This window comes from Pseudorasbora parva, chromosome 11, assembly GCF_024679245.1.
Source record: "Pseudorasbora parva isolate DD20220531a chromosome 11, ASM2467924v1, whole genome shotgun sequence".
Lineage (NCBI taxonomy): Eukaryota > Metazoa > Chordata > Actinopteri > Cypriniformes > Gobionidae > Pseudorasbora > Pseudorasbora parva.
Window position 1 is genome coordinate 29,689,252 of NC_090182.1, and position 72,089 is coordinate 29,761,340.

The 72,089-nt window shown below is 36.5% G+C and overlaps 5 protein-coding genes across 7 annotated transcripts; 2 read left to right on the forward strand and 3 right to left on the reverse strand.

Annotated features, from left to right (window-relative positions):
* Positions 1–4,994: 4,994 nt before the first annotated feature.
* psmd10 (proteasome 26S subunit, non-ATPase 10) lies at positions 4,995–8,399 on the reverse strand. Its single transcript, XM_067456623.1, has 5 exons — positions 8,238–8,399; positions 8,014–8,112; positions 7,669–7,815; positions 6,261–6,427; positions 4,995–6,152 (listed from the first exon to the last, which is right to left on the reverse strand). Exons 1-5 carry the CDS (start codon positions 8,349–8,351, stop codon positions 5,999–6,001), a joined length of 681 nt encoding a protein of 226 aa, XP_067312724.1. The 5' UTR covers positions 8,352–8,399; the 3' UTR covers positions 4,995–5,998.
* A 246-nt stretch (positions 8,400–8,645) lies between these two features.
* On the forward strand, positions 8,646–9,799 carry nxt2 (nuclear transport factor 2-like export factor 2). Of its 2 annotated transcripts, XM_067457761.1 has the most exons (5): positions 8,646–8,786; positions 8,919–8,990; positions 9,072–9,158; positions 9,278–9,422; positions 9,505–9,799. In XM_067457761.1, the coding sequence occupies exons 2-5, from the start codon at positions 8,973–8,975 to the stop codon at positions 9,687–9,689; spliced, it is 435 nt and encodes a 144-aa protein (XP_067313862.1). In that variant the 5' UTR covers positions 8,646–8,786; positions 8,919–8,972; the 3' UTR covers positions 9,690–9,799. The 2 variants fall into 2 exon arrangements, with proteins under 2 accessions (XP_067313862.1, XP_067313863.1); XM_067457762.1 differs by having other exon boundaries at positions 8,666–8,990.
* Positions 9,800–9,814: 15 nt separating this feature from the next.
* acsl4a (acyl-CoA synthetase long chain family member 4a) lies at positions 9,815–25,631 on the reverse strand. 2 transcript variants are annotated; one of them, XM_067457759.1, is made up of 15 exons: positions 25,500–25,631; positions 20,212–20,704; positions 19,336–19,513; positions 19,055–19,164; positions 17,880–18,018; positions 17,541–17,691; positions 14,923–15,046; positions 14,768–14,839; positions 14,543–14,682; positions 14,276–14,445; positions 14,040–14,114; positions 12,803–12,994; positions 12,499–12,613; positions 12,223–12,380; positions 9,815–11,479 (listed from the first exon to the last, which is right to left on the reverse strand). In XM_067457759.1, exons 2-15 carry the CDS (start codon positions 20,548–20,550, stop codon positions 11,322–11,324), a joined length of 2,121 nt encoding a protein of 706 aa, XP_067313860.1. In that variant the 5' UTR covers positions 20,551–20,704; positions 25,500–25,631; the 3' UTR covers positions 9,815–11,321. The 2 variants fall into 2 exon arrangements, with proteins under 2 accessions (XP_067313860.1, XP_067313861.1); XM_067457760.1 differs by lacking the exon at positions 25,500–25,631 and adding an exon at positions 24,263–24,282.
* Positions 25,632–25,989: 358 nt separating this feature from the next.
* pin4 (protein (peptidylprolyl cis/trans isomerase) NIMA-interacting, 4 (parvulin)) lies at positions 25,990–35,054 on the reverse strand. Its single transcript, XM_067456624.1, has 4 exons — positions 34,807–35,054; positions 34,362–34,432; positions 28,837–28,956; positions 25,990–26,292 (listed from the first exon to the last, which is right to left on the reverse strand). Exons 1-4 carry the CDS (start codon positions 34,841–34,843, stop codon positions 26,134–26,136), a joined length of 387 nt encoding a protein of 128 aa, XP_067312725.1. The 5' UTR covers positions 34,844–35,054; the 3' UTR covers positions 25,990–26,133.
* A 19,079-nt stretch (positions 35,055–54,133) lies between these two features.
* nek12 (NIMA-related kinase 12) lies at positions 54,134–58,661 on the forward strand. The gene is made up of 3 exons (XM_067456625.1): positions 54,134–55,147; positions 56,083–56,283; positions 56,873–58,661. Exons 1-3 carry the CDS (start codon positions 54,277–54,279, stop codon positions 57,028–57,030), a joined length of 1,230 nt encoding a protein of 409 aa, XP_067312726.1. The 5' UTR covers positions 54,134–54,276; the 3' UTR covers positions 57,031–58,661.
* Positions 58,662–72,089: the final 13,428 nt, after the last annotated feature.

Genomic DNA, 72,089 nt, shown 5'->3' on the forward strand with positions numbered 1-72,089 from the left:
TAAATAGCTGGTGCCTGGGCTTAGGCTGCATGGGCACTCAGTGATCTATGCTAATGTCAGGTGTTACACCAGCCTTTTCTTAAATTTTCATTATATACATTGTGTATGATGATAAAAAAGTTTGACTCATTCAAAAAAACATGTTATAAGTATAAAAATATAATGTAAACTGTATTTGATAAAATTGAGTTTGACCAACTCAATTACATTTCATTGCATGAACTAGATTTTTATGATTTGGGGCTACACATTTATTGGATGGAAAACCTGCCCTCAATTAAATTGAGTTTGTCCAATTTTTTTTGAGTGTACCACTACCTGATTTACCCATTCAAGCTTTCGCTGACAAGCTGGTGGCAGGAACTATCACTAAATGACATGCATTCATAAAAATCCATGTGTGGTCAGTAGTTCCTTTTAGTAACCAATACTGTTTAACAGCAAGAGGAAGCCTTTCTGATCTGTTACACGGAGAGTTTTTTTCGAGTATAGGTCGGTTTGATGTTAATAGAGTGGAAGGTCCTTGTATGGGCCGTACGGGCTCTTCTCCCGGTAGGGTGCGCGCACGCGTGACTAGAGCGAGAGAGGAAATGCACGCCCATAAACACTCGCTCAGCTGCAGATACAGTCGTCCGTGAACACTTATGACGTGCTGCGCTCCCGCTCCACTTTATTCCTATGGGTGAGATCAAGCGACTTCAACGCTTCAGCACAGCATTCCCGGAAGGCAGCGCTGCATTTGAACCGATTTGAACGCAGAAATGACGGGAAGCTTCACAACATCGTGAATCTCCACGGTCACTGCTGTCACAGGACTTTACCAAATCATACCAAAGAATTGTGTTTTTGATGGAGCGGTCCCAGCGATAAAGGTTCGGTCCTGCTTTGGAAGCAGCCGGTGAGTAAAACTGCTTCAAATGTCTATGCTGTTGGCTCGTCGCGTGAGTAAACATCAGTAAACGACACGATTGCGTGCTTCGTCATTCAAATGCGCTAAAGGTTAACGTTACTCCATTGTTGTTCTATGTATAACGTTACACTAGTCTGACGTACAAAACCATTTGCTTGCTACTGCTAAGGTTTAGTCGCATACAATAGTCCATAAACCGAATCATGTCCTCATAAACTGCGAGTAAAGACACAAATGTTGACAGGCCACTAAATACAGTACATACCACAGAGACGGATGTCCTGCTGTTGCTGTTTCTCCTGTTCAATTTATTTCAGCCTGATTCTGGATCACGTATTAGTTGAATCTGATCGATAGCATACATGGGTCGATAGCATACATGGGTTTCTCCACGCTTGAGGACGTCAACGCTTTGGGTGTGCTCGTCATTCTTTAGCTCCGCCCACACGATACGCCTCCAGGCGCCCGTTTTTTTCCGGAAAGACTCGGTACAGCCCATATTTCTTTTATAAATATAATAAAACTAAAGACTTTTCAGAGATATGAAGGATGCAATACTACTCTATAGGTACTCAAGATTGACATGAGATTGACGGAAACTGAGTGTTTCACCCCCCCTTTAAATAAAACAAACTCAGGTAAATTAACATAAAACAGCACCGAAAGAGTGCACTAGGCACAAACATTACCAACACTGAAATTAATTAACTGAATGACTTTAATACACATGGTGAAGGAACTCAATGATAATCAGGTGACAACTAAATTTATCAATAATCATTGTAAAAAAAGAACAGGAAAAATGGAACAAAGGGAGCAGGTAACTAAAGAGAAACACATTAAAAGTCCATGAACTTTAAACTACACAAAAACAGAACATGACATTACCCCTCTCCTGGAGGGCACATCCATAAACTCCGACTGAGGAGTTCTGGAGGAGGACAAATGGCCGGCAAAGGAACAGAGTCCAGAGGCGATATTAGTAGGAGCCTGGTGGAGCTGAAGGAATGGACAGATTGATTGAGTGCAGCGGATGACTTGTAAGTCCATGGTGCAAGCAAGGTGATGTCTGACCAATGGCGAAGCTGGATGGACGAGGGAACCTGGTGAAGCCATGAGGACAATGGTATCTGGTAGAGAGCCAAAGGAGGGAGGAGCCATGGTGAAGCCAGTAGATCAACAGGCTCAGGTGGAGTAACTGGATCAGTGGATGGAGGTGGACCCAAGGGATCCACTTGCTTGGTCAAAGCTGGAGATCTGACGACCCGATTCTACACAGCACAGTCGAGAGGTGTTAACCCCGGTATACACTGCAAGATTTTAACAATCAAGATCATTACAAATCACAATGTGTGAAATGGATCTATTAAACTTGGCTATGACATGCATTGATGACATCTATTGACTCGTAGGCTACGATGCATGTTTCTATAGAAGAATAAGTGTGAAGCACTTTGGGTGTACAGGAGTTGGCCTACATATGAAAGTGCTATATAAATGCCTCATTAATTCATTCATTCAATAGAACATCATCACTATGAGCTAGTGGTGAACAAAAAGACCACAATGAATTCCACTTTGGCAATTATAGTTTTTATGTGTGCTGAAAAAAGAGGATATGTTCAAAAGAGGAAGAGGAAGGGAAAAAGAGCGAGAGGTAAGCAGGTTTAAGATTAACCGCCATGCTGAGCTGATTACGTCACATTTGCTGTTCAGTAGACGCAGACCATAGCACCAAACACACTGTGCAATCATCATGCTGAATTTCTGAAACTGTCTGAAAATGATCTTAAAGCTACTGTGTAACTTTTTTAGTTTATTCTTAAATAAAAACACTTAGTTCTTTCAAAAATATGTGTTCATTAATGTATATTTACTTCTTTCAAGTAATAAAGTATTCTCGTAAGTTTATAATATGCCATTGAAAATACATACGGTTGAGGGGTTTGAATGCCGGTCACCATGTTGCCCCTCCATCTTGAAAGTACATTAGCCAAAGAGGAACATACCCGTAAATTCAAGCTTCGCCTTTCGCGTTTTAACACTCGATGGCACCGTGTCGAATGTGAAGAGGGGAATTGCCATGTTAATCTTGGACTAAATAGGCCACCGTAGGAGTTAAAACAAAATCAGAATTGAGAGGAACAGAAACTATTATTCACTGGATGGTCATATACCTTTTCACCGCTAGATGGGCGAAAATATCACAGTGTAGCTTTAAGCTATCTTTGGTCTCAAGACTGTGACAACGGCCGTCTTTGAACCTCTCTCATTGTACGACATAGGACTAACGATTAGGAGCCACGATCACAGAAATCGTCACAATTGTTTAAAGATGGTAATCTTTCATCTGGGACAGCCGCAAATATGTCCCAGGCTTTAGAGGAGGAACCGAGGGACTGAAGTGAACCAGCGGAGGCAGGGCTGAGGAACTTGTTATTGGAAGAGGGGGCATTAGAGGGAATCTGGGTGGGAACTCTGGAGACATAGGACAATTTGAGCTGGGCGGGACCTAGTCTCAGCCGACAACACATCCACGGACCGTTGGCTGAATGTCTGATGCATATGGCACATTTATCTGGAAACACTTCTGGAGTTTCGAAGTCGTCATCTGATTGGTTGAATTCCACAGGATGGCCACAAGATATTCCTTTCTTTAACGGTCCACCTGGAAATAAATGCTGTGATGCCAAACTCCATCTGTGTATCAGGATCTGGCTTATTGTGGCAGTTTTGTCTATGGTGGGCTCTGGCTAGTTAGTTCACCCAAAAATGAAATTTGTCATGAATGACTCACCCTAATGTCATTCGACACCCTTAAGACCTCCGTTCATCTTCAGAACACAGTTTTAGATATTTTAAATTTAGTCCGAGAGATTCTGCCTCTCCATTGAAATTGGGAATAAAAACATCATCAAAGTACTCCATATGTGACATCAGTTAATTACAATCTCTTGAAGCATCGAATATACATTTATGTTCCAAAATAAATAAAACTACGACTTTATTCAGCATCGTCTTCTCTTCATGTTTGTTTTCAATCCTCAAATAAAGATTAGAACGGTCATGAATCAGCGTATTGATTCATGATTCGGATCGCCAATGTCACGTGATTTCAGCAGTCTGACACGCGATCTGCTGGTGGAATAACCTGTCAAACTCAACCCGAGCTGCTGCATCTTTAGCCGTTTTCAAGAAACCGCTGAAACATCTTTTTTTTTTATCAACAAGTGACTTGTTAATACTAACACTATTTTTTTATTACAAAAAAATGAACTTATGAGGCTGTTCACTTTAAGCAATTCATCTTGATTTAACACCATCAGGTTTCTGGTTCAAATGTAATTGATTCATGTTAAACTTACTTAAAACCATTACTCTGACATAACTTGATGTTTTTATTTTGAAATAACATGTTTCAATCAAGTAACCCAATCAAACAGGACTTTTACTTCCCATCATGCTTTGCAAATGGGCTGAATTTGGAGAGTAAATGTTTAAATAAAGTGCTATTTTATGCATTTCGAGACTTTTTAATGTTTAGTTATGTTGGTATTTAAAAGTTTGTGTTATGTTAGTGTTTTTGACGTTACCATTGTGGTGAAGTGTGGAGCATGTGGGGTAAGGATCTGCTAATAACAATTAAAGTTGTTTTAATAATTAAAAAAACAACTACTTTGGGCATGTCATGGATGTAACAAAACCATCTAGCCAATACAATCTTGTAATGTAAAAGGTTTTGTAAATGTTGTAAAAAATAGCATTTCACTAAATAAAAATAACCAATTAAACTACATATACACACACACACACATATATATATATACACACACACACATATACACACACACAAATTTCAGAGTAATTAAACTTAATAGTTTTGGACAAAATTAAGAACGTTAACCTGATTTGAACTGAACTAAATGGCATTGAATTAACTTTACATCAAAAAATAGCATTTACCGAAATAAACAATGTCAATTAAATTCAACATAACCCAATTACGTGGAACCTGTTGACATAATAAAAAAATTACGTAAATCCAATGTATAATTTTTATTGAGTGTAGAGCAACAGGAACTAGTCACACCCTATTGTTGATTTCATTGTTCTCATTTGTAAGTCGTTTTAGAAGCATCTGCTACGACAACATGTAAATGTTTGATAAACTTACATTTTGTCATCTTTCCATGAATTGTAGTTGGTAATCATTAAGAAATGAAATAAAATATTTATGTTTAGAGGGGGTGTACTCGTTTTGGAGAGTAGGTGGTAACATGAAACCACATTTTTTTGTCATGCCTGTAAAAGCTATTTGGTTTCAGTTACCCAATCGGAAATCTCAACGACCTGTACACTTCCATATTTAGTTAAGATTTTGAAATGTTTTTTTTTTTTTTAATTAGTCACTTATGCTTTACATGGCTGCATTTATTAGATCAAAAATACAGTAAAAATTGTCACATTGTGTTCATTTTCTATGAAATAAATATTTTGTTATAAATGTCCTTACTGTTTTTACTTGCCTGTGTCTTAACATTTGATTAATTGAATGCATCCTTGATGAATAAGTATTCTTTTCTTTTCTTTTTTTTTTTAAATTCTTCCTGACCAAGTCAAGATCAGATATGACTGCAACATTATCAACTTCAATTACAATTTATTTAACTTATAAAGTCAACATCAAGAGGGAAGAATACACTATGGTGTCGTGACCATAGCACAAGGATACATAACTAGTAATTACATTTTAAATGACTAACCGATGACAAAACTAGCTTTAGGTTTAACAGAAACAAAGCATTCATGGCTGAACTAGACAAATAATAATCAGAATGTTATGTGTAAACCTAAAACTCATGTACTCGATAAAAAGCATGAAAAATGACCAACTTATCAAGTCATGAGCTTTTTAACTGCCAAAAGAGAATGCTGACCACAACTTTGTTCTCTTTAGCAGACGTCTTTAAAAGCTCCCGCTAAAAAGCAGTTCCTCTATGGTGTTTCTTTTAAATCCCCTTGCAAACATTATACTTGAACAGCAGTTTAACTAAAAGCTGCACTGCTCTCTTTCCAGTCCGGGGTCCATCAACCCTCTACGACTCGTTTCAACATAGATCCCAAGCCACCTTTAGCCACTTGTAAAGGCGTCATCTGTTCCTTGTTCTCAATGTAGATGCTGGCACCATGTTCCACAAGGAGTTTTGCCGCCTCTGCTCGCTCCTCATCACATGCAAGATGACTGGCAAAACAATAAAAATAGTTCATGCAGGTCTGAGGTGGCATCTATACATATCCAAGAGCAATAAAGAAAAACAACACTACTACACAGTGGTTCTACACTACTTACAGGGCCGTGTTTCCTTCTGAGTCTTGAATGTTGGTAGAGGCACTCTCTTTCAAAAGAAGCTGAATGAGTCTGTAGTTTCCCTTGGCGGACGCTCTGTGCAGAGGTGTGGATTGCAGTTTATCTGTAGCATTAGGATCTGCACCATTTTCTAGCAGAATCTGGGCTATCTGTTAAAAAGTAAAAAGATATTATAAATAAAACCTTTCACAATTAAGTTTACAATAAAAAAAGAAAAATGTTATGTAATAATTTAATATAAATAATTTAAAAGAGAGAAAGTAGGAAATAAATTAATATTTTTTTAAAAAAGTTTCATCTTTTTTTATATAAAGATTAAGTAGTAATTTAGTATAACTTAAATAAAAAAGCACTGGCAATATATTCATATAAAAAATTATATAAGATAAAATAAGATAATATTATTATAAAAAAAGTTTCACAATTTCCAGAAAGATTTAATGTAATAATTGAATGTAACTTTGATTAAAAAAACTGGCAATGTATTAATAAAGAAAGAATATAAGATAATAATAATAATATAAAACATTTAACAATTTTCTGAAATTTTTAATAATTTAATATAACTGTAATAAAACAAGCTTAAAATATAACTTTTATTAAAATGTTGATTAAAAAAAGCTGACAATATATTAATAAATAAAGAATAAGATAATATTAATATAAAACATTTAACATTTTCATAAAATTTTATGGAATAATTGTATGTAATTGTATGTAAAAAAAAAAATATGTAATTTCCAGAAATATTTTATGTAATAATTTAATATAACTTTGATTAAAAAAACGGACAATATATTAATAAAGCAAGAATATGCGATAATATTAATATAAATATTTAAAATTTTCAGAAAAAGTGTATGCAACGTTTTAATAAAACTATTAAAAAGAGCTTGTAATATATTTATATAAAATTAATACAAGATAATATTAACATGAAAATTGTATACAATTTTCAAAAACATGTAATAATTGAATATAACTGGCAATATAAAGATACAATGAAAATAAAATAATATTAATATTTTTCACAATTATCAGAAAACATATGTAATAATAACGTATTATAACCGATTAAAAATGTGACCTGAGAATATATTAATATAAAACATGAATACAAGGCAAAATGAATATAAAAAGTTTTCCCAATTTTCAGGAAAAATAATAATTTAATATAACTTAAATTAATATAATGCATGTGGATGTCTCTATGCATATATGTATGATAAGTGTCAAAGACACATTTTCGCTCTGTGACAAATTAATGGACTATAAAGTTAAACTAAGCTAAAGTCTTTGATTAAAAAAAACTGGCAATATATTTCATAATAATTTTTTTTTTTTTTTAATCTAATCATTTAACGCTCTATGAGCTGACAGACAATTCTACCTCATATCGATCTTTAGATGCTGCATAGTGTAGTGCCGTACAACCATTCTGGTTCACAGAGTTCAATTGAGCTCCTTTGGATATCAAGGATCTGACAATTTCTTCTCTCCCAGCAGATGCTGCAATGTGAAGAGGAGTCCAACATGCCTGGAACGAAATAAAATGGTAAAGAACTCCACCAAGAGGACATGCAGTGAATGACAAAGTATCTCTCAAGTGGTGCCAGGCAATAACTGCATTTATAAGTGCATTGGAGAGCAGTAATAATAATCTTTTTAAAAGAAATAACATTCAGTGACGCTGTATAAATATTCTGGACTGTGCCATGAAACAATGCTGACTCACATCATCTTTGAGATTCACTTCAACTCCGAGATCCAACAGAAACTGCACAATATCCGCATGTCCAGCTGAACAAGCCCAGTGCAGAGCGGTCCTGCTGTCCTGTGTAAAGCAGGTGCATTCAGAACACTTTCAAACACGCGACAGCAATCTTTGACTCAATGGGAAAAAAACTTCAATATAGCATCATGCTAACAATAGTGGAGGTGTTTCTCACATAACGTTACCTGGTCTGTTTTCGACGCTAGTAAGCTGTCAGACAAGACGCACCTTTTAAGCTCTTCAAACTTTCCAGTGTAAGCTAAATTACAGATTTCTACATTTGATACACTTCCCTCCATCTCAAAAGTCTGGGAGAGCACACCAGTGTGACAATTCAACCTATTGGACCCGCCCAAAACATACAAACTGGAATGTCATTGGATAAAACAAATTTGTTTAGGTGCCGCAGAATGGTGCCTGATTAAATATCCAACAAAAGTACCTGTTTGTTTCTATATTTCTATAAGTAAAATCTATATTTTCTTTCTATATGTATTTTCATCCTTTATATAATAAATAAATAGTTTTACATTTTCGTCCTTTTGTCGTCGTCTTGTGGTCTTGTGTATTCTCCGCAACTGTGAAGGGAACTTAGAATGAATGTGTGGGTTTCCAGCGGAACAATTTCGTGAACACACATTTGAGCACATTTTTTTCTCGATGTTAGATTTGTTTTTCTTACAGAATAAGTTACGTAATTCTGATATTTTGCTCGAAAAATCACACCTTTCGAAGTGGGTATAAACTACAATTTAACCTTATATTCTTACTTACTGTAATTTTACTTTATGCAGCTTTGTTTTCACCTTGCTCTTATATCTAACGTTACATTTTAAATCGCATTAGTCATTTTATTTTATTATTAGTACGACTGAACATCGCGTCAGGAGATCGGTGAAGTGTCCGTGTAGTAACATACCATGGCTGCTGCAACGGTGGTAAGTCTGTTCATTGATATCAACATTCATCAGTTAATCTTATCAATACGTTTAATAACTTTATTAATCAATATTGATCAGGACTTCAGGGCTCAAGTTGACCAGTCATGCAGATATTCGGAGGAATTTGTCAATATCTATTATGACTGTATGGATAAGAAAAGAAGGGTATGCTCATCATCACACGGTTTGATGTTTAACTTCGCTTTTAATAGCATGTGTGCTGATACATTATATTAATTAGCTGTGTATTCAACGCCTTCATCATACTGAATGGTTGCTTTCAGACTCTGACGAGGTTGTATCTGGACAAAGCAACGCTCGTGTGGAATGGCAACGCTGTCACAGGTCAAGATGCCCTCGGAGAGTTCTTCGAGTCTCTTCCCTCCAGCGAGTTTCAGGTGCACACTCTCGACTGCCAGCCTGTGCATGGTATGGAAACCACGACTACATTCACAACGAATGCTTCCATTTAAATGTGTATAATTTAATCTACTACGTTTTCTTTAAACAGAACAAGCAACTCAGGGCCAAACCACCTTGTTGGTGGTTACAGCTGGCTCTGTGAAGTTTGAAGGAAACAAACAGAGATACTTCAACCAGAATTTCCTATTAACTGCCCAAGCTTCTCCTACCAGTGACCAGCCTGTATGGAAGATTGCAAGCGACTGTTTTCGCTTTCAAGACTGGGCAAACTGAATTACTTAATTTTTTGTATAGTCTCAATTTTCTTTTTTGTAAACTCCTTGCTTTTGAGCTATGTGCTGTAAATAATAATAAAATAAGTGACTGTTGAACTGTTTCTAAAACGGAATACCACAAAATTTGTGTAGAAAACGATTTTACTTGTCCTCAGTGTATATTACATACAGGAAATAACAGTACTCACAATAAAAATAATAAATAAGCATCATAGAACATTCTACAAGCAAATTCACAATTTCTCAATGCAAACACTTGAGTGATGTATAGTTTTGTTTATGTTGGTGATAGAAACCCTGAGGGCTTTGGGGGAAAAGATAATTCCAAAAGGGATGAAATAACTGCTGAACTTGTTGGATTAATGGCTCTTAATGTAACAATGGCTAAAAATCCCTGACAAAAAAAAAAAAAGTAGTGCAAATGAAAATGAATATAAACACTTCCTAGATTAAAACAAGCCAAGATGAGACAGATTACAATGCCTGTACAGATAACAATTTCTTAAAATAAATTAAAGGTACAAATGAAATGTATCGTTTTAACCAAATAAATTAATATACAGAATATAATATCAACGGCAAAATTCATATTCTGGGGCTTAATTTACAAACAGCTTTTTTTTTTTCCTTTTCAACTTTAGGCATTCAGTATTGAGAACTGGCATATTAATGACATATTACCAAATATATATTAAAAGCCAGCAGAAGTGGAATTTGAAAGAGACAAGATTTTGTGACAATCATAGTACACGCTAGTGGTTTTAAAAAAATATACAGATGTGATACAAACGTAACCGCTGTGGCATAAGAGGGGAATATTACTCCTAAAAAATGTTTCCCTTCATACAAGTTCAGTTTAACTGCACAAATAAGCAACAAACCACTTGCCGGTCATCTCAACCTGTCCTGAGTCATTCCATGAGCAAATATTTACTAGCAAATGTGTGCATCATAACAACAACAAAAAAAATCTCATTAGTAAATAACAAAGAACATGGTTCTTAATCATTATAAAGACACTAACACCTAATGCACTGCATGGATGAAGCACAAGGAATCTAAATCTAACGTTTAAAAGAGTGACCAATCAGAAGGCACAAAAACATCACTATATATTACTTGCCTCTAAAAGGAGGCAGAGTTCCGCAGTGCAATAACTTCACCTCAGCTAGCAGTGTTCAACCTTATCAAACCAAGCATATTAACATTTTTACAAGGAAAATAAAATTTTACACATGTTGAAAAAAAAGCACGAGGTGATGGCAGTATATCGCTGTTGTATGGTTGAAATCCTCTTTACAAGAGACTCCTTTTGTATACTTAAAGGAGAAATTAGTGGATACTTTATGCTGGATAAGATGAATATCGTCCCTTGTCCAACAGGGCTCAAGCTACAACTCTATTTGTAAACTATTTTACAGCAGAGAGACAAGAGCTTGGAACTAAAAGCCCACAAAGCTCAGGAATAAAAATACAACATTGTTCGTCTTCGAAAATTTGTGCACATCACTAAGCAATGGGCAGTGGTGAAATCTGTGGCAAAAAGTGATTTTTAACATTTATTGATATACAGCAAAGTTGCACGGCTAGGAACTGATGAAGGTGTCTCTCTTTGGCTGTGATAGAAGTCCTACTTGTGGCCATACATTCTTTCGATGTCAGTGAGATAGTGGTTCTTCAGTTCCTTCCTCTTTAATTTAAATGCGTCTGTCACCAGGCCTGTTTCAGGGGTCCATGGCTCTGGACTCAGATGGACCATGACTGGTATCTCAAAGCGCTGGAGTTTAACTAGAATTACAGAAAGATTTTTAGAAGACAATTTGAGACCAAAACCTTTCTTACAGTTCCATTTTATGTATATGACCATGCATAATTTTGGGGTCTGTAAGATTTGTTTTATATTTTTAACGTTTTTAAATGTATTTTATGTTCACCAAAGCAAAAGGCTTTAATATTATGAAATACAATTTAAAATAACTGTTTTTGAATTTAAATACATTTTAAAAGAAGTAATTAAAGAAATATGCCTGTGATGATAAAGATGATTTTTAGCATCATTACTCCAGTCTGTAGTGTCACAAATTATTCTAATATGCTGATTTGCTGCTCAAGAAACATTTATGATTATCAACGTTGAAAACAGTTGTGCTCAGTAATATTTGTTTGGAAACTTGATCAAAAAAGTTATTTGATGAACAGAAATAACTGCTTTTATTTGAAATAGAAATCTTTAGTAACATTGTCATAAATGTCTTTACTATTGATCAATTTAATGCGGCATTTCTGAATAAAAGTATTAATTTCTTTTACAAAATGTTACTGAACCAAAGGTTTTGCAAGCAACTGTATGGTACCAAAATGTATTTGCAACAAATGTAATGCTGAATTTGTGCACATGAATCTTGTGCTAAAAATTTAGACTTGGTATTCAGCATTTCAGTTGGCTTCAGTCAATGACTCGATACAGTGTTCAGATTTTGAACTTTTACATCATGTATAATGCTGCTACAAAACCTGGAAGTTACACTCACTTGAAGTTGCAACTTCTTTAATTTCCTTCAGAACTTCCCTCTCCATTAATGGGTGGTTGCAAATATCTTCCCATGTGCCTTCAATGCCTTTCTGATTGGCCAGAGCTGTCAGCTTCTTCTGATTAGGAACAATGAAGCTGATAACGTAGTTCTGGTCACTGGTGGGCAGAGAAAAAAAAGAGGTCTGTATACAGTAGGTCTGCTGTTCTAAAGAGAGGACCTTTTGTTAGGGTAAGTACCATCCCATATGCATCAGACAAAGCCGCGCGTACAAACCTGTTTGCGTAAGCGCAGATGTTGTCAATGAGAGAGCAGTTCTTCAGAGCTGACTCAACTTTGCCCAAAGACACATACTCCCCAGCTTGAAGTTTCACAAGGTCCTTCTTGCGATCTAGGCGTTACAAAATTCATGTGATAGATAAAATAAATGATTTTGACTCAATATGTGAATAATACAGATAGATAAAATAAATGTATGATTTTGACTCAATATGTGAATAATACAGATAGATAAAATAAATGTATGATTTTGACTCAAACAAGAAACAAGACTCCCTTATGATGCTGAATGAAGACATACCAACAATCTGAAGACAGCCGTCAGGGTGCATCTCCCCTACATCACCAGTGCAGAACCACCGCTGTCCGCTCTGATCCACATAGAAGTCGTCATTATTACAGCTCTCGCTCCTATAATAGCCCATGGTTACATTAGGACCTCCGATGAGGATCTCACCACGTGGATGAGGCTTGTCATACTTTGTATAACCACCTGAAAGAAATGATATGATGAGAATCACAACAGCTATAACAATAACTAAAAGATAAATGAAAGGTTTACCTGAAAATGACTATTACTATTCTTTTTTGTATTGTTTGCGCAGCTCATCACGCAACAACACTTTATAGAGAAATGGATTATAATTTAAGCCATTATACTGTTTTATTTTATATAAGGTGTAATTTGATTATTTGTTAACAATAACAGCACTGCTTAGCTGAAGGTCACGTGACACCAACAAAAATTGATGCCTTGCCAGTTATTTTTAATCTAGATTTTTAAAAATCAGATTATGTATTATTACATTTATGCATTAGGTAGATACTTTTATCCAAAGCAACTTTGCAATAGTGTGTAGTGTACATTTGATCAGTTAATACATTCCTAAGGAATTGAACCCACAACCTTGCCATTGTCATCTCCAGGCATGTTCTACTAGAAGTAAGCATTGGCACACAGCTAAGTTCAGTGAACATTGTGTTCCTCAAACAAAGCTATTGCATGACTTCAGAAAGCTTGGTATATAGTCCAAGTCTATAGTGTTTTGAGGCTTAATAGTCAATTTATACTTTGTTTTTAAGAGCTGAGTAACAATTTTTTAAAACTCTCATTTGTGTATAAAATACACATTAAAAAAAAAAAAGCATACAGGTTTGGAACATGTAGGTTTGAGTATATCATTTTTAGTGAACTATTTATTTGAGATATTAAAGGGATATTTCATACCAAAAATGAAAATTCTGTCATAATTTATTCACCCTTAAATTGTTCCAAACCTGTATGAGTTTCTTTGTTCTGCTGAATACAAAAGAAAATATTTTGAAGAATGTTTGTAACAGCAGATAGAGCAACCTACCATAGTAGGGACAAAATACTATGATAGTCAATAGTTACTCTATCTGCTTTGTTACAAACAAGATGTGTTCAGCAGATCAAAGAAACAACTTGAGGGTGAGTAAATATTGACAGAATTTTCATTTTGGGGTGAACTATGCCTTTAAGTAGTTTCTAAATGGAAAAGGGTACATTGACCCACCTTCAGCCCAGTCTTTGAGTTTAATCTCACAGCAGATCAAAGGAGCTCCTACTCTTCCTGTGCTATAATCTGCAACTGCACAACAAAGAAAACAGATGTCATCATTACTGCTGCATCACAGCTTGAAGTATTGGGACAAAGCTATGAAGGCATTTCAAAATATATGACTCTGCAAGTAATGATAAAATTAACAGGACAGGTTAGAAAAGATGTTCAGATGCATCAGGACTACTTACCTTCGGTTATAGTGCCCGCTCCACAGGTCTCAGTAAGACCGTATCCTTGACCAACAGGACAGCAGAAACAGATGTTCATGAAGCGCTGAGTGGCTGGAGAAAGAGGAGCGCCTCCGGACAGCATCATACGCACATTCCCACCCAGAAGAGATCTGACTTTCTTAAACAAACTGAACACACATAAAAGGAGCAAAGGCGATTAAAACTCCAGACTCATTAACAAGAGCAAATGTGATTAACTGATGGACTATTTTCATCTCATCTTACATATTGCACAGGGGTGCATCATAACCCTTCTTGATCTGCTGGAGCTTGTAGTCGTAAGCCAGTTTAAACAGGGTTCTCTGCACACAGCTCATCTCCTGCACCTTACTCATGACGTTCTTATTGATCCGGTCCATTATTTCCTGACGGAAGAAACAAAAGTGTGACATTTTAACATGACTGAAATGAACAAAGGAAGATGATAATGCTTAGAGGAGTCCGACTTACAGGTACGGCTGCCATTAGAGTAGGTTTCAGCACACTGCAGTCACCTTTACTTCCCTTCTTAATTTTGGTTGACTACAAAACAGAAACAAACCATTCAATAATCTGAGATTAACATTTCATTAGTACAATCGGTGTAAATGTGTGACTATATTTACCTGATCAGACAACGTTTGTGGCGTGGAATAGCCGATCCTGCAGCCGTACGTCACACACGAGATCTCAGCCGTCATTTCCAGGACATGGGCAAGAGGAAGATAGGCAATATATGTATCCTTTGGTCTGTGGAAGCATACAGGCATTTTAATGCAAAACTACCACTCCATTTCAGTCAGGCACTTTTGCATAGCAGTGTTGGGTTGCACTGCAACAGTTGGGTTTCAAAAAAAACAACAACAAATATACAAATTTATTTTCTCCATTGAGCTATCTATTTTTAACTATAAAGCGTTTAAGAGAGTCCTACTGTAAGCTATAAGGTTGTTAATCGATGCTTTTTTGAAGTCATCAGCCCGTATTATTTTTAACAATTTTTTACATAATCAAGTTTAACAGCAGAATTATTGTTTAAAAACTCAATTACCCACGAGTCTGCAAATAAATTTCCACCAGAAATCTGAAACTAGCCAATCAAGAAGATTTCAAAACATCCAACCACTACAATGAGGTACTGCGAATGAAGAGCCATTACGTACAAAGTATTGTACCTTTGGGCAAAATCGTACACCCGAGAAATGCAACGGCAGTGTTTTTCAGCCTGACAGGTATTTTTACATCCAGTGCCACATTGTTTAAATAGCAAATGCACTCACGCCCATCTGTTTGCCCATGGGTGTTCTGGTCTAAAAAAATTAGGTGTTCAGGCGCATTGTTGACATTTTGAGGAAACTGAAAACGACTACACCATTAACTAACAAATATCTGATCTAAATTCAATAGCGCAGTATTTTTTGTTATTTAAAGAGTGTGTTAATAATGTGTCTATAGGCAGTTGCACAACACATGTACACTCTGGTTATTACACACAGGGATGCGCAGCAGCACAAACAATTTTTGTAAATATTAGAGCCGGGACTTTAACGCGTTAATTAAGATTAATTAATTATGGGACTTTAGCGCGTTAATTAATGACGCAAAAAAATAAATAATTTTAACCACACTTATTTTTGCACCGCGGAACGTTTTTCAATGAATGAGTTTCGACGGACCGATTATACTGGAACACCAACTAGCGCTCACGTCAACAGTCACGAATACAAACCATAGTGAACATGAACAGAGAAGCTGATGAGACCGCTTTGCTTGGCCTCGTGGATGAAATTTTGTTTTAAAAAAACGAAACGATGGAAGCGTCGACAAGAGCATGGTTGTGTGCAAGCTATACAACAAGGAATTTGCATATCACCGCAGCACATCGAGCCTCAAATATCACAAATATGCTTTTGCTAAACTTAATGGTAAACATTGCACTGGTCTGCTGGACTGAAATAAATAAACAATATTTTTTTGATTAAGCTTATGTATTCAGTCATTATTCAATGGTATACTAAAAATCCATGTGAATAATTACTTCTCATTGTTCTCAGGTCAAATATTTATATGCAATTAAAATGCGATTAATTTTGATTAATTAATTACAAAGCCTCTAATTAATTAGATAAATTTTTTTAATCGAGTCCCAGCCCTAGTAAATATTAAAAATTAAAGGGTTCCTCTCTGTAGAAGCGTTACATTTTTACGCTCAAGTTAGGCCATGTAAATAGCGAATCCTCCCTGGTAAGCAAGCTTGCAAGTGCTACTGGCTTTTAAAGGGAATGGGAGATGAGACTAGCCTGACAAGCCAGACCCACATCAAGATGTTTGGTCTGAAAACTCACCATTGACAGGGCTCAATCCGAGGGGCGGGATAAACGGTTGTCTTTCAAACTCCCTCTGCACGTGATAGGATAGCGCTACACCAACCAGAGCAATGAAGGTGAAGCAGAGCTCCTTGATAGATTAAACATTCACCGTATCCGGTCGGCTAAACTCCGAACACATCTTGCCATTTTAAGAATGACTTCAGTGCCGTTCTTTGTTCTTTTCTCAGAGAAAAGCTTAACTCCAAGTCTTCCAGAGTCACGGTCAAAGCTGATTCGAAAGACCGCCGCCGTTCGCCAGTTTCTGTGTTTACTAGACAACAGAAGCACGCAAACACAACTCGGCCGTCGTCATTATGGCCCCGCCCGCCAACTCTATGCACGATATGATTGGCCTGTCCAGATTGTGAGGAATACAGCTCAGAAGGGTATTGAGAGTACCTAGACGACACTTGCGGGCAGATTAAATTTGCTCCCGCTAGGGTGGGTCTAGATTTCTAGGCTAAGATTAGACTGATTTTAGAGACTGTTTATTGCATTTTATGCCCAAAACACACCCATGACTCATTAAGAGATTAGGTATAACCCTTTTGGATTATTCTCCTGGCCCGCTGTCCATTTTTTTCCATCATTAAATTAGCAGAAATGGATTTGGGCACGCCCTAAGGGCATCTGCGGCAGACGCGCTTCAGACCATGTGCTCAGATCGTTGAAATAGGGCCCTTTGTCTTTTTGTATAATTGTCTAATATTTTTTTTCTTCAAATCAATTAAACTAATAGCTGGTTGATTTGGTTAACGGCTCTTTACTGAAGGCTTTTTTTCTTTTTAATCCCTATGGAGAAAAATACTTCCTGAATCAAGAGCACTGGAAAAAATGGACAGCCACTGTGGCACTTTATTTATCATTATACACACCCCAATCCAGGTATCCTCTCGCACTGGCCTGCCATTCCCCCAATCAGGTTACTGTGGATGATCATCACTCCTTTAGGTCTCCCGGTGGAGCCGCTGGTGTACATAATAACAGCGAGGTCTGACGGGACAGGCTTCACTATTGGTATGTTCACTGCAACACAAAAGCCCACATTATTTTCTTCACTGGTGATGGAGATCGCAAATCTCGATTCAGGTCGATATTGTGTGGGTGAACAGTGGGTAAACTCCAAGCAATCACTGAAAAGGTTAATTAGCATATAAATAAAATGTCAACAGTAAAGTCTGTGCTATTTTTAAGATATATCAAAGCGTGCTTACGGTTTTCTGGCTTGGCTCCCAGCTCTTGCACAGAGTCCATGCTGTGGATCTGGATGCCCTTTGGAAATCCTGCTGTGCTGACGCCCTTCTTGTCCACATAGATGATGTGCTTCAGTTTGGGGATTAGAGGAAGAACACCCTGTAAAAATATAAAGAGAACATATTGTTCATTAAATGTTCTGTTCCCATAATTGAAATATTTCAAGTGGCAAGGTAAGTACAGCCAGCTGGCACCGGATGTCAAGTCGTCGAATTCAAAGTTTTGGCAGACGAGGAATTACTACTACTTAAAATCAACAAAATGTCAAATGCAAGCTGTTGTCAGTGCAATGTCATATTGTCCTGACATTGAATTTTTGATCATCCAACATTACAACCTATATTTAACCAAATATCAATGTCTTATGATGTTTGGTGGCCTGCTGGGAAATTTCAAACTACAATGGGTGGGTCCTGATGGGTCATTACTGTTACACCCTGTGGTGTTCCTTACAGACGTTTTTATTGAGTCAAACGTGACTTGTGATTTAGTGAGTCAGATGTTAATTTGGTAACTGTTCTGTAAGATTAAGTGTTCATTTAGTGAAGAATTTATCAGTGATTCAAAAACTGACAACTCATGAGTACATTATTTTTGCAATAGTTTAAAAAGCAAAAGCTCACAAGAGTCATTTGTTTGAGTGGAGCTAGCAAAGACAATGCAATTGAAAGTGAGAAGCGACGACAATACTTTGAAACAAACCACAACCTATGTTTTTTGTGTCACTCTCCAATGCGACTGACGCAAGCACCTCAATGCATGCATGTTGTGCTCAGCCAATAGCGAGCCGGTGTTCTGCTGTAGACCCCAGAGGGCCTGCACTGTGTGAAAGCTGCTTTAAAACAATCGTCATTGTAAAAGCGCTATATAAATAAAGTTGATTTGACTTGACTTGAGTAACTTAATGTGAACAGTAAAAGAGTAAGGAGAAGAGATTGTAGAAATAAAGTTATTTTTGTTTTGTTTTGCGCACAGAAAGTATTCTCGTCGCTCCATAACATCAAGGTTGAACCACTGGAGTCAAATACAAGATTACAACTCAGCTAATAATTATTGTTTTGCCTTGGATCTGTAATGATAGTACGTACACTGGAATGTTAGCAACATGTTTTTGGCCTTTTAATAACAAGTTCACCTTCAGTTTGGTTTCCAGCAGTTCTACACTGGTGACCAGATGTGTAGCTCCACACTCATTCAATCCGAAAGCCACTGCCTCTTCTCCTAGAGTCGCATAAAAGGTGACCACTACAAAAACAACAAGAAAAGCAGAATTCACTCAATTCATCAAAAACATCTGAGTCATCAGAAATTATATAAATTTAACTAATTTATAAGGATAAAACCTATGACTCGTATAGATTATTTTTCTGTGGGGAAAAAAGAAAAAGTGAGAGTAAAAATAATCTATTTCCTTACATGGGAAGTTGCGTCTGAAGCAGGTCTGAGCTGTGATCATCCACTCTGCCCGCGTCTCACAGAAAATTGCGATGGTGCATTTTGGCTGTTGGCCAAGTGCTGTCAGTCCGCTCCCAAACTGACTGACCACAGTGTCCATCTCCTCATAGGACAGCCATTTATAATCACCCAGAATTAACTGCCAAAACAAAACCAAACACCTTCATATTAACAAATTATTCAACATGCAGTTTCTTATTCTCATTACAATTACATTGCAATAGAATATGGACCAAATTTGTTTTTTGTTTTTTTAGAACGACAGTGTGAACAGCAAAAAGTACACAGATTCTGAGATTTTATATTTATTTCTACACATCTAATTCACAATTTAGTTCCAATGTGAATTCACTGTAAAAATAAAAAATAAAAAGTAAAGTTGCACATTTCACTATTATCAGGTATTAAACAGCAATGTGGAATATTGTACAAAATATTTTACAATATCCTAAAATATTTTACAATATCCTAATTTCATATAACACTAAACATGATTTATAAATATTTATAAATTAACATTTATAAATGCATAGCCATACATATAATATTAATATTAGAAAGTTCATAATCAAAGGAATATATAAACTTTTAAAATTTAATTATTACAAAAAACATCTGAGAAAATAATTTGAACAGTAGTGTACATTTACAAATAAAATGTATTTATGATTTTATGTGAAACGTTATGTAACGGCTTGTTTAGACCAGCATCTGATCCGAGCCAAATAGGAAGGTCAGGTGAAAATTTAGGTCAGTAAATAATTAAAAATAGGCACTTGGGCTTGCAGTGTGAACATATAATATGCTTTTACATATTTTTTTTTTTTTTACCATTACCTTTTTGAAGACTTTCCCAGTCGGTTGAGGCTCATTTTCTTCACTCAGAACTTCTCGGGTTCCCAGGCAGTCCGCTTTACCGAAACGCTGAACCGCATAATCAAACAGCTTATCAAGAGTGTCTTTTCCAGGGAAGTCTACTGTGACCAGGGAGTCGAAGTGATCCAGTGACCGATATGGTCCATCCGTCTGACCGGTGGTCGACTTGGATTTGAGCCTCTTTGCCAGGGCTTTCTTTTCCTGGGCTCCAGTCAGAAAGTACCATGGCAGAAAGCTCAATATGGAGTAGAGCCACACTACTGCGTGTACTGGAAACAAGAGAACGGTACTCAGGTCCATGCTGAGAAGCTGAATGGGACTAAAAGATGATGGGATCAGGCCAAGCCTGAGGTAGAGTCAGTTTGCTGCTGAGTCCAACTGAGGATCGAAGGGTCGGGATCAAAGTTCAGAAAGATTACGGAAGTATCCAATATGTGGTTCCAAAATGTGCAACCTAATGAGAAAAACAGCCATGAATAAGAAATTTATTATATTCAAGTATACTTAACTTAAGTACATTACCTTACTTTCGCTTGCTTAGTTGAGGTTTAAAAAACAAATCAATATTCAGTAACACAAATCTATCAATTCACTGGACTAATACAATTGGATGTGAACAAAATATCGAAGTCTTGTTTCTGCTGTGGAAAAAATAAAATAAAAGTTAACTGTGAATTTGTAATCTTACAATTTTTAATTTCTCACAAATTCAAGATTTTCTCACAATTAACAATTGCAAGTATATATCTCACAATTTAGAGAAAAAGAATTAAGAAGTCAGAATTGAAAGGAAAAAAAAGTTTACATCCCCCAATCCAGTGCCTTTATTTATAAACTTTTTTTTGTAAGGGGAAAAAAGTCAGAACTCACAATAAAAAGGTAATTGTATTTTTTTATCTCAGAATTCTGACTTGATATCTCAGAATTCTGAAATCTAATCTTGCAACCGAGAATTATAAAATCTGAATTGTGAGCTTAAAAGGCTACAATTTTGTTACTTTTTATTCTGTGGTGGAAACAAGCTTTCATAGCATATATCCGAATTGAACTCATTTTATAATTGATGAACGTCAGTGATTGAACTGAACTGAATCAACACTGAACTGAATTATGACTCTCGTGTCTTCTTTAATGAAGTTTAATGGTCCTTATTTTCATGTTTATCACTGTGAAAGCTGCTTTAAAACATTCTGCATTATATAAATTGCTATATAAATACAAGTGACTTGACATTTCTACGAGAAAGAGAAAGTTTGAGGCTTTAAGCGTGACAGTTTTTATTCATTCAGACACTTTAATGAAACAAGTGAGGCTTCTTAGAGGACAGTCACATGTGATGCGAAAAAGACACATTCCAGGCCACTGAATAGTGTCTCTCTGGTTCTCATTTAATTGCATAAGTATGAAGTCACAAACATCCTGGGGGACTGCCTAAGCCTTAAGGCAGGGTGGACAAACAATCAATTTATAATAAGACCCACGGTTACCACACATCTAGGTTATCACACATTTCGGTTATCACACATTTTGGAGATTAAAGATTGTAAAAACTTGATACACTCATATCTAGTGTTCCTGTTGCTGGTACAGAATGCCTGTAATGCCAAGGTCATGGATTAGATTGGAAAAAAATACGCCCACAATTATCCAATAAAAAAAAAATTGTATTGCAAAAATTGTTTAATGTCCTTGAGTTATCTCCATTGTTAGTCACATAGGTGAACTCTGGCTTAAGATCACTTAATCACAAGAAGATAAGGTCATCTCTTGATCATGTGACTGGTGTCAGATTAAGGAAGCAAAATGAGTTGCTTATAGATGGATACAATAAGTGACTTCAACCTAACACAACATGTAAACAAAGACCTAGGCACATTTGCATAGTTTTGCATCTTCCTGTTGCTGCGCCTACCAAACTGTGCATTGTCTATGAAATTAGATCCTCTAAGTCCTTACTGACAGTGACAAATGTGACCAACTGCAGGAACAGTTGCAAATGTATCGGCAAATGGCACAAGGTTAATGTAGGACAGTCCATGGACTCAAGATAACCAAAGCTCTTTTACTATGGCAGTTGGTAATCTCTCTGAGTTTGTTTAGGCTGACAACATTTTGTTGTATAGATAGACACCAAATCATGATCAATCCTGGTGAAACAGCATGTGATGTTATGACATAACCCACAGCCTGATTTACAGTTCAGGGCTGGGATCAAACAAATTCCTGCTATTCCAATGAGAGAAAGACAACTAACTAGAGGTCAGCTAGTGTTTTTAGCAGCTGATTTCAATAGAAGAATAGTGATATAACCTTAAATCGATAAATGGTCCATTTAAATTCTGCATTTTTTGGTGTAAAGTTCTACCAAAGTTAATTTAGACATGACAATTACAGTCTGTAAAAAAATAAATTTATATATATATGCTAAAAATTTAAGTGTTATTTCCTTTTAAAGATTAAAGGTACATTATTTAAGTTGTTATTCAAGACAAAGCTGTAGTTTGATGACGCCGTGAATGAGCATGAAATCATGGGAGTTGTAAGGGTGCGTCTCAATCAGCTCCCTTGTTCAGTAGTCAGGGCACTGATCAGGGAATCAGGGAGTCAATGGGCTGACTCTCTAAACAGTGCCCTGAATATGGAGCCAAATGAGACGCACCCGCAGTCTGGACTTCACCTCCACAGTCGAAAGAAAGGAGTCCGAAGGTCTCAGGCAAAAATCATGTTCATGAATGAGCGAATGTATTAAAGTTTTATTAACGTTACAGTGGTATGAAGCAGGAAACACCGGTCTCTGAGCTTTTATTATGCTTAAGCTGCAGTCGGACGCTTCCGCTCTTTTCGTTGCGTATGTGGGGAAACGTAGCATTGTTACATGGTTAAAACAATCATGATAAATACATTTGAGTGCATTAAAAGTTACAACACAACATTACTCTCTGTGGCCTGATAAGAGAGTCTTGTTGCACATTGTAGTAATCTAGACCAATATTAGCATTTCATATTAATAAAAACAGGATGACTAAATGACATGCAATTAATTTTAATATGTACTTTATGATGGAGAAAGCCAAAGTCCCTATCAAGGAAAGTCTGTTCACTATGCTGCCATGTTTACAAAGCCTCCGGGCAGCTATTTCTGGCACACAAGACCAAATCCTACCTACTTGAATGGGGGAATCCTGCAATCTCAAAAAACTGTTGGCCAAACTCAGAATTAAATAACATATTTCAAATCAGAAACGAATTCTAAAATAAACGTTGTTTCTTATGCTCAGATAACATAAAAAAGCTTATTTTTCAGGCTAAACGAGCCAAAGGGCATGTGCAGTCCTAAGCGCAAGTCTCAGGTTTCTATGGGAACCGGAGCTTCCAACGGCAGCTGCAGTGACCTAATGACTTTCGAAAGCAAGACTATTCCGTCACATTGCGTGGAGCAGTTTCTCCAATTCATTAGTAACAGGAGTGAACCTTCCTTCTATATCTATAGTCTTTGGGAAAGTTCTCATCGATTATGCTTTGTTAGCCACTTAACAAAATAGTGTTGTCTCTGAGCCATGGTAACAAAAATGTTACTCGCAGTGAATCAAGAAAAACACCAAGCGATTCAAACACTAAGACTAACCGTGTTGCGCTGTATAATAATGTTTAGTTTTCTGTTGATAAAGGCGTGTCCAAACATTTGACTGGCTGTCTAACAATACATACTATATTAAATCATCTTTGGTGTTTCCAAGGTTTCCACGGAAATCAAGAGTGAAATCAATACTTTGTTGACAGGCGATGCAAAGACACAGACCATGTCCTAATTGAATGATTTCTCTGGACTCAAGACACACAGGTCACCAAAATATAGAACATTGTTCTAGTGGTTCTTGGATATTTTAATCTAAAAAATACATATTGTGCATTTAACGTTTAGTGAGAGTTCGATGACAGGTGATCTAAATGTAAAATAAGAAACCAGTTAAATATCTACAATTAAATAGACAATATTAAAACATTCACATACCTGTGAATATCAGGTCGAATCAGTTACAGCTCCACTCTTGCTCATGCAAAGTTAATGACATTAACCAGTAACAAATTAACTTATAAAGAAACAACCATTGATGCTGACTGATTCTTTTTTTAAATCTCCCCCGAAAGGTGATCCTCAATCTGAAGCCTTAAATCCTGGTGAGAGTGGTCAGTGAGCCGAGACAGCCAATGATATCCATCCCTCCAGCTCACCCCACTCACAGACCAGATCTTCAGCAGGTGGACAGACACTGACACACTGAATGATTGGATCCTGGATCTGATCCCATTATCTTTGTAGCACTTGTTATCATGCACATCTTTTATAAACTGACCTCTGTTTACTAAAAGGACACTTTATGGCAAGTTGACCTGAATGCACACTTTCATCATATACTGCTAGTGAGTGGCTGTGATTACAAATCGTTTACAGATATTAGCATAATCCACTGATGAAGTTTGTCATGTCAGCTACACCTTTGAAAGGCCAACTTTTGGTTGAACTGGTGTGTAGTTATAAAATATTTAAAGGTCAGATACATTAAGAACATCATTAAACATGAATAAAAAGACGTTATCCAATACAACAGTTTTGTTAATGCAGGCTATGACTCAAAATCTAGCAGCGCAAACGGTAATATATTTACACGTTGCACTATTTTTGGGCGCGATCACATCAGTCTCAAAATGCCACACGACTCAGCTCTGAGACACACGTGTTCCGTCCATCACCGTGGAAACGGCTCAGATTTATAAACGAAACACGTTTAATTTCACCCAGGTCGCTTTGATTAATGGAATCCGGTAAAGCGCTTTTATTCCGCCTAGTCTGATCATTTGAATGTGAAGATGATGATGACGTTCTTTGTCGGATGCGAACTGCGAAACGTCAACCGCAGCATCATCATCATCATGAGGATGCCAAGACACGCTATTCCATCATCTTGCCTCATATAAATTAATTCTGGAATACAATTCCATTTACACACATTAATTGTCATTCAGACTCAGTGGTGACGTGTAATATTTAGATTTGATGAAGCACTCTGCCGTTAGCCAGCTAGCGCTCCCTTTATCGTTCAGTCATCTATAAAGTCGCAGTAAACAAGAACAAAATGTTAAAACAATCCTCTCATTAAAAGCCTCCGAGGTTTTAAGATTATAGTAGTGTACGAGTAGCTGGCTAGAAAACTATGCCAGTTAAATCTTACCGGCGTTTAGTCTCTTACCTTCAGAGCCGGATCGACTGCTCGAGTTTGTCCCTGCCAAGCGCAATGAATGACCGACAGTTACCTCCAGCGCGTGCTGTTACACCCGGAAATATTGCGTCATCTGACTCCATATTTCTCAGCCAATAGTCGTCTGGACAATGAAGCAAACGCGCAACATCAACTTCCTGTGGCTGGTAGTGCACTTCAGGTCAAGGCAACAATTGTTCTAGTGATAATATTAATAATAAGTTAACATTGTAGGTTTAAATATTTACACCTATTTAGAATTCTTGTTCTGCAGTTTGAAATTGCAGTCTATATTTACTCTGAGAAAAGTTAATTGGAAAATAAAAATATAGACAGTAAAGTAAGAGAAAGTACTGTTGGTTTTTTAGGGTAATATAACTAGGGATGTAATTTTAAAATAATATTCTTGTTCTGTAGTTAAGGAAAAAAAAAACTTGTAGTATATGGAAGTGAAAACAAACACAGAGACAAATTAACCAAAAGCATTTGAGACCATGTTTTATTGGCATCTATTTACATAGTGATATAAAAAAATTCCAAGACAATGCATTGTAGCTAGGTTGTTGTAAATTATGTGATGTAGACTGTATCACAACACAAAGCTGTTCAGTCCATTTAAGAGGGATCACTTTTTGCCTTCAACCATGATGATGTGGTAACCAAACTTTGTTTTCACGGGAGGATCTGTGTATACAGGTTTGTCCATAGTGCTGATGGGTAGTGCAAACGCTGCCTCCTGAAACGGTCCCACCATCGATCCTCTTGTCATCCAGCCAAGGTCACCCTGTCATATACAAACCAAAACTTCAAGCTATAAGGCACCATTAAGATAGTTAGGCTTTCTTGATGCTTTCAAAAAAGCTGAATTCAAATAGCAACATACTTTGATAAAAATAAAACTGTAAAAAGTAGGTATATACATTTCTAAAGGTACTAGGCAACGAGTCTTCCAGGGGAATTTTTCAGTTTACTAACTCAATGCACAATTTAGGTGAAGTGTGATAATTCAGTACTTATTTATATTATGTAATTACTATGTATTTATATTATTATTATTATTATTATGAACATACACTTTTATATAGCTTTTTTTTTCCAGATTTAGAATAGTAAGCATCTAGAACCACGCCCGGACTGGCCATCGGGAGCACTGGGATAAATCCTGGTGGCCTGCCAACTAATTTGGCCTGCTGCCATGGCGAGCGTTTATTTTTTTATTTTTTAAATAATTCTTATTTTATATTATTGCTTTTACTAAAGTAATAATTTTTGAATTCGGCATTCAATAAAAAAATTTATAATAAAAACAAAAAACAAATAAATCACGAATCTGTTAGTCTGGTCTTGGCCGACTTGCCTCAGCCAAACGCGCGGGAAGCACCCGATGATGGAGAAAGCGGCAGGTCAAGCAGAGATGGAAAGGGCAAAGAAAAAGAAAAAGAAAAACAAGGCACTCAAAGAAGAAGCAGCAAAACATTGCAAACTTACTGACCTTTTCAGGGCTTCAAGTGAAGGTCAGTTTTATCTGTAAATACAGTTCTTTTTTTGTGTTAAATTAGTATTGAACTGCTAGCGAACGTTAGCGGTAGCACCCCTACCTACTATCGCTAAAAGAGATTAATATTATTTAGTGTAAAGTTACATTAGTAATTTAGCAGACAAATATTCACATTATGTAATATTGATAGGTACTGTGAACAGGGAGGAGCAATAATCCAGACAACAAAAGGAAAATGCTTTTCCCATCACTTCGGAAAGGCATTTACTTTGAATAAAAATGAAGAAATGTTCCAAAAGCAATTTGTTCGCATATTGCATAAGTTTCCAGTCAACTCGCTCCTTGTCCAATAAAAACAACTCACATAATCTGTCTTCTTCATGAAAAATCTTCCTTTAATCTTGATTTGTTAATAAATTAAGCAAATATAATAAATAAATATTATCTTAAATCCTAAATATTACGGATGCAGTAAAGAAAAGGTGCGACTCCACTCTCTTTCGCATGATTTACAGTGGCAATTCTTAAAGGGCCAGTCTACAATTTTAACATGCGACATATTTTAATGTAAAATTAGAGAATAATTATCTTAAAAGTACACACAAATAAATAAAGTGTACAACCTAAACACAAATACTTAAAGACTGAAATGCACCACATAATTTGCAATATTTGTCAGTGAAAATAATTAGGGATAGGTGTCTCATAAGACTGCATTCATTTAATAATTTGAATAAATATAATCATTTACACGTATTATTAGTGCATCATGTTAATGTATAACAATACTGAGGTGCAAATATTATGTTTCTGTCAAAAAGTATAAATTGCATGTTATTACTATGTACACATATTGCAAAGAACTGCTACTTTTATATGGTGTAAATCTAATCTATTTTCACTGAAGCTATTTCACATTGTAAATAGTATCTACAGCTTTTTTGTTTTGGGAACATGGAGGCTCATCAGGACTGCAGTGCAGAGGGCCAGGAGATGGTGCATTGGCCTGGATCTTGTGCTATGCCCCTGTAGATACTGTCAAAATATAGTTTATTACTGAATACATTTTGACATTTATTTATAAAATTATGGGTGCGTCTCAATCAGCTAACTAGTTTGGTAGGAAAGGCACTGATCAGGGAATTAGTCTGAGTCTTAAAACTTTCCCCCCTTTTTTTAATCAAAAGAAGGTGGAGATAATCATCCTAGCACTCGCTGTGGTGCTGTGATCACTCATCAGCCAGGCAGAGAAAAAGCTTTTACATATTGTAGGCAATATAGTGTTGCTAAATTTGGGATATTTAATAAAACCATTTTTAACTTAAAAACATAAAAACAACATTTTGTCTTAAATATAATACTTTGATTTATACTAAAATAGATGGAGACAGAGATATTTAAGAAAATTAAGAAAAGGAAAGAGGAAGTGAGGGTACCATTTGAGATAAAGCCTTTAATTATTTAGGTAAAAAAATACGGTTGTCTGTGTTTCAACATTTTATTTTGGGTGCATATTGGCCTGGATGGGTGTAGGATTTCCCGGCCTGAAATTGTGTCCTAGTCCAGCCCTGTCTAGAACATTTCATTGTCAACAAGTACTACTGCATGCAGTTTGTGAGCAAATAAAACCGTTGTAGCAGTTTATGATACAAAAAGGATGGACAGAATAAGTCCTAGCGAAATATTATAACTTATAGACACCTAGGTGTTCAATGCTAATGAGATTTTGATGGATTTTCTTGCATGGATAATGCATTGAGTGGCATCTTTTGATTAAACCAACAATATTTCTCATACCATGCACTGTTATATACATGAAAAATGCCTTACTCCTTGTCTGGCCTTGTCCTCACTGTACTGTGTTGCTACCTCACTGAAGCGCATACCAGATTTGAGTTTCTCCATTGCTTCCATACTCTTGCCATGTTTTTCACACAGAATATGCCGAACCTATCAGAAAATAGACACACAAAAAAAGGGATTGATATGTACAATTTCATTGATTTAAATATCGGTTTGACAGTGACAATGAGACTACACATCATTTATTAAAAGGGCTTCTGAGACACCTTAGCAAATTTGCAAACAAATTTGCATACTGTACTATATTAAAAAAAGATGGGAAAATTAAGCAACGATAGATAATGCCAATACAAGCATTTGAAATGTAAAATAAAAAAAGTAAAAATGTTATTCTAATTTCATATAATGATAAAATAAAAGTATAAATGTTTATAAATTAACAATGAACACGTAATACATATTTACAAATGTATTCATATCTATAATATTCATATTGCCATATAAATATACAGTGGCAACTGGCAATAAAAAGTATATGAACCCCTTGCATAATCTTTGAAATGTGAATCATTTTAACAAAATAAGAGAGATCAAAATATTACATACAAAATACTAGTTTTTTATTTATTTAGCACTGTCCTGAATAATATATGTTACATAAAATATGTTTACATATACAGTCCCTGACAAAAGTCTTGTTGCTTATCTATTTTCTGGAAATACCTGATATTAACCTGACTTTTAATTAATTCATTGGTGTTAGAAATAGCTCATATGAAAAGCTAAAACCCTCCCAAATGATGTTTAATGCACTGAAATAAATAATGTTCACAGAAAAAATATTTATCAGTTAATCAAGACGGAAAGGTCAAATTTTGGCAAGACAAAAGTTTTGTCGCCTATACAGAAATTGAACAAATTTACTGCAAATACAAAAATATTTCAGCAAATTAATTTGTGGTGCTGTGAGATCCAAATTTAATATCTTGTATCACTTCCATGAGCTTGAAGGACTGCATCCATGCGGTTTGGCAAGGATTCATACAATTTATTCTTTGATGAAGTCATCAGGAATAGCTAAGAAAGCAGTCTTGCATGCCTCCCAGAGTTCATCAATATTCTTTGGTTTCGTCTTCCATGCGTCCTCTTTCATCCTACCCCACATATGCTCAATGATGTTCATGTCTGGTGACTGGGCTGGCCAATCCTGGAGCATCTTGATCTTCTTCGCCTTGAGGAACTTTGATGTGGAGATGGAAGTATGCGATGGAGCACCGTCCTGCTGCAGAATTTGGCCTCTTTTATGGTTGGGAATATAAGAGGTAGCTAAGATTTCTTGGTATTTTAGACTATTGATGTTGCCTTCCACCCTGCAGATCTCTCGCACACCCCCATACTGGATGTAACCCCAGACCATGATTTTTCCGCCACCAAACTTCACTGTTTTCTGGGTGAATCTCGGATCCATTCGGGCACCAGTAGGTCTCCTGCAATATTTGCGGCGACTGTGGTGTAATTCAACAGAAGATTAATCTGAAAAATCCACCTTCTGCCACATTTCCTGCGTCCATCCTTTTAGCAGGCTGTGGGCCTTGGCAAATGCCACACGGTTTTTCAATTGTCTTTTGTTTAGTGCTGGCTTCTGGGCACTGATTCGACCATGGAGGCCATTTCAAGACAGAATCTGACAAACTGTTCTGGTTGACACAGGGACTTCAGGTGACCAGGTCTCGTGGAGCTCTGCTGCAGTGGAAAATGGGCTGACCTTGGATTTTCGAGCCAACAAACGGTCCTCTCGAGCAGTTGTCTTGCGGGCTCTGCCTGACCTGGGCTTGTCAAAAAACGTCTCCAGTCTCTTCAAATCTTTTTTTTATCCTCTGTACTTGACGCTGAGACACATTGAAGGTGTCTGCCACATCAGCAGTGGAACTGGTTTTCAGCCTCTTGATAATCAAAACTTTAGTCTCAGGGTGAATCTTAGGCATGTTTGCAGAGGTCTAGTTGCAGTTGATGTGAAGGTCTAGTGTACTGGGGTTCTTTTTATACACACTTGAGACCTAATTGATCCATTATTAGTCACAGGTGAAGCTCATATGACAAGGTGACAACACTTATGTCTTTGCAAAAATTGACTCAATGGGCTTTACCAGGCTGTGAATATTAGAATACTTTTTGAAAGTTTAGTCTTTCACTGAAACATTATCACAAAAGCTGGTGGGATTAAAATGAGCCATTTCTTGTAAAAAAAAATCTTGATTAGAAATATATTTCAGCAGCACTTTAGGTCAATTTGTACACAAGCGACAAGACTTTTGTCAGGGACTGTAGTCCACAAGACAAAAAATAGCTGAATTTATTACAATTACTCATTCAAAAGTTTCTGACCCACTTATTCTTTATACTGTGTGTCTTTACCTTGATGATCCACAACTGTTTTCATCCCTTGTCCCTTGTTTGCCCTGAGCAGTAAAACTGGCTAATGTTCTTCAGAAAATCCTCCAGGTCCTGCTAATTCTTCAGTTTTCAAGCATCTTTTGCATATTTGAGCAGTGACTGTATGATTTTGAAATCCATATTTTCATACTGAGGAAGATTAAGGGACACAAATATTCACTGATGCATTAGTCGGAGTGAAAACTTTTGAATTAGATGAAGATGTCCACATTTTTCTTATTTTGTTTAAATATCATCTTTTCATTTAGTACAGAAGATACATACATGTACAATTTACCTTGATCTTCAAATTCAATAAGTTCTCATCCTCAGTGGAAAAGATGGATCTCAAAATCATAGTCACAAGATTTTTTTTCTGAAGAAACTTGTGCAGTTTTCTCAGGAACTGCTCAGGACAAACAAGAACTCAAGAACAACAATCAAAAAACAATAAAACAGCTGTGGAACATCCAGGTAAAGACACACAGTATTAATAATCAGTGGTTCATAAACTTTTGAACGGGGGTCATTTTATAAATTCAGCTTGAAGATCATATGTAAACAAACATATTAAGTCTTTAAAAAATGACATGCATTTTGCACAAGCTCTTTTGTATGCTTTTGGTACAATTATTCACATTTTCACAGATTCTGCAAAGGGTTCACATGATTTATCTTGCCACTATATTCATAGGAAATTAGAATCAGTGTAATTCCTGTTATAATAAATACATAAATAAAAACACCTTTTAATGCTAAGATTGGTGTTTGGAAAAACATCTGAAAGTACCATGCACCAATTATTTTTAAAGACCAAGTAAAGAAAAGTAAGGAATATATTGAAGGGAACACGATACATCAGTATGTTTTCTAAATGTAAATGTAGGGAGAAACTCAATGAGTTGGATTAGCAACACTTGAAAATGCCTGTTCCAACAGATCTCCATTAGCCTAGAAATCTAGACGCACCCTAGCGGCAGCAAATCTAATCTGCCCGTGAGTGTTGTCTAGCCACTCTCAATACCCTTCTGAGCTGTAAACGGCAAACTCTGGTCGGGCCAATCACATCATGTATAGAGTCGGTGGGTGGGGCTTAACATAATGACGGCAGAGTTGTGCTTGCATGCTTCTAGTAAACACAGAAACTGGCGAACGGTGGTCTTTCGAATCAGCTTTGACCGCGACTCTGGAAGACTTGGAGTTAAGCTTTTCTCTAAGAAAAGAACAAAGAACGGCACTGAAGTCATTCTTAAAAAGGGAAGATGTGTTCTGAGTTTTGCCGACCAGATATGGTGAAAGTTTAATCTTTCAACTAGCTCTGGTTGGTTGTAGCGATATCCAAATGCGTGCACGCCGTGCAGAGGGAGTTTGAAAGACAACCATTTATCCCGCCCCTCGGATTGAGCCCTGTCAATGGTGAGTTTCCAGACCAAACATCTTGATGTGGGTCTGGCTTGTCAGGCTAGATCTCCATTACTTTTTCATTCATTTGACAAAAAAAAGTAATTTGAATAAACATCTTTTTTTTGCATTATGTCTATATAGTTTTTATTCATTCGTATTTCAGTTTTAGTGTATTGCAGCACATGGAGGACTGAAACTTGCATAAATTAAAAAATAAATGAATAAGTAAATTATTAATAAATATACATATATGTAAATGAATAAGCAGATATTTAGATAAATACATGTTGTAATGGGAAAATAATAAAAAAAATTCCCTTGATTTATTATTTTCTGCTTTTATAATTTTTTTAATAAATACTTTTATTTATTTGTTAATTAATTTGAATATTTATTTTTATATATTTATTTTTTTATTTATGCATTCATTTATTTTTACATTTATTTATTCCCACATGTATTTATTTTTATTTATTTATTGATTAGTTCATTTTTACTTTTCAGTGTGCAACATGGAAATGAGGAGGGTCCTTGTGTAGCTTCAGCGCATCATTGGTTGACCAGCTAAGCGAGAGAGGAGAGTTTTCAAAGTGAATGGCGGCCGGATAGTTCTTACACAGCCACCAAACAACTTAGCAACGTTTCCAGTAGTTTGAAATACGTTTTAATGGTACTTTTTGGTAGTAAGTACGATGGACCACAAAGGATGGACTACGAAGGGCCCACCTTAGTACTACTGCTATCTGACTCGAAGATTCTGAATGTGCTGAAAAATATTTTGCAGAGTGCCTTACAATTCAGTCTGTTCTTCCACATTCATATCGGAATATAGCCCCCCTAAAAATAGATTAGTACAGCTAATCTAAAAAACAGTCATTTGATGCGTTGTTTTCGACTTCCTTTGCTAATTTTTGCAACTCTCTAATGTTAGCTATTTGTGAAACATCCGCCATATTATACATGCAAAAGTTCAAAATCTGTGCGAATCAGATGGTTAACTAAGGTTATACGTGACGTTCGTTATACTTGCTTCAGATAAGTACTATTGAAATGTATCTCTCAATTGATCAAACTGCTGGAAACATTGATAGGTTGTTTGGTGTCTGTGAAAAAACTATCTGGTTACAATTTATTTTGAAACTCTCCTCTATCGCTCTATCAATTATATGCGTGAGCAACCAATGATACACTAAAGCTACACAAGGACCGTGCTCCTCATTTCCATGTTGCACACAGAAAAGTAAAAATAAATGAACCAATAAATAAATGTAAAAATAAATACACGTGGGAATAAATAAATGTAAAAATAAATCATGTAAAAATAAATATTAAACTTAATTAACAAATAAATAAGAGTAAAACTATTTTTAAATGTATAAAAGTAGAAAATAATAAAATAAGGCAAAGATAATACAACATTTTATTTGATTAAAAATATATCATTTATTTTATCAAGTCGTTCACTCTTATTTCTTTTAGTTCACTCTTTTTTTTATTTACATATTTGTATATTTATTTATTTATTCATTTGCTTATTCATTCATTAACTTATTTAATTATGCAGGTTTGGTCCTCCATACATCAGAGTTAAACTAAAAGAAGAGAAATGTTGCCTTGCCAACTAGCTGAAATATATATTTTTTTTCAGCTAACATTTATTTTATTTTTAAGTGGCGATGGTCTTAGTGTGTGAACTATAACTAACGTTAAGTTACCTTTACAGCTGTACCTCCTTTCGGAGCCTTCTCTTTCTTATCACTGTCCCCACTGCCTGAAGCAGCAGCCCCTGCAGAAATACATGTTAGCATCTAAAAAAAAATATACAAGGCAGCTTAAATAATACTTCTCCATGTATATTTTGAAATGACCACATTAGGCGAATAGGACATCTAGACGCATTCTTCACTCATTTCACATATTTATATTTTTATATACTTATCACATTTAGTACTATGCCAATACAACACAGTGGGCTGAAGTGTTTCACTAACACTCGTGTAAAACAAGCTGAAATAGTATAACAACGTTTACACTCTGTTAGCCACAGACACTAAGCTAGCTGGCAGTAAGCAAATATTAACGCAGCACTAAATATGCCAAAAATGTGGATATGGTGTTCTTTAAATTTAGTCAATTTAGCATCATATATTTGTTGTTTACCTTTAGCACCTTTGCCACCCTTTCCTTTAGGTGGCATTTTCTATCTCCTCGTGTCGAATGTGTTGTGTTTCCACTGAACCCTTAGCTAGCACACAGGAGCTAACTCAGATCCCCACGCGGTTAGCCTGAAAATTGCGGGGCAGCTTTTTCTCCACCATACAGTTTTACATTATACGTTATTTCAGTCTTCATTGTGTAAAAAGCAAATGCAACAACAGAAGCCAAATATCAGTGTAATATTAGTGCAAAATGCAAATCTTTGCGCAGACATGAGTGGAATTTATGCACTTGAATACATCTGGAGACATGAAAAGTTTTCTTTTTTCCCTTCAGCGATCTTTTTTTTTATTATTATTCATGATGATGACCAGATTGTGGATTCATATCTTTTAATTACACAACTGTATTTTTGCACGTTATGTTTAAAGCAAATTATAACAAGCAGTAGGTTTATCAGTGCTGGGCAAATGTATCCCCGCGAGGATGTTCGTGAAAAATCGAACACAGCCTCGTGATGACGTCATTTCTTGATGCGGCTCAATCATCTCCCTAGTTTAGTAGTCAGGGCACTGATCAGGGAGTCAGTCCATTGACTTATGTCCTGATTAGTGCCCTGACTAGGGGACTAGGAAGCTGATTGAGACGCACCCATAGATTTTTATTGCAGAAGAAAATAATTAAAATGTTCGATATGATTAGTTGTGCGCAGTTATATTTTAAATCACGCATTCGTCATTTAAATTAAGCAATTTGTTCGCCTTTAGGCAACTAAAGTTCGGAACGAATCGGATTTCCTTTAGCTGAGAATGAGTTGTTGTCATGGGAACATGAACACAACACAGACGTCTTCTGCTCCTGACGACGCATTATCTTAAAAATTAAAAAAAAGTAATTCAGGTTAGTTTTTTGTCCATAACGCACGAGGACCCAAAGGTAATAAAGATTTTAAAGATGTTTGTTTTCGAAAAGGTTTGTTGTCACTTTGGCTATTTGGCAGAACGAGTTTATTCGTTAGATTAAGATTCAAAATCCAGCTCTCAATGAAACAAAACAAATGTTTCTGAAGCCAGTGAATGAATAGGTTCAAGACATGGAGAAATATGATAAAGTCCTGAATCTTGGCAGAGGAGGAGCAGGTGTTGTAATGTTACTGCGGTCAAGCCAGCCGCGCTTCGAAAATACACGGTCAAGCCAGCCGCCCTTTTTTTTTTGTATGCGCGTCTAATAGTGCTCTTACGGTATGGGTGCTGGAAGCGGTCAAAATGGTTTTAAAGACTCTGTAATAAAGGCGTTTCATTTATGCTTTTGCATTTGTCCCTAAAAAGAGTAAGACCATCATTTTTCATCTTATTAGGACACAGATAATACAATTTAATGTTTTAAAAACACATGACTTATTTTAATTTTAATGTTTGCATATGCTATACATTAATTATTATACGTAATGTTTTTTGTATAACTTTTTGATTGTAATGTTTTCTTATACTATACATTAATTACTATACATCATTTATTAATTTTATTGTTATTACTTTTTATTTTAATTTATAGTTAAGTATAATATATGAATTTTATGCATAATTTATTACTATTAATTTTATTACTTTTTGATTTTAATGTTTTATAGGCTATATTATATTAATAAATATATATTATTATTATTAGAAATGAATTTGTTAATATTCATGTTAAAATAATACATCATTAATGTTAATTTTTTTATGTTGGTATATGCTATACATTAATTATTATACATTTATTAATTTAAATTGATTTACTTATATATATATATATATATATATATATATATATATATATATATATATATATATATATATATATATATATATATATATATATATATATATATATAATTATTATTATTATTACTATTAATTAATGTTATTCATCCTTATATCATAAATTGTTATAAGATTTCAAAAAAATCATAAAAATCTTTCCTTCATAGGTTTGCTCATTCTGTCACTTGATATTTGTTCAGAGTGACCCTGACTATTACTGTATTTATTTACAAGTCATTTTACTGTATAGTTTTGGAGAAAAGTACAGTCAAACTCAGCAAAAAATCAAAGTGAATTCAAACACTGTCCAATTTTCAAAAAATCATAAAAATCTTTCCTTCATAGGTTTGCTCATTCTGTTAATGGATATTTGTTCAGAGTGACCCTGACTATTACTGTATTTATTTACAAGTCATTTTACTGTATAGTTTTTGAGAAAAGTACAGTCAAACTCGCCCCAACAGTCATTTAAGCACTTACAGTCCAATATTCAAAAAATCATAAAAATCTTTCCTTCATAGGTTTGCTCATTCTGTCAATTGACATTTGTTCAGAGTGGCCCTGACTATTACTGTATTTATTTACAAGTCATTTTACTGTATAGTTTTGGAGAAAAGTACAGTCAAACTCGCCCCAACAGTCATTTAAGCACTTACAGTCCAATATTCAAAAAATCATAAAAATCTTTCCTTCATAGGTTTGCTCATTCTGTCATTTGATATTTGTTCAGAATGACCCTGACTATTACTGTATTTATTTACAAGTCATTTTACTGTATAGTTTTGGAGAAAAGTACAGTCAAACTCGCCCCAACAGTCATTTAAGCACTTACAGTCCAATTTTCAAAAAATCATAACAATATTTCCTTAATAGGTTTGCTCATTCTATCAATGGATATTTGTTCAATGTGACCCTGACTATTACTGTATTTATTTATAAGTCATTTTACTGTATAGTTTTTGAGAAAAGTACAGTCAAACTCGCCCCAATGGTCATTTAAGCACTTACAGTCCAATATTCAAAAAATCATAAAAATCTTTCCTTCATAGGTTTGCTCATTCTGTCAATTGATATTTGTTCAGAGTGACCCTGACTATTACTGTATTTATTTACAAGTCATTTTACTGTATAGTTTTTGAGAAAAGTACAGTCAAACTCGCCCCAATGGTCATTTAAGCACTTACAGTCCAATATTCAAAAAATCATAAAAATCTTTCCTTCATAGGTTTGCTCATTCTGTCAATGGATATTTGTTCAGAGTGACCCTGACTATTACTGTATTTATTTACAAGTCATTTTACTGTATAGTTTTGGAGAAAAGTACAGTCAAACTCAGCAAAAAATCAAAGTGAATTCAAACACTGTCCAATTTTCAAAAAATCATAAAAAACTTTCCTTCATAGGTTTGCTCATTCTGTCAATGGATATTTGTTCAGAGTGACCCTGACTATTACTGTATTTATTTACAAGTCCTTTTACTGTATAGTTTTGGAGAAAAGTACAGTCAAACTCGCCCCAACAGTCATTTAAGCACTTACAGTCCAATATTCAAAAAATCATAAAAATCTTTCCTTCATAGGTTTGCTCATTCTGTCAGTTTATATGTGTTGAGAGTGACCCTGACTATTACTGTATTTATTTACACATCATTTTACTGTATAGTTTTGGAGAAAAGTACAGTCAAACTCGCCCCAACAGTCATTTAAGCACTTACAGTCCAATTTTCAAAAATTCATAAAAATCTTTCCTTCATAGGTTTGCTCATTCTGTCAATGGATATTTGTTCAGAGTGACCCTGACTATTACTGTATTTATTTACAAGTCATTTTACTGTATAGTTTTTGAGAAAAGTACAGTCAAACTCGCCCCAACAGTCATTTAAGCACTTACAGTCCAATATTCAAAAAATCATAAAAATCTTTCCTTCATAGGTTTGCTCATTCTGTCAATGGATATTTGTTCAGAGTGACCCTGACTATTACTGTATTTATTTACAAGTCATTTTACTGTATAGTTTTTGAGAAAAGTACAGTCAAACTCGCCCCAACAGTCATTTAAGCACTTACAGTCCAATATTCAAAAAATCATAAAAATCTTTCCTTCATAGGTTTGCTCATTCTGTCAATTGATATTTGTTGAGAGTGACCCTGACTATTACTGTATTTATTTACAAGTCATTTTACTGTATTGTTTTTGAGAAAAGTACAGTCAAACTCGCCCCAACAGTCATTTAAGCACTTACAGTCCAATATTCAAAAAATCATAAAAATCTTTCCTTCATAGGTTTGCTCATTCTGTCACTTGATATTTGTTGAGAGTGACCCTGACTATTACTGTATTTATTTACACGTCATTTTACTGTATAGTTTTGGAGAAAAGTACAGTCAAACTCGCCCCAACAGTCATTTAAGCACTTACAGTCCAATATTCAAAAAATCATAAAAATCTTTCCTTCATAGGTTTGCTCATTCTGTCACTTGATATTTGTTGAGAGTGACCCTGACTATTACTGTATTTATTTACACGTCATTTTACTGTATAGTTTTGGAGAAAAGTACAGTCAAACTCGCCCCAACAGTCATTTAAGCACTTACAGTCCAATATTCAAAAAATCATAAAAATCTTTCCTTCATAGGTTTGCTCATTCTGTCAGTTGATATTTGTTCAGAGTGACCCTGACTATTACTGTATTTATTTACAAGTCATTTTACTGTATAGTTTTGGAGAAAAGTACAGTCAAACTCAGCAAAAAATCAAAGTGAATTCAAACACTGTACAATTTTCAAAAAATCATAAAAAACTTTCCTTCATAGTTTTGCTCATTTTGTCAATGGATATTTGTTCAGAGTGACCCTGACTATTACTGTATTTATTTACAAGTCATTTTACTGTATAGTTTTTGAGAAAAGTACAGTCAAACTCGCCCCAACAGTCATTTAAGCACTTACAGTCCAATATTCAAAAAATCATAAAAATCTTTCCTTCATAGGTTTGCTCATTCTGTCAATTGATATTTGTTCAGAGTGACCCTGACTATTACTGTATTTATTTACAAGTCATTTTACTGTATAGTTTTTGAGAAAAGTACAGTCAAACTCACCCCAATGGTCATTTAAGCACTTACAGTCCAATATTCAAAAAATCATAAAAATCTTTCCTTCATAGGTTTGCTCATTCTGTCACTTGATATTTGTTGAGAGTGACCCTGACTATTACTGTATTTATTTACACGTCATTTTACTGTATAGTTTTGGAGAAAAGTACAGTCAAACTCAGCAAAAAATCAAAGTGAATTCAAACACTGTCCAATTTTCAAAAAATCATAAAAAACTTTCCTTCATAGGTTTGCTCATTCTGTCAATGGATATTTGTTCAGAGTGACCCTGACTATTACTGTATTTATTTACAAGTCATTTTACTGTATAGTTTTGGAGAAAAGTACAGTCAAACTCGCCCCAACAGTCATTTAAGCACTTACAGTCCAATATTCAAAAAATCATAAAAATCTTTCCTTCATAGGTTTGCTCATTCTGTCAGTTTATATGTGTTGAGAGTGACCCTGACTATTACTGTATTTATTTACACATCATTTTACTGTATAGTTTTGGAGAAAAGTACAGTCAAACTCGCCCCAACAGTCATTTAAGCACTTACAGTCCAATTTTCAAAAATTCATAAAAATCTTTCCGTCATAGGTTTGCTCATTCTGTCAGTTGATATTTGTTCAGAGTGAACTTGACTATTACTGTATTTATTTACAAGTCATTTTACTGTATAGTTTTGGAGAAAAGTACAGTCAAACTCAGCAAAAGTTGTTCAGTGAAAATAGTGACATTCAGTGACATTGTTCAGTGAAAATAGATATGTGTAACAGGGACATTGAACTGTTAGTCGTTAGCATGAGGCCATACTATCTGCCATGGGAGTTTACCCATGTTATGGTGTTAGCTGCATATGTGCCACCCTCTGCTAAACCGGATACTGCATGTGATACACTGTTCTCAGCTATTAGTACCCTGCAGACACAGCACCCACAGGCTCTCTTCCTCATCTCTGGGGACTTCAACCATGCACCCCCCTCTGTGTTGCCAACATTTACTCAGTATGTCAGTTGTCCCACTAGAAACAATAAAACATTGGACTTATTTTATGCCAACTCCAAGGAGGCATACTCCTCATCCGCTCTCCCTCCTCTTGGCAGAGCTGACCCCAACATGGTCCATCTACAGCCTGTGTATAAACCTGTAGTGCATAGGCAGCCTGTGGAGCACTGTGTGGTGAGGAGGTGGACTACTGAGAGTGAGGAGGCTCTAAGGGACTGCTTCAACACCACTGTGTGGACTGAGCTCTGTGACCCACATGGAGAGGATATTAATGTGATCACAGACACTATAACAGACTATATTAATTTTTGTTTTGAAAATACTGTGCGCTCCAAAACGGTACGGTGCTTTGGAAATAACAAGCCGTGGATGACCTTTAACATCAAAGCTCTACTAAAGGAGAAGAAGAGAGCTTTTAGGTCAGGGAATAGGGAGGAGCTTAGGGCTGTACAGAAGGAGTTGAGACGGAAGATCAGGGAGGGTAAGGCCAGCTATAAGAGGAAGATGGAGGAGCAGCTGCAGCAGCAGAACATCAGGGGTGTGGGGAGGAGCTTAAAGACCATTTCGGGCTTCAAAGCACACCACTCACAGGCTGTGGGTGACTTGCAATGGGTTAACGATTTGAACCAATATTTTAACCGTTTTGACCAGTCACTCCCTCCTCCTCCCCCGCAGCTGTTCCATACCTTGTCACCGGGACAATGCCACACACCCCCAGCCTTTTACAGCTCTGGCCCTACACACCTCAACACCTCCTCACTGTCCCATGGAATCAGCCACCCTCTCAGCGCACACCTAACTTTTACATCGGTCCAGGTGAGAAAAGAGCTGAGAAGAATTAAAGCACGGAAAGCAGCTGGACCAGATGGCATCAGCTCCAGGCTGCTGAAATCCTGTGCAGATGAACTATGTGGGATTATTGGGCATGTCTTCAATCTGAGCCTCAAGTTGAGGGTTGTGCCACAGTTATGGAAGACCTCCTGTGTAGTACCAGTGCCAAAGACACCACACGCTAGGGACTTCAGCAGCTTCAGGCCGGTGGCTCTCACGTCACATCTGATGAAAACATCGGAGAGACTGGTGCTGGCTCACCTCCGTTCAGAAGTGAGCTCAGCAATGGACCCACTGCAGTTTGCCTACCGGCCCGAGATTGGAGTGGAGGACGCTGTTATCTTTCTATTACATCGTGCTCTTAGTCACCTGGAGAAGCCCGGCAACGCTGTGAGAATTCTATTCTTTGACTTCTCCAGCGCATTCAACACCATTCAGCCGGTGTTTTTGAGGGACAAGCTAGTGCAGACTGGTGTGGATTTGCATCTGGCTGAGTGGATCCTGGACTACCTGACAAACCGGATTCAGTTTGTGAGGGCCGGGGGCTGTGTGTCTGATCAGGTGACCTGTAGTGTGGGTGTCCCTCAGGGCACGGTACTTGCACCCTTCCTCTTCACCCTCTACACTGCAGATTTCCGATATAATAGCCTCTGATGCATGTATGTCAACTCAGCCAATGGCAAACGTGAACGTCACGGGCGGGTGACGTCACGACCAGTAAAGGATAAATATACCTCCGATCCGATCAGACCTCAGCTTTTTTGCCTCAGCTAAGCGATCTATGTGAAAACTGTCTGTCTATTTATTGTTGTCTGTCTAAAACACAATATTCGAAACAGTTGAAAAATGGCGACTGCTTCAGTATTCAAACAGTGTACTCCTCCGTGTCCCCATTTCCTTACGGGTGGAGATACACATGATTTATGTGTGATGTGTTTGGGAGTAGAGCATGCTCTGTCAGCCTTCGAGGGGTCTGACTGCGAGCATTGTGAGAGGCTGCTGCTTCGCACGCTCCGCTCCCGCCTGTCACTCTTCGAGAAGGGTGATCAGGCTCGCGTTCCCTCTGGTTCTGGACCTGCTGCAAGGACATCATGGGGATCGCAGATGGATCTCACGGAGGGGTTTGAGACGGGCGCGAGCGCTCTTTCTCTGCCTTCACCCGCGAGATCTGTCGCTCAATCACTGGTGTCGGGAGCCCGCGCTGCGGCTTCTTCCGCCCAGAGTGAGAGCCCGTCGTTTCAATACTCCAGCTCTGAGGAGGTAGATGTGTTGAGCGTCGGATTAGGGGAAGATGATTCGCCATCTCTTTCCCCAGCACACGAAGAGCTGGTGGAGGTGATTACTTGCGCTGTGGCGAAGTAAATATTGATTGGCCAGCCGAGAAACAAGGCGCTCGTCCAAAAAGCAAGTTAGACGAGCGCTTTTTGTCATCAAATGTGTCACCTTCACCACGGGGCCTTCCTTTCTTTCCTGATTTACACAGTGAGCTGTGTAGATTATGGAATAAACCATATTCATCACGTCTTTTCAGCCCTCAAGTAAAACATATAGTAATATAAGGGGGCTGAAAGAATATGGTTATGGGGGGATGCCCTTAAGTGGATCAGACGCTTACTAGTTATCTGTCTCCTGCTTCAGCATCGTCCTTGAAGGACCACACGCTCCCCATACCAGTTTTGCTATTGCTGGGGATTTTAACATTCACATAGAAAATATTGAATCCAGTACAACAAAAGAGCTCACGACTGTTCTTAACACTTTTGATTTGACACAGCATGTAAATGGACCCACACACAATCATGGACACACTCTAGATTTACTTATCAGTGAGGGTCTAAACATTTCATCAATTGTTATTAAGGATGTGGCACTGTCTGATCTTTTCTGTATTTTCTTTGATATATCAATCTCTCCTGCTATTGAAGCTAGATCTGTCTCTGTCAAAAAGAGATGCTTAAATGAGAACACTAATGTGCTGTTTATGAAGGCTTTATCTCTAACACCAAGCATATCTGCAGACTCTGTTGATTTTCTCCTTGACTCCTTTAACTCAAAAGTAAAGAGTGTAATTGATGATATTGCTCCTCTAAAAGTCAGGAAAAAGAGTACCAAACAAAAATCACCTTGGAGAAACTCAACAGCAATACAAATAATGAAAAGACAATGCAGAAAATCTGAACGCATGTGGCGGAAGACAAAACTTGTAGTCCATTATAACATCTATAAAGACACCCTTCATGCTTTCAATGTTGAACTACGCAAAGCTAGACAGACCTTCTTCTCAAATATTATAAACAGAAACATAAACAACACGCGCATTCTTTTTGCTACTGTCGAGAGACTTACAACCCCCCCGAGTCACACTCCTAGTGGAATGCTCTCAGACAGTAAATGCAGTGAATTTGCTTCCTACTTCTACGAGAAAATCAATAATATCAAAAAGGCGATCAGCACATCCTCTAGTTGCTCTGGGGTCAGACAGATCATACCAAACCCTCGGAAAATTACCATGTCAGATTTCGAAGCTATTGACTGCAAAATTTTAGAAGACACAGTACAGCATCTTAAAACATCAACCTGTGCCCTAGACACACTCCCCACTTCTTTTTTCAAGTGTGTTTAACTGTTTAGAAGCAGATCTCCTAAAAAAGACAAAAGACAAAACCGAAATCACTACATTTGGAAACAAAGATGAAATTCTCAAGGTGAACGCATATATTGAGGCTAAAAGCGTGATAACAAAAATCAAGTCAGGAATCTTGGAGTGATTTTGGAGTCAGACCTGAGTTTCAGTAATCATGTCAAAGCAATAACTAAATCAGCTTACTATCATCTAAAAAATATTGCAAGAATTAGATGTTTTGTCTCCAGGCAAGACTTGGCCCCGCTCAGGCTGCAGGGCATACACATTCAGAACTATATAGACGACTGGCTGATTCTGGCACAGTTGCAGGAGATGGCGGTTCGGCATCAAGATGTCGTCCTCACGCATATTCAAAAGTTGGGGTTGAGGCTGAACGCGAAGAAGAGTGTGCTTTCTCCAGTACAGAGGACCACTTTTCTAGGCGTGGTTTGGGATTCTGTAGCAATGTGGGCAGTGCTTTCACCCACGTGCATCGCTGCGATTCTGTCAGCTGTAAAGAGAGTAAAACTAGGCCAGTCATTCACTGTCAAGCAGTTTCAAAAGTTGCTGGGGTTAATGGCAGTGGCGTCCAACGTGATTCCTTTTGGTCTGCTGTACATGAGGCCCTTACCGTGGTGGCTCAGGACCAGAGGGTTTTCCCCGAGGGGGAACCCTTTTCGTATGATCAAGATCATGGGGTGGTGTCTCCGTGCCTTGGTCATATGGAAGGAAGCCTGGTTCTGTAGAAGAAATTCATTTTTATTAGGCCTTAGTAGGCCTCACCAGGCCTTAGTTGCAGTATAAGCTGGCCTCAGCTGGGCACCAAGAAACCATGGTCTGCCGCTTGTAAGAAACATCAAAGTGTGAGAAACAGGAGTTGTTACATTAGTTGCAAGGGAGAATGGGTGAGAAGCGGAAACTGTCATGTACTGGGAAGGCGGGGAAGGCCCACAGACAAATATGATACATTGTATTTATATAATTGTGGAAAAACCATGAGTTGACTGTAAAAAGAATGGTGCCCAATGGATGAGAAAGAGAAACTAGTGGCAGTCGGCCACCATTACAAAAAAGACTAGATAAGTTTATGAATAGAACAACTGTAGCAAAAGTGTAGGGAGTAAAGGCACCTCCCATGAAATCTTGAGCTAGAACTGTATAAAAGTGTGAGCTGAGGATGAGATGGTCAGATGTTCAGCTGGCATCTCACTTTGTTGTTCATACAATAAAGTTAATTTCTTCTGAGACCTGGAACTTCGACTCTGAGAGATTTTTCTTTAAAGAGTTAGAGACAAGTTAGAACTTAGAATTTGCCACGACAGTTCCTGTCCCAGGGTCCGGTGTTGGGGCACAATGTCATCGAGTCACCCTGACGACAGATGCCTCTCTCACGGGCTGGGGACCGGTAATGGAAGTCCACTCAGTCCACTGGGGACCATCATCTTTCGTGGCACATCAACTGCCTGGAGATGATGGCAGTCTTCAATGCGTTGAAGTTCTTCCTCCCGGACCTGAGGGGCCATCATGTGTTGATCCGTACAGACAACACATCGGTGGTTTCCTTTGTAAATTGTCAGGGGGGTCTGCGTTCGCGCCCACTGTGCAAGCTGGCGCACCAGATCCTCCTGTGGTCTCTGGGGAAGTTACGCTCCTTGAGAGCTGTCTTAATCCCGGGGGGCCCAGAATATAGGAGCGGTCATCCTGTCAAGACAGGGGCTGAGGCCAGGGGAATGGAGACTTCACCCCGAGGTGGTGAAGCTCATTTGGGAAATTTATGGCCAGGCGGAGGTGGATCTGTTTGCGTCTCAGAATACGACGCACTGTCCACTCTGGTTCTCTTCGACACATCCAGCTCCTCTGGGACTGGATGCCATGGTGCAGACGTGGCCAAGGCGGCGTCTGTACGCATTTCCCCCAGTTGTTCTGCTCCAGGGAGTTCTGGAGAAAGTTCGCCGGGAGGGGATAAGTCTACTGCTAGAAGCTCCTTACTGGCCGAGCCGGATTTGGTTCTCGAACCTCGTAAAACTGCTCGATGGCTCACCATGGAAGATTCCCATCAGGAGGAATCTTCCATCTCAGACGGAGGGCTCAATATTTCACCCCCGCCCAGAAATGTGGAACCTGTGGGTTTGGCCACTGGTCTCTCTACCAAGGTAGTGGAGACCATTCTTAGCTCCAGAGCTCCATCCATGAGGAGACTATATGCCCTGGAGGTTGTTCACTTCTTGGTGTCAAGAACGACAGTTAGATCCAGTCAACTGCCTTGTCCGTTATGTGCTAGAATTTCTACAAGTTTGTTTCTCTTCCAGGTTAACCCCTTCTACACTAAATGTGTATATATCAGCTATTTCAGCTTACCATGCCCTTGTGGATGGTATCACTGTGGGGAGGAACCCGTTGGTAACTCGTTTCCTTCGTGGCACTAAGAGGCTGAGGCCTGCAGTGCGCACTAGAGTTCCTACTTGGGATTTGGCTATAGTGTTGGAAGGTTTATCTGCGGCTCCGTTTGAGCCACTTGACATTATCTCAGAAAGGTTTCTGACTCTGAAAACCATCTTCCTTCTTGCCATCTCTTCTGTTAAGAGAGTAGGAGACCTTCAGACCTTATCAATATCCCCTTCGTGCTTGGAGTTTGCACCAGGGATGGTTAAAGCTTTCCTTTACCCTAGATTAGGGTATGTTCCGAAGGTGTTAACCAATGTTCCACGGCCTATAGTGCTGCAAGCTCTCTGTCCTCCTCCATTTGTTAATTCAGACCAGGAAAGCTTGAACCTTGTATGTCCAGTGTGAGCACTGGATGCTTATGTCCACAGAGCTGCCCTGTGGAGGAAAGCAGATCAATTGTTTGTTTGTTTTGGACCTCATAACAGGGGTCTCCCTGCGTCCAAACATACAATGAGCAAGTGGATAGTAGAGGCTATCTCACTGGCTTATGGGTCTTTTGATCAGCAGTGTCCATTAGCTGTCAGAGCCCACTCTACTAGGAGTATGGCGGCCTCTAAGGCCTTGGTATCAGGGGTTTCCCTCAAAGAAGTCTGCGACGCGGCTGGTTGGTCCTCGCCTCTCGCGTTTGTGAGATACTATGATCTTGACCTGGAGTGTGCTCCAGGTTCTTCAGTGCTCCTGTCTTGAATGTGCCACAGTTTCACACGACAGGCATTTGGTATTATGGCGTTTTGGTATTTCGTTCCCTAAGCTGTCCCTAGTGGACGCAGTGTGAAGTTCCCTCGAAAGGGAACGTCTCAGGTTATAACTATAACCATAGTTCCCTTAGAAGGGAACGAAACACTGCGTCCCTTTGCCATACTCCCTGCATCCCTGTGATCCCTTGCTTCGGCAGTTTTGCTGAGGCCTGATCGGATCAGAGGTATATTTATCCTTTCCGTGTCGTGACGTTCACGTTTGCCATTGGCTGAGTTGACATACATGCATCAGATGCTATAACGCTGGGAGCGTTCCCAAAGCTGTCCCTAGTGGACGCAGTGTTATAGTTATAACCTGAGACGTTTTCAAAAAATCATAAAAAGACATTTTACTCAATTGTTTTTGAGAAAAGTGCAGTTTAATATATCTGAACAATTATCAGATGACAGAATGAGCAAACCTATAAAGGAAATATATTTATGAATTTTTGACAATTTGACATTGTTGGAATTCACTTTTATTTTTTTGCTGAGTGTGACTGTACTTTTCTCCAAAACTGTAATAAATACAGTAAAAAATTGTAAATAAATACAGTAATATTCAGGGTCACTCTGAACAAATATCCATTGACAGAATGAGCAAACCTATGAAGGAAAGTGTTTTATGATATTTTGAAAATTGGACTGTAAGTGCTTAAATGATTTTTGGGGCGAGTTTGACTGTACTTTTATCAAAAACTATACAGTAAGATGACTTGTAAATAAATACAGTAATAGTCAGGGTCACTCTGAACAAATATCCATTGACAGAATGAGCAAACCTATGAAGGAAAGTTTTTTATGATTTTTTGAAAATTGGACAGTGTTTGAATTCACTTTGATTTTTTGCTGAGTTTGACTGTACTTTTCTCCAAAACTATACAGTAAAATGACTTGTAAATAAATACAGTAATAGTCAGGGTCACTCTGAACAAATATCAACTGACAGAATGAGCAAACCTATGAAGGAAATATTTATATGAATTTTTTTAAATTGGACAGTGTTTGAATTTACTTTTATTTTTTTGCTGAGTTTGACTGTACTTTTCTCAAAAACTATACAGTAAAATGACTTGAAAATAAATACAGTAATAGTCAGGGTCACTCTGAACAAATATCAACTGACAGAATGAGCAAACCTATGAAGGAAAGATTTTTATGATTTTTTGAAAATTGGACTGTAAGTGCTTAAGTGACTGTTGGGGCGAGTTTGACTGTACATTTCTCCAAAACTATACAGTAAAATGACTTGTAAATAAATACAGTAATAGTCAGGGTCACTCTGAACAAATATCCATTGACAGAATGAGCAAACCTATGAAGGAAATATTTTTATGAATTTTTGAAAATTGGACAGTGTTTGAATTTACTTTAATTTTTTTGCTGAGTTTGACTGTACTTTTCTCAAAAACTATACAGTAAAATGACTTGTAAATAAATACAGTAATAGTCAGGGTCACACTAAACAAATATCAAATGACAGAATGAGCAAACCTATGAGGGAAAGATTTTTATGATTTTTAGAAAATTGGACTGTAAGTGCTTAAATGATTTTTGGGGCGAGTTTGACTGTACTTTTCTCAAAAACTATACAGTAAAATGACTTGTAAATAAATACAGTAATAGTCAGGGTCACTCTGAACAAATATCAAGTGACAGAATGAGCAAACCTATGAAGGAAAGATTTTTATGAATTTTTGAATATTGGACTGTAAGTGCTTAAATGACTGTTGGGGCGAGTTTGACTGTACTTTTCTCCAAAAGTATACAGTAAATTGACTTGCAAAATAAATACAGTAATAGTCAGGGTCACTCTGAACAAATATCAACTGACAGAATGAGCAAACCTATGAAGGAAAGATTTTTATGATTTTTTGAATATTGGACTGTAAGTGCTTAAGTGACTGTTGGGGCGAGTTTGACTGTACATTTCTCCAAAACTATACAGTAAAATGACTTGTAAATAAATACAGTAATAGTCAGGGTCACTCTGAACAAATATCAACTGACAGAATGAGCAAACCTATGAAGGAAAGATTTTTATGAATTTTTGAATATTGGACTGTAAGTGCTTAAATGACTGTTGGGGCGAGTTTGACTGTACTTTTCTCCAAAAGTATACAGTAAAATGACTTGCAAAATAAATACAGTAATAGTCAGGGTCACTCTGAACAAATATCAACTGACAGAATGAGCAAACCTATGAAGGAAAGATTTTTATGAATTTTTGAATATTGGACTGTAAGTGCTTAAGTGACTGTTGGGGCGAGTTTGACTGTACATTTCTCCAAAACTATACAGTAAAATGACTTGTAAATAAATACAGTAATAGTCAGGGTCACTCTGAACAAATATCAAGTGACAGAATGAGCAAACCTATGAAGGAAAGATTTTTATGATTTTTTGAATATTGGACTGTAAGTGCTTAAATGACTGTTGGGGCGAGTTTGACTGTACTTTTCTCAAAAATTGTACAGTAAAATGACTTGTAAATAAATATAGTAATAGTCAGGGTCACTCTGAACAAATATAAATTGACAGAATGAGCAAACCTATGAAGGAAAGATTTTTATGATTTTTTGAATATTGGACTGTAAGTGCTTAAATGACTGTTGGGGCGAGTTTGACTGTACTTTTCTCAAAAATTATACAGTAAAATGACTTGTAAATAAATATAGTAATAGTCAGGGTCACTCTGAACAAATATCAATTGACAGAATGAGCAAACCTATGAAGGAAAGATTTTTATGATTTTTTGAATATTGGACTGTGTGCTTAAATGATTTTTGGGGCGAGTTTGACTGTACTTTTCTCAAAAACTATACAGTAAGATGACTTGTAAATAAATACAGTAATAGTCAGGGTCACTCTGAACAAATATCCATTGACAGAATGAGCAAACCTATGAAGGAAAGATTTTTATGATTTTTTGAATATTGGACTGTAAGTGCTTAAATGACTGTTGGGGCGAGTTTGACTGTACTTTTCTCCAAAACTATACAGTAAAATGACTTGTAAATAAATACAGTAATAGTCAGGGTCACTCTGAACAAATATCAAGTGACAGAATGAGCAAACCTATGAAGGAAAGATTTTTATGAATTTTTGAATATTGGACTGTAAGTGCTTAAGTGACTGTTGGGGCGAGTTTGACTGTACATTTCTCCAAAACTATACAGTAAAATGACTTGTAAATAAATACAGTAATAGTCAGGGTCACTCTGAACAAATATCAACTGACAGAATGAGCAAACCTATGAAGGAAAGATTTTTATGATTTTTTGAATATTGGACTGTAAGTGCTTAAATGACTGTTGGGGCGAGTTTGACTGTACTTTTCTCCAAAAGTATACAGTAAAATGACTTCTAAATAAATACAGTAATAGTCAGGGTCACTCTGAACAAATATCAATTGACAGAATGAGCAAACCTATGAGGGAAAGATTTTTATGATTTTTTGAATATTGGACTGTAAGTGCTTAAATGACTGTTGGGGCGAGTTTGACTGTACTTTTCTCAAAAACTATACAGTAAAATGACTTGTAAACAAATACAGTAATAGTCAGGGTCACTCTGAACAAATATCCATTGACAGAATGAGCAAACCTATGAAGGAAAGATTTTTATGATTTTTTGAATATTGGACTGTAAGTGCTTAAATGACTGTTGGGGCGAGTTTGACTGTACTTTTCTCCAAAACTATACAGTAAAATGACTTGTAAACAAATACAGTAATAGTCAGGGTCACTCTGAACAAATATCCATTGACAGAATGAGCAAACCTATGAAGGAAATATTTTTATGATTTTTTGAAAATTGGACTGTAAGTGCTTAAATGACTGTTGGGCGAGTTTGACTGTACTTTTATCAAAAACTATACATTAAAGTTACTTGTAAATAAATACAGTAATAGTCAGGGTCACTCTGAACAAATATCCATTGACAGAATGAGCAAACCTATGAAGGAAAGATTTTTATGATTTTTTGAAAATTGGACTGTGTGCGCTTAAATGACTGTTGGGGCGAGTTTGACTGTACTTTTATCAAAAACTATACAGTAAAGTTACTTGTAAATAAATACAGTAATAGTCAGGGTCACTCTGAACAAATATCCATTGACAGAATGAGCAAACCTATGAAGGAAATATTTTTATGAATTTTTGAAAATTGGACAGTGTTTGAATTTACTTTAATTTTTTTGCTGAGTTTGACTGTACTTATCTCAAAAAGTATACAGTAAACTTACTTGTAAATAAATACAGTAATAGTCAGGGTCACACTAAACAAATATCAAATGACAGAATGAGCAAACCTATGAAGGAAAGATTTTTATGATTTTTAGAAAATTGGACTGTAAGTGCTTAAATGATTTTTGGGGCGAGTTTGACTGTACTTTTCTCAAAAACTATACAGTAAAATGACTTGTAAATACATACAGTAATAGTCAGGGTCACTCTGAACAAATATCCATTGATAGAATGAGCAAACCTATGAAGGAAAGATTTTTATGATTTTTTGAATATTGGACTGTAAGTGCTTAAATGACTGTTGGGGCGAGTTTGACTGTACTTTTCTCCAAAACTATACAGTAAAATGACTTGTAAATAAATACAGTAATAGTCAGGGTCACTCTGAACAAATATCCATTGACAGAATGAGCAAACCTATGAAGGAAAGATTTTTATGATTTTTTGAATATTGGACTGTAAGTGCTTAAATGACTGTTGGGGCGAGTTTGACTGTACTTTTCTCAAAAACTGTACAGTAAAATGACTTGTAAACAAATACAGTAATAGTCAGGGTCACTCTGAACAAATATCCATTGACAGAATGAGCAAACCTATGAAGGAAAGATTTTTATGATTTTTTGAATATTGGACTGTAAGTGCTTAAATGACTGTTGGGGCGAGTTTGACTGTACTTTTCTCCAAAACTATACAGTAAAATGACTTGTAAACAAACACAGTAATAGTCAGGGTCACTCTGAACAAATATCCATTGACAGAATGAGCAAACCTATGAAGGAAATATTTTTATGATTTTTTGAAAATTGGACTGTAAGTGCTTAAATGACTGTTGGGCGAGTTTGACTGTACTTTTATCAAAAACTATACATTAAAGTTACTTGTAAATAAATACAGTAATAGTCAGGGTCACTCTGAACAAATATCCATTGACAGAATGAGCAAACCTATGAAGGAAATATTTTTATGAATTTTTGAAAATTGGACAGTGTTTGAATTTACTTTAATTTTTTTTGCTGAGTTTGACTGTACTTTTCTCAAAAACTATACAGTAAAATGACTTGTAAATAAATACAGTAATAGTCAGGGTCACACTAAACAAATATCAAATGACAGAATGAGCAAACCTATGAAGGAAAGATTTTTATGATTTTTAGAAAATTGGACTGTAAGTGCTTAAATGATTTTTGGGGCGAGTTTGACTGTACTTTTCTCAAAAACTATACAGTAAAATGACTTGTAAATAAATACAGTAATAGTCAGGGTCACTCTGAACAAATATCAAGTGACAGAATGAGCAAACCTATGAAGGAAAGATTTTTATGATTTTTTGAATATTGGACTGTAAGTGCTTAAATGACTGTTGGGGCGAGTTTGACTGTACTTTTCTCAAAAACTATACAGTAAAATGACTTGTAAATAAATACAGTAATAGTCAGGGTCACTCTGAACAAATATCCATTGACAGAATGAGCAAACCTATGAAGGAAAGATTTTTATAATTTTTTGAAAATTGAACAGAGCAAGTGCTTGTATAAATTATGTATAAAAAGTAATATTAATGATGTATGATAATTAACATGAATATTAACATTATTAATAGTACTGAATGTATAATAATTAATATATAATACATTTAAAACATTAAAATAAAAAACATGAATACAATTAAAATGAATACATTATGAATAATAATTAATGTTCAGCATATACAAACATTAAAAAAGTAACATTAATTTATGATATAACGATGAATAACATTAATTAATAGTAATAATAATATATATATATATATATATATATATATATATATATATATATATATATATATATATATATATATATATATATATATATATAAGTAATTCAGTTTAAATTAATAAATGTATAATAATTAATGTATAGCATATACCAACATAAAAAAATTAACATTAATGATGTATTATTTTAACATGAATATTAACAAATTCATTTCTAATAATAATAATATATATTTATTAATATAATATAGCCTATAAAACATTAAAATCAAAAAGTAATAAAATTAATAGTAATAAATTATGCATAAAATTCATATATTATACTTAACTATAAATTAAAATAAAAAGTAATAACAATAAAAATAATAAATGATGTATAGTAATTAATGTATAGTATAAGAAAACATTACAATCAAAAAGTTATACAAAAAACATTACGTATAATAATTAATGTATAGCATATGCAAACATTAAAATTAAAATAAGTCATGTGTTTTTAAAACATTAAATTGTATTATCTGTGTCCTAATAAGATGAAAAATGATGGTCTTACTCTTTTTAGGGACAAATGCAAAAGCATAAATGAAACGCCTTTATTACAGAGTCTTTAAAACCATTTTGACCGCTTCCAGCACCCATACCGTAAGAGCACTATTAGACGCGCATACAAAAAAAAAAGGGCGGCTGGCTTGACCGTGTATTTTCGAAGCGCGGCTGGCTTGACCGCAGTGTAATGTTGATGAGACAAGTTGATACAAAGAAATTATGTGCAGTCAAGAGAATACACGTGGACAATTCCCGAAAAACAAAGAGCAAAGATGTTGTATTGCAAGAGGCAGATATTCTCAGGAGCTTGAAGCATCCTCATATTATAACATGGATTGACACCTTTTTTGACACAACTAATGAGAATATTTACATTGTTATGGATTATTGTGATGGCGGAACGTTGGATGACCACATTAAAGAGCAGAAGAGCGGGGGATTCTTTACAGAATGCACAATTATGAACTGGTTTGTGCAAGTTGTCATGGCCGTCAGTTATATCCACTATGAAAAGATCCTTCACAGAGATATCAAGCCGTCCAATGTGCTGTTAACCAAGAGAGGGGTGATTAAGCTTGGGGATTTTGGAATATCAAAGATTATGAACCACACACTGGATATGGCCTCCACCTGTGTGGGAACCCCCAGTTATCTGAGTCCTGAACTCTGTCAGGACGTCCCATACAGCACCAAATCTGACATATGGGCTGTTGGCTGCCTGCTATATGAGCTTTGTGCCCTCAAACCAGCTTTTGAAGCTAAAAATCTCCTAAGTCTCTTTTATAAGATCATAAAAGGCGAGTACATCAAAGTCCCAGAGAGGTATTCAGAAGACATCCATAAATTAATCGGGAAAATGCTGTCCTTGGTTCCTGAGAACAGACCGAGTGCGAGCAGCATGCTTAGTATGACCTATGTGCAAGAACATCTGGGAAACTTCATCGAGCATCAGGAGAAAGAACTTACAAAGGTGAATGGTGAATCTAGACCTCAAACAAAAGAAGACTTTAACATGGAAAATGCACCTATGGAAAGCAGAACAGATACTGTTTCAGCTGTCTCTGACAAGACACTGCAAATAGAGACATCACGCAGTGGTGAGGAGGAAGTGATCCATGAAGGAACAGAATCTGATTATTCAGAGGACTTTGACGAACATGATAGCTATGTGTCCTCCGAAGATTTTTCGAGGGAAGATGTCTCCTCCAGCCTTGCCAATGTGGCTGAAGAGGCATTTGAGGAATCTAGTGGTAAGGGTGTAATGTAATCATATTAAAGGGTTAGTTCACCCAAAAATGAAATTGATTTCATTAATGACTCACCCTAATGTAGTTCCACACCCGTAAGACCGCCGTTCATCTTCAGAACACAGTTTAAGATATTTTAGATTTAGTCTGAGAGCGTATCCAAGTGTATGCACAATTTACTTTCCATGTCCAGAAAGGTAATAAAAACGTCATCAAAGTAGTCCATATGTGACATCAGTTAGTTAATTAGAATCTCTTAAAGCATTGAAAATACATTTTGGTCCAAAAATAACAAAAACTACGACTTTATTCACCATTGTCTTCTCTTCCTTGTTTGTGTTCAAACCTCAAATAAAGATTCAAACAGTTATGAATTAGTGAATTGATCAATGATTCGGATCGCATGCCAAACTGCTGAAATCTCGTGACACTGGCGATCCGAATCATTGATCGTTCACTGATTCATAACCGTTTTAATCTTTATTTGAGGTCTGAACACAAACACGGAAGAGAAGACAATGCTGAATAAAGTCGTAGTTTTTGTTATTTTTGGACCAAAATGTATTTTCAATGCTTCAAGAGATTCTAATTAACTAACTGATGTCACGTATGGACTACTTTGATGATGTTTTTATTCCCTTCTAGACATGGACAGTATAGTGTGCATACACTTGGATACGCTCTGGGACTAAATCTAAAATATCTTACACTGTGTCTGAAGATGAACGGAGGTCTTATGGGTGTGGAACAACATTAGAGTGAGTCATTAATGTCATCAATTCCATTTTTGGGTGAACTAACCCTTTAATAATCTTTTATTATCATTATTATTATGCAGCAACATCTAAGACAACAGGCATAGCCAGATAGTGATCTAAGAATGATGTCATACTTTTCTAACACCTTTGAGTATTCTCTGCATGTATTTTGAATTATAGTTGTGCCTGATGATGAGGACACCTCTGACTATCCAGATGACTTTGAAGAAGCTGAGGAAGATTACCTGGCTGAAGTAGTCAGCTATGCCAGAGATGCCATGAACTTTGTTCCAGAGAATGACCCATTTGATGTGGAACTGGAGCTCAAAGATGCAGGCGGTTTCTCTGTCACAATGAAACTGTTAAAAGAGAAATACATGGGTAAACCTGCACATATAAAATTGGATTTATTTCGATGGTCCACTTTAGACATTCTGCTAATTATAGCTCAACAGACATTTTACTGACACACTGTAAGTAACTTTGTAACTACATGTCAACTACTAACTATGACTAATACTAACCCTAACCTACCAGTCTAATAATACTCTGTGAGTTAGTTAACATGTAGTTGCAAAGTTACTTATAGTTAGTAGAATTTCTAAAGTGGACCATCAAAGTTTTTTTCTTTATTGGCTTCATTTTTCTTGTAATTTCCTTGGTTTGTCATTATTATATTTAACTTCAGTGATTCATTTAACAACCTGCTTCAATTAAGTGTTAACACTCAAATTAGATATTTTTTTTTTAAAACCAAGGTCACAGTGGTCTAAACGAATGATTTGGAGAGTATAATGATTACTGATGTTATTGTTTCAGAGCATTTATATATATATATATATATATATATATATATATATATATATATATATATATATATATATATATATATATATGTTTGCCACAAATCTGATTCTCAGATGGTCTTTGCATAGGTAAGTAAATGCTGTTCTGCTTTCTGAATTCATAGAGGACGTTGGAGCCTCAGTCTATGAGGAAATCAGTGAGCACTTTCTGAATGGTCTCACGCCAGAAGACCTGCAGCCACAGTTCCAGCACATGATCGGGACAGACCATCTGGAGACCTGCTACCTCATTTTTAACCTTGACCAAGAGACCACATGCTGAATCATGCCTGTCTAATTTAGAGAAAGTAATTTTCCTTGTTTTAAAAGTCACTGTTGACGCAATAATGAACTTCAGCAAATGCTGGAATTAAATGAAGCTTTCAGAGTATATTATATACAGAATTTTGTAATATATGTATAACTGATATTATAAAAGTGATATCTTATAGACATTTGTTATTAAGAAAATTTTACCCAAGCATTCAGTACTCTTTTGAAATTGTTACATAGTATAACCAGTAGGTGGCACTCTATAGTAAGAAAATGTGTAGTCTGGTGTTACATACCATTCCAGATTCCAAAAAAAAAAAAAAAAAGACAAAAGAATGCATTATAGTTTCCCATCTTGGCATTATCGGTCACGTCACAGAGTCTGAAGTATAAAACTGCTGCCTTTTTAATACCATATTGTGGATACAGAAATTCATTATATCAGTGGCAACCCATTTCTCTACATTCTTATTTACAAAAACAATTTCTCAATGTATCCATTAACCAATGCTTGTAAATGTGAAATCAGTGGAGAATATCATGTGAACATTCCCTGCTGTGCTTTCACTCCACGATTGATAAAAGAGAAGACATTTGCTGAATCTGTAAATTTATGGGCCACAGCTGCAGTTGTTTTTCACTTTAGGCGTTTTCCCATAAACTTGTCCAGATTATTCCAAATAGGGATTAGTCAGTGTGATAGAGAAACTGTAACTGTATAAATGACCCTATTATATTTCACATAAAAATGTTCACAATCTACACCCAGAGGAATGTATGTTATCAAGCGAGCAGAATTAGCATTGGAAAGCTGCATCAATTATATCATTATTATATCTTCACATTGTGTTTTAATATCTATCATAATTAATCAAATCAAACTTGAACCTAACTTGTATAAAGTTTACTTTGATTTTACTAAAAATTGCATCAGTCCCAGTCAGGTAGTGCTGTATTTTATTTGTATCATGGAATGAGAAAGACACGATAATCCTTTTTCATCAAAAACCAAGGCCATGTTAATGTTAAAACTAGTGTGTGCTTTTATAGATGACGTTGAAAAAACAGCTGTAGAGCACCTCTAGCCACAAATGAAGACCCATCTTACAGTTTTTCACTGAAACATAAGTTATCCATTGTAAAAGAAAAACAACTCTGAACATTAAAAGTTTAAAGTCATTCACACAAAATACATTTATTTTTAATGCAATGTTCTGAAAGGAGTCAAACATGGACTGAGGAGTCATTCAGGGTAGAGCGTTCAAAATTTCCTGCCTGAATTTTAAGCCTGATGGATTGTCTATGTTTCTTTATTTATTTGCCTATGCATTTAGAAGAGTGGATGAGAGACCAGAATAGATGCAAACAGGTCTGAGACCACTTTAAGTAGCAATCACCTCTATGCCTTGTCACTTTAAAATCTGTCAATATTTCATCCATAGTAAAACTAGCTACTGGGAGAGCTTATCACTTCAGTGTCTTCAGGGCTTTGTACAAAGTTTGATGCATTATTGATTGATTTCTGCATGAGTGCTCCATCCTTTAGCTCAACTTTTTTTTTCTTGCTTGTTTTGTTTGCATATAATTCAAAATCGAGGATAGGATTGTAATTAAGAGTATTTATTTTTGAGTTGGGGTTTAACATGCATTTCTAAAAGTAAAAAATAATAATAATACAATTAGAATTTTTTCTTTATTCACTTGTGTTGTTGTTTTCCTTGGTGTGTCCTAATTGTATTTTATTTCAGGAATTGGTACATTAAATAAACTGCTTTCAATCATGACTAGTTTTACCATGTTTTTGAAAATGGCAATGCTATGTATTTGGACTTGGTGAAGACTTGTTACTACTAATAAACAGAAACAATGCTGTGAGCATGTAAGATGAAGATGTTGCTGTTGCATGAATAGACAATTAAATACTGTAGCTGATGTAGGCAGGTGGAGCTGGGGGATGTGGAGGATTTTAGAGAAAGCAGACTATTTTACTGTTGAGCAATAATAAGCAGAGGCCAATCAGCTTGTGCCATGTGGTAATGATGTGATTGATGGGACCTAAAGTACCTATCATCCTCAGCCCTCTAGAATATATATACAAAACTTTTGGGACACCCCTCCAAATCATTAAATTCAGGTGTTCCAATAATGGCCACAGATGTATAAAATCAAACACCTAGACATGTAGACTGCTTCTCCAAACATTTGTGAAGGAATTGGTCACTTTCAGGAGCTCAGTGAATTCAAGCTGTATATATATATATATATATATATAGTTTTTTTATATAGTTTATTTTTATCCTTGTTGGTGTGAATGGGCAAACCAATAAACATGAGCTTGACTATAGTTTTAACATAAAAATTGATTGAAAACCTTTGTTTTATAGCAATGAGATTAGTTTTCCCCACCAAAAAACTCAATTATCTTTGTCTGGCAAGCCTCATGCTTATTGGTTTGCCCATTCACACTAACAAGGATAAAAATAAACTATAAACTATATTAAAAAAAAAAACTATATTAGTGTCCACACCAGGTCTGTTCTATTTATTGTTAGCATGTGCTTGTCTGCCATTTTAAATGATCCAGCTTGTTACAGCAGTATGGATTCTGATTGGCTGACAATGAACATTCTGACATCATCAGTCTGACAATGAACATCATTCTGACATTCGCCGGGATGATAGAAATGACGTCATTATATAAGGGCGTAAAAGAACCAGTGATCCGTTTTTTTTAACAGGTTCAATGAAATGAACTTTTCGAAAGAACCGGTTCGCGGAAAAGAACCGAACTTCCCATCACTATAGCGAGCAGAGCTGGAAACCCTAGACTGTAAAACAATATTGTTGGTTTAACTTAAAAAAGTAAGTAACCTGGATGCCTTAATTTTTAGTTTATTGAAATTAAAAATTTTAGTTGATATAACGAAGCAAATTGGTTTAATAAATAGAAACTCAAAATATTATTGTATCTGAACTACATAATTTTAAAAAAATAAATCATTACAATAGCACAATTTGGCATGTTTCACTACGTTATCACAAATAAAACACACAATTACCCAATCTTTTAATAATATTTGAATGAAGGTTGTCGATTCTCAAAAATGTTCATTGTATTAACTCAAATTTTTAATTTTAATGAACTCAAAATTTTAAGGCAACCAGGTAACTTATTAACCAGGTAAAAAAATTGTTTACAGTGTAACTTTGTGATTGGTAGATAGGTGGAGGGCGGAGCTTCAGGCCAAAACACAACATGTTAACATCACCATCAGTTGAGGGCTTTTAAATGACAATATCCTGGCCGGACTACTGTTGTCAGTGATTTAATTAACATGATTTCTTAATGTCTAGTGACATATCAGGGCCATTTTATGATTAATTGAAATACATTTCTTACATACAGTTCCTTTATCAGTCATGATATTCCAAAGAGAACGGAAGTGCTGCAGAGAATGGGAGGAAACTCAGGCAAACATGTTTCCCTTGACCTTTAATAGAAAGCACATGTGCTGGCCTTTATTGGTGTGAGATTTCTCTGCTAGATAACTTTACTGCTCCTCACACATGTGTTTCATTGAAAGCTGTATGTTTAAATTCCTTATTTGCTTATCAGGAAATATTTTAATGGAAAATGTATTGGTTCCAGCAGTACTGTAAATCTCTAACACACTTGGCAAGATTCATTCAAGACCACGGGAAGGAAGTTAAAGAAAAAGAGTCAAGCTTACAGCATAAGATTTGTCCCTCTTCCAAGCAGAGGAATTCTACAAACCTCCAGGCTGACTGTTGTAGAGCTCTAAAATATTGATGTGCCATTGTTTCCGGTGAAACAGCCTCACTGGAGACCAGTGAGTATTAGAGAAGTGAGCTGGAAGATGGTGACAGTAGCCTGCACTCTAACCTGCTCTGAATGCATCTCCAGGGACGGCACAGATCACAAATCACATCTCCCTGTGAAAAGCCGCCATATTCTAACCCAAGATCAGAGGGACTAAAAGCAGTGATGAAAATTACATTTAACTCATCAGCTACTGTATAGAAAGCAAACTGGTTTATCCAGTGGAAGAGTAAAAGCCACACATACAAGAAATGTTGATGGCACTTTACCTGATCTCACCAGCTGGAGCTGACTTTAGGTTAAAAATAACAAATGACAACAGCTGTCTGAATGGCTTATATCAGGACTGCACAACATGAATCTTACCATTAAACCGTACAGCACAGATTTATATACAGTTCAGCTGTTAAATATATAGGTTCATAGGTTGAATAGCCATATGCTTCAAATAAATGTTACTCAGTCAATTGTGCCTCATAGAGTGTTTCATTCTCACAGGTAAATTCTTTGGAAGCCTTTTTACACCTCACAGTACAAGAAATGAAGAAAGTAATTTGTGATGATCCCTCAATGTGACTTGATATATTGCAAGTTGACTGCAATATTGTTTCTCATAATTGTTTTATAACATTCAATTGCAAAAGGTTGACTTGAAACTTGAAATATGATTATATTTTATTCTCTAATGTGACTTTAAAGCTTGCAAATGTGACCATTTCTCATAATTGAGAATGTATAACTCACAATATGACTTTATATCTCCCAGTAGTAATTTTATCTCACATGTGACTTTAAATCTCACAGTTATGATGCTTTTCGCATAATTGTGATTTTATAACTCACAATTGTGATTTTATAGGCCTGTATCAAAATGACTTCTTGCAATACAACTTTAAATATTGCAATTGTGACTTAAGATCTCACAAAAATCCAAATTATTTTTTCTCACTATGACTTTATAGCCTATATATTGTTTCTCATAATTCCATATTTACATGTCATAATATGACTTTTATATCCACAATGTGATTTAAAATCTCACAGCTGTGACAATGACTGCATCCAAATCGCATAGATACTTCTTTTGAATAAGTAATAAATTCACAACCGCTAAACATGTTCTATATACACACTGTAAAATGTTTTTGCAATTTGGTTATTTTAACTTATTTTTGGGTGTAGAGATTGTCCAGATAACAAGAAATGTTAAGTTTCTTTATACTCAAAGCTGAAGAGTAATTGTATATATATATGCTTTTTTTTCTTCTTTTTTTTACTCAAAAACATATGTTGAAATAACTGCACATGAGTGTGTGGTATGAATGTAATCTGGACGTACTACATCCACCATGCTGTCTTTATCATGTGACCTACCAGGGTCAGCTACTTCATTGCCATTCATAAATCCTCTCGCGTGGCCTTATGGGATACTAAAGTGTCTAAAGTGCACACTTCAGAATCTCACCAGAAAAAGTAGGTCATCTGGGTACCTTTTTTTTCCGGACACATACTGTTTTTAGCTTATAGTAGGGAAGGAAAGTATGAGATTTGGGATGCAGCCCAATATTTCTTATAAACAGGCTTCCATAGAAATCACCACGTAATGTGACTATAAATAACGCACCCTGTTTCACATTAACAGAGAAAATGTAAAGTGGGAAGTTTAATAAGTAGGCTTACTGTAAAGAGTGACTGAAGAACAGCGTTCACGTTTCCCCTCACCCTGCATGACACGTTAATCACAAATGATGAGGGCAGGTCGAAAGCAATTACACGTTAGAAAGCGGTGTCATGGCACATAATTTCACTTTATTACCTGACATGAAGGAGACCTTGAGGTGTGAGTCTCGGTTCGATCTCCGCCTAGACTTAGGGTTGCGGTGGGGCAGTTTAATAAGGGCTATTGTAGATGTCCTTGTAAATGATCAGTGTCAACAGAGTGCACTTTATGGAGTTTGTAGTATGCTCCTGAGCGGATTATCCAATGACGAGAGGTGAAAGAGGTCTTTATGCCTTTCAGACGTAAGCTGAGACTGGCAGAATGTAATTTCCAACTTTATATAATTGATTTCAGAGTGCAAAGCTCTGACACCCCTGCCACAGTATGGTAAAATCTACCACACGAGGGATTGTGTGGATATTATCATTGAAATAGGTATTTTAAGTCAAGTATGGACAGACTGTTCTCTGGTTCAAAAGTTATTATTTTGTCCTTCAGTGACAGTTGTCTCGTGAAGAAAGTGTTTAAAGACCCCCTAGGTGAGATTACAGGATGCAGCAGGGAGCAAGATCGATTTTTTCCCCCCTCAGATCCTTTAATCCAGTTTATTGGAAGTCCAGTAACACTCAGCACAATACTGTGATATTAAAGGGTATTGGTCCCATTCTGCTATTGTGGTTGCAGCTCCATAATCTTCCTGTGAAGGTATCGCACAGGAGCTGGATCATATCTCACAATAATTGGTGCAGGTCAATTTGGACATCTCAAAAGTGGAGTGTTTGATGTATTGGAACAGTAATAGCCTAATGCAGTTTTGCAATCCCTCAGGCATCTCTTCAACATTAGGATTTCCTTGTTGTTTGTTTTTGATTCACTCAGAATTCACAGTGAAGCTCTCATTGATGGCTTGACATTTGAAAGCTTAGAAGCTTGTGCCAATTGAAGAACATAGTAACACTATTCAACTGCAGATGGCATTTGTGTGTGTGTGTGTGTGTGTGTGTGTGTGTGTGTGTGTGTGTGTGTGTGTGTGTGATTAGACTTGGTAACTGTCAGACACAGACGAGGACACAGATGGATTAGTGCAAGTGCAAAGTTTATTACCAGAGGTTACGGACACAGGTGATACTTAGGTGGATGGTGACACTCAGACGAAGGATGATGAAGGTGAAGACGATGATGATGGTGAAGATGACGAGGATGATGAAGACGAAGATGGTACAGGTGAGGGCTTCTAGGAAGGACAGGTAGTCGATGATGGGATCAGTGCAAGACCAGACCGTGAGTTTGAAGGTGAGGAGTGCTTATGTAGTGGTGATGTAACCCCTTCTGTTTGGACCGGGACTCAAACCCCGGTCCGCCGGCATGAGAGTCGGAAGCTCTAACAAGGAGGCTAAAGGCTGCAACGCCTAGCGTCAGTCGCTAGAGCGTCTCTTGAGGTAAGAGGAGTGAGGTTTACTCACACAGCAACTATTACTAGCTGGCCTCTGTTACACTCACCCCCCTAAACCTCACTCCCATCCGGGTCACGGCACCAATGTAACCCCTTCTGTTCGGACCGGGACTCAAACCCGGGTCCGCCGGCATGAGAGTCGGACGCTTTAACAAGGAGGCTAAAGTGACTGGTGATGGTGCACAGGTGATCAGAATGCCGGTGATGGGGAACGAGTGGGTGTGGTGTGTCTGATGGTTGTGAGGACGTGACAGTAACAGTCTTCAGGAACAAAACAGTTGACAGATATATGCCTACTTCCCTTCTATATGACAGGGGAAAAGTATTCTGTGAAATGACCAGATGACTTCTGCCTACTTTTCTACTACTTCTGAAGTGTACATCTGATGGCAGAGGGGATGTGAATGGGCTGTGAAGTGACGCAACTGGATGCTGTAGGTTACATGACAATGACAGCATGACGGATGTAGAATATCTGCATTTCCTTATAGGCCCTTGAGCCACAAGCACCCTTCTGAAATCTAAAATGACAAATGGGACCCCCTACAGCTTTGTAGACTTCACGATCAAACCCATGCGGCAGCCATTGTAATGTCAATGTGTTGACTTTGCTTGTAACATCACTGCCTTCAGCATTCAATATGTTGTCTAAAATGTACGTTTTCAGCACTAACTTCTTGTTTAGCTGTTTTATAAAAGCAACATGACACTAAACACTGTTCCTAACTGGATTTAGAGCCAGCATGCATAAGGCCAGTATAACTCATAATGATAACAGTCGCTATAAATCAATAAGATTAAAAGTTGTGTGCTTTGAGCTTTTTTTCAGCTGAAGCTTAAACCGAAGTGCTTTTTAAATTTATTATTGGACAAAGACAAGTAGAACTGACCTCCGCAGTGACCAAAGACAGCTTTCACCCTTCCAATGGTTATATAAAGTCCTAAACCATAATTCTCCTCGGACCACTTCACATCTCATTTTACAGCGGTATGAAAACCCACATTTTTCTCAGTGGGTGGTAGCGGTTTTGTAAGGGCTTTGGAAATGTTCTCACGGGGGAATCCCATGTTGTGTTGAAACAGCAGAGATTCTGAAGATAAGTCTTGTCTAAATTGAAGATCTGTAGAAGGAATTTGATGGACAACAGCTTTCCTTTCCAAAATTGCTCTCTAAGAAGAATGTGCTGTGCTTTCACCTTCCAATGTAAGATGTGAGCAAAAACCATTAGTGCCTCTTGCGTGTGTGAACCTTTGCATGTGGCATTGAAGTATAGTAAAAAGCTAAATGAAAGGCAAATAAAGTTCATTGCTTCAAGTTTAATTTGCCATTATCGAAAAGCAGAGGGTGATGATGGCAGGCATCTTCAGTGTGCCAGAGAGTGAATGCTCATAACCTTTTCAGACCTCTCTTGCATAATTATGATTAGAAGAGAAAGGCAGACAGACCCACTTTAACATATAACCGTTTACACAGTCACCCATGCAATCATCTTCATGCTTTTTAATCTCAACATCCTTAATCTAAACTCCTTTAAAAGCCATTTCAGCTGCCTTCAGATGCTTTCTCAGTATGGCTGTCTGTGATTTACCCATGCTGCCTGCAACAGTGCGATGCGATCTGTGGTGCAAATGATCTAATTAGTCAAATATCTTGATTAGTTAGATCCGAGAAGTCTGCATGTCTTGCTCCTTATGGTGGAAGCTTGTCAATTAGAAAGTTGTTTGATTTGCCTAATTGTAAATGCGTGAAGGGTTCTTGTCTTTTTATGAAGTGCAGAGGCTGCTATGGAGGCTGGGATATAAGCCGACCGAAAGAACAAGTCACTCCAGTGCATGAGGTCAGGTCATCCTCTTTTCACCACTCTTTCTCCTTCAAACGCTCTTTTATCTTTCCATTGCTACATGAATCACAATGGGTGAGGGCTTTCCAATGCTGTAAGGAACAATAACGGTTTGTTATAACCACTGCCACTAATAGAGGTGCAATATTATACAAATAGTGTGAATATAAGGTATGCAATATGGAAACATGGAGCATTTGTTCTGTAAATATTTTTGAGGGTATAGGAGAAATTGATTAAACTGATACAATCAAATTGCAACGGGTCAGAGATTAGAGCAGACTAAAGATTTAAGCACAGATAATTTAGCACAGGCAATTTAGATCAGAAACAGCATGGTTTAAGTGCTTTTAAAACATGTACATTTACATATATTAATACAGGTTTACATGAATAAAATAAATGCGCTTTGTTAAATATTACAATTTAAAATAATTATTTTCTATCTTGCTTATTTGTTACTCAAGAAACAATTCTGATTATTATCAATGTTGAACACAGCTGTGCTGCTATTTTTGAGCAAACAATGATACCATCTTACTTACATCATTATATACCGTACTTCTAATTTTTAATGAATAGAAAGTTAAAAAAAACAGCATTTATTTAGTTTACTTTACTGTCAGTTTTGATAATTTGAATGCATCCTTGCTGAATAAAGGTATTCATTTCTTTATTTAAAAAAAAACCTTGATGATCCCAAAATTTTGAACATTTGTGTAATAAAATGAATAAAACCACACTGTAAAATAGTTTTGTTGGTTATTGAAATTAAAAATTTGAGTTGATACAATGAAGTAAACTGGTTTAATAAATATAAATTGTTATATTAAAATGTATTGTATCTGATCCACATAAAAAAAAAAAGATAAATCATGAAAATAGCACAATTTGGCATGTTTCACTACGTCATCACAAATAAAACACACAATTACCCAATATGTGGACCAAATTTTTTAATGATATTTGAATAAATGTTGTCTATTCTCAAAAATGTTCATTGTATTAACTAAATGTTTTAAATTAACTAAATATTTAAACTTATTTCGTAATTTTTTTTTTTTTTTTTACAGTAAATCTGCAGTCCGTAACTTTTTGTGCTTTAGCGGTCTTGCGGAAGAACATTGCAGCCGGAGCTTCTTCTCTCTGTTTACGTCTATGGTGAGTCACGCAGGGACTATGCTCATCCGCAGCTGTTTCTACCAGACCGGTTTGAAATAGTCCCAATATAAACACTTATTATAAGTGCACCATAATGATTCAAGGTAAGACAAAAACACTGTTTGGAAAATTGATTCATGTTGTACATTCTCTTTATATCATTTTTGTAAATCTTGAACAGAAAAAAAGTTTTGGACAGCAGATTTAATAACATTTTCTAACCTCCGGGTTTGCAACATGTATACAATGCATGAACCTAAGATGCACTGAGAAGAATAAAATCAGTTTAGACATGTGTAACAGTCAATGTATCATATGTGGATTATTCCCAGGTCACTAAGCTTCACTAATCTCAGCCTTATTTCTTTATATTTCATACAGACACAAATAACGGTAGATTCAACATGACACATTTCTTCAGGAGGAGTTGCAGGAGCCATAGAAAGACTTCACAAGCTATTTGCCTCAAGATGTTTTATTTGTTCTCTCATATCTATGAAAAAAATAAAATAAATATATTTATCATTGATGATAAATCAGGAAAATACTGGTATCTCTCTCAAAATGATCTCTGAGTCATGATCTTCTTTATGAGTAGTGGTAGATCTGTCTTCACAACACAAATTTGATACTTTACAGACCACAGTCTGTTGTGTTGAAAGATCAGCTTCATTCAAGGACAACGTACATCAGCGAGTTCTGAACCACGCAAAAGCCTAAACCACTTTATATCTGTTGAATTGCTTTCTTTGTATGTGGTTGCCCACACTGTTTTCAGTATTTTTCCAAAATCTAATGCTCTAAAAACTGAAAATGTAGCAATACAGTAGCATCTTCAACAGGAGGTCCACGACCCTGTTGAAGACCCTGCCAATTATTTTTTTATTCTCAGTTTTTGTGAAAAGATGGAAAATGGAAAACCTCTATTAAACAAAAATACAATATCAAGTAATCTTCAACTACTGTTAAGAAGCCAAAATTGTGTCCCACATTAAAATACATCAAGTAAAATTAAAATGGTTCAAGAAAATAGATGACAAGATGACAACAAGATGACGGAACTCGTTAAGGCTCGAACAGGACGTTTCTGAATGGGTGGTTAACATAATGTCACTTTCATCTATCTTTGTATGTTCTGGCAGGGTAATGTTAGCGTAGTGAGATACGAATGCTGTGTGTCAGGGTTCTGTCTTAGCAGTTGTCTGTGTTGTCTTTGTTTAATTTTTCTATGTTTGTGTTGTATCTTAGCACATGTTTCTGTCTGTCTTTGTGTTTGTCATGTGCTCCTCTTGCCCTTCCTCGGTTACTGTTACCACGCCCCCTTGTTTAGTCCGGTCTAGTCCTTGTTTCAGTAATTGTGCTCACCTGATCCTCATGTGTTCTGGTCCTTTTATATTGTGCTACCTTCCCTCATGTCCTTGCTTGTTCGTTGCGTTTGCTTTGTGCCTGCATGTCTCTAGCTTCTGGTCAAGTCTGTTCTAGATTTAGTGTCTCTTATATTACACAAATATGATGTGTTTTAGGCTACTTAAAGATTGTTTGGGCTAGACAAAATTACGGAAATCACCATCTGCAGTGGCTGTAGTGTAGGGGTAAGACGCATGTCAATAAGTTTTGATGCATATCGATCAGAGGTTCGAGTCCGCCTTTTGCCACACTCGCTCCATTCCCTTTTCCCATCACATATCAGATCGGAAAGGCATTTATTTTCAATAAAAAGTGAGAAAATATTAGAAAAGTGGAAATAAAGCGTCTAACTTGTTTAATAATAAGTGCTTCTCGGTTAGGGGTAGGCCTTGGTAAACAGACAATGTGCTGAATTAGAGACGAAAAGTGAGTGGGGTGGGGCGGGGCGGGGCGCGCAAAACTCCATCTCGCCTAGGGCAACCAAAGAGCTAGAGCTGGCCCTGTGACCACGTTAACTTTCTCACCAGCATACACAGTTTGTAATAACACAATAACCATAATGTGCTGTTTATTATAAAATGGGATTATAAATTTTATTGAGAACGTCATACAAAGAAACCATGCCTCAATCTAACTGTTAAACTTTAGCCGCATTTATCGTGAAGCGTGCAAGCGTTTTAAACTACACTCACTTCTTCTGGAGGTGCAGTAGGAACACAAATAACTGTTACCAATCAACTGTTACTATTCAGGAGCAGATTCTTTGCAAAACCTGCTTTATACTGACCCTTGTTCATAAAGCAGTCTGGTGAGAAATGCTTTGCGGTTCACGCAAACATGACGTTGACCGGGTGGAATATTCCATTCGAAAACAAAACTCATCCATTGTGTCTTCAGCGGTTCGGATATAGGAACATCAAAATGACTGTGTTCACTAGAATAGAACATCACAATCACTTAGACGCCATTCTGCTCCAATGTATCAACAATGGCGGACTATGTGACAGCTGGCTCAGGGCACGTCTGTGTTGAAACGCTGCTGTCAATCAACAGTTGTGGGAGGGGCGTCTGACCGTGTGATGTCATGGCTTGATGTGAGACAAGGGAAAACATATAAGGAGATGGATGGATTTTTATCATTATAGGATGGTTGTGTACACTATATAGGCATTGTCAACACACTTTTCTATACAATCAATTTGTAAAAGTGCATGTATATATATATATATATATATATATATATATATATATATATATATATATATATTTATATACCTTAAAATGCTTAAAATGTTATGATATATATATATATATATATATATATATATATATATATATATATATATATATATATATATATATATATATATATATATATATATATCATAACATTTTAAGCATTTTAAGGTATATAAACATTAATATGGTACAATAAAGACAGCAAAAGCCTCACACACACACACGCACGCACGCACGCACGCACGCACACAAACACACTATAGAAGTCAATACCTTTTTGTGTTTATTCTGGCTCAGGAAAAATGGCTCATCACTCAATGTGAGGTGCCATTCAAAGAGCTGTCAGTGAGAAAAAAAAACTGCACAGAAATAAACTCAATGTAACTTGTCCACAGGACAAGTGTTACTTATAAATGGTTGTTAGGTGCAAACTGTTGAGGCATACACAACACGCTTGCAATGCTAACAGTGTCTGAGGATGTTGTGATGCAAGTGTGTAAGAATTCATGGCTCACGCAGCAAATGAACATGACAATAAGACAGTAATTTATACTGGGACAGAGTTAAGTTTGAGCTTTTAGCCAATGACTTCACAACACAAAATCAGTTTTAGTTTTTTAAAGTGGGTTTATGGAGGTTACAATGCATTATTACACACAAACATAACCATAAGAACCATACAGTGGGGAAAAAAAGACCTTGATTAGCTTTCTTCCTGAAATACACACACACACACACACACACACACACACACACACACACACACACACACACACACACACACACACACACACACACACACACACACAGCATCATACATTTTTATATAGAAGTCAACTGTGGCCATTGTCTCAGAAGAGCTATTGCTGATGTAAAATATTTCATTGAAATGTAATCTTGAAAAACAGTTAAAGAGATTTTGGTCTTTCTTCTTTCACCAAGGAGCTGCATAAAAAAACACCTGCCACATTTGAATCAAAGGGACTAAATGGACAGCAATATTAAGTTTTGAATTATAACAAAATATCATGGTGTTCCTTTCCAATACCATCCTTTTACCACAGTTCTTACACAATATGTTTGTAAATGTGTCTACGCATCCATAATAATCAAAATTTTAAAGGGTTAGTTCACCCAAAAATTATTTCATTAATTACTCACCCTCATGTTGTTGCACACCTGTAAGACCTTTGTTCATCTTCGGAACACAAATTAAGATATTTTTGTTAAAAGCTGATGGCTGAGAAAGGCTTCAGATAGGCCTCCATTGGCATTCAGTACATTCCCATTCCCACTCACAAGAACCATAAAGGCACTAAACACATCAATACAAAGTCCATCTCACTACAGTGGCTGTACAATCATTTTACAATGCGACGAAAATAGTTTTTGTGTGCAATAAAAATCTAAATAATGACTTTATCTGCCAAGTTATTGTCTTCCGTTTAGGTCTCGGATGTGAACTCACGTGATAGCGGCGCTCCTCTTCACTTCCGGGTCATGTGTTTGAATGGCGGAGCTGCGACATATTCTCGCGCACGAGTCGAGTTCACGTCAATAACTTGGTGGATAAAGTCGTTATTTAGATTTTTGTGTGCACAATAACTATTTTCGTCGCATTGTAAAATTATTGTACAGCCACTGTAGTGAGATGGACTTTGTATTGATGTGTTTAGTGCCTTTATGTTTCTTGTGAGTGGGAATGTACTGAATGCCAATGGAGGCATATCTGAAGCCTTTCTCAGCCATCGGCTTTCAACAAAAATATTATCATTTGTGTTCCGAAGATGAATGAAGGTCTTACGGGTGTCCAAAAACATGAGGGTGAGTAATTAATATATTATATTATTTTTGGGTGAACTAACCCTGTAAGTATCTCCTCACAAAAGAGTGATATCTATTCTTCTCATAATATTTCTAGATGAACCCCTTCGAGGTTTGGCATTTTATTTGTAGTACTTGAGAAGAAATGGCAAGCTCACTGAAGGGCATCAAAATACCTCAAAAGTTCCCCCTCTTGAATCTGTTGTAAACTCTTAAGATGCAAAGCTTTTCTGAGACAATGGTCGTGGTTAACTCCAGAGAGAACGACGTTGCGGCACACCGACACAGCAGACTGGTGCAGAGCCACTGAAGCCTGAGGAAGACAACAACATCCTGCTTATCTGTCCTCTGAGGAGAAGACACGTGCGCTGGAGTCTCACAGGAAGGACAGCAGCAGCCTCCAGCGGTTGTGCACCTCCACAAGCACCTACGCTTGATCAATGACTCAATGTTTTAACTCATCTCTTCTATTATACTCAGGGATAATGTGGCTAGACAAGCATAGAGAGTTGACATAGAGGACAAACACACCTGGCAGAACTCAACACTGCTGATTGCTACTGCAGTAAATTGTGTTTACCGA

Bases quoted from the DNA above. Each gene is read 5' to 3' on its own strand.
- psmd10 (XM_067456623.1), bottom strand. From the start codon at position 8,351: ATGGAGGGAAGTGTATCAAATGTAGAAATCTGTAATTTAGCTTACACT. The intron at 6,428-7,668 runs GTAGAATTGTCT...ACTTTTTAACAG, and splicing joins CATCTAAAGATCGATATGAG to ATAGCCCAGATTCTGCTAGA. The intron at 6,153-6,260 runs GTAAGTAGTGTA...TTGTTTTGCCAG, and splicing joins TCAGAAGGAAACACGGCCCT to TCATCTTGCATGTGATGAGG.
- nxt2 (XM_067457761.1), top strand. The intron at 9,159-9,277 runs GTATGCTCATCA...GGTTGCTTTCAG, and splicing joins GTATGGATAAGAAAAGAAGG to ACTCTGACGAGGTTGTATCT. The intron at 9,423-9,504 runs GTATGGAAACCA...TTCTTTAAACAG, and splicing joins CGACTGCCAGCCTGTGCATG to AACAAGCAACTCAGGGCCAA.
- acsl4a (XM_067457759.1), bottom strand. From the start codon at position 20,550: ATGGACCTGAGTACCGTTCTCTTGTTTCCAGTACACGCAGTAGTGTGG. The intron at 14,840-14,922 runs GTAAATATAGTC...TCTGTTTTGTAG, and splicing joins CACAAACGTTGTCTGATCAG to TCAACCAAAATTAAGAAGGG. The intron at 14,115-14,275 runs GTAAGTAGTCCT...TTTGTTGTGCAG, and splicing joins AGCGGGCACTATAACCGAAG to TTGCAGATTATAGCACAGGA.
- pin4 (XM_067456624.1), bottom strand. From the start codon at position 34,843: ATGCCACCTAAAGGAAAGGGTGGCAAAGGTGCTAAAG. The intron at 28,957-34,361 runs GTAACTTAACGT...ATTTTCTGATAG, and splicing joins AAGGAGGTACAGCTGTAAAG to GTTCGGCATATTCTGTGTGA. The intron at 26,293-28,836 runs GTAAGGCATTTT...TGTATATGACAG, and splicing joins AGGACAAGGCCAGACAAGGA to GGTGACCTTGGCTGGATGAC.
- nek12 (XM_067456625.1), top strand. From the start codon at position 54,277: ATGGATTATTGTGATGGCGGAACGTTGGATGACCACATTAAAGAGCAG. The intron at 55,148-56,082 runs GTAAGGGTGTAA...TTTGAATTATAG, and splicing joins GGCATTTGAGGAATCTAGTG to TTGTGCCTGATGATGAGGAC. The intron at 56,284-56,872 runs GTAAACCTGCAC...CTGAATTCATAG, and splicing joins GTTAAAAGAGAAATACATGG to AGGACGTTGGAGCCTCAGTC.